The following is a 70,663-nucleotide window of genomic DNA, read 5'->3' as shown; positions in this document are numbered from 1 at the left end:
TAGTAAATAAGAGACAGAAATTAGATTTGAACCCATGCAACCTGACTCTCAAGTCCAGGTGCTCTCTCTACCAAATTCTTCTCCTTAGGAGGCAGGGTTTAGTCCTGTCTGGATGACACCAGACCCAGTACAGGGCAAAGCAAAGAGGAGGTGTGCAGGAATTCTGTACCAGGTTGCCCAGCAAGTGGGCCTGGCCCAGGGAGAGAGATCCTTCTCTTCAAGCTGCTCCCAGTCCCAGGCAGCTGTTACCTACACACATCCCAGCCTCCCAGGCATTACTGCCCCAGCGCCGCCAACCCACCAGCCCACCAGCCCACTAGCCAGCCTGCCCGCCAGCCCGCCCACAGTGCTGCCAGTTCTCAGGGCAGCGCCTTATCTTCCCAGATTTCTTTGGGATTTCTCCCAGCTACGCTTTTCTGGAAGGCCTTTCCGCTTTGCTACAGATCCTATCTCCCTGTATGTTTCCTATTAGCAAAGCGATTAGCACTCATCCATTTGCATAAGCACAGGACCCCCCAGACCCAAGTGAGCAGTGGCCTCTGCTTGGCTGGAAAGGAGCTCCCTCTGAAAAACCTGCTGGGTGCCTTGTCAGTAGCTGCGTGTTGTCTGAGGTGCCTCAGTGTCCTCATCTTTAGAATGGGGACAACAATGTCATGCACTTCACAAGGCTGTTGTGAGGACTACATGATGATAAATATGAATTATATATAATCAGTAAACTACTATGCATAGGTGTATTATTATTATTGATACTATTGTCACTGCGATCCAAATAATCACTTCGGTTAAAGAAAAAGAGGCAGCCCTAGCCGGTTTGGCTCAGTGGACTCAAGGGTCCTGGGAGATGCTGAGAGGTAAGACATGTTCCGTCTGTACACTCACACACACACGCACAGTATTCCCACTGACCCAGGCCACTATATCTGCTATGGCCCAGCCCCACCTTCTATATTATATACAGGATGTCCCTGGATGCAAGTACCTGAGGGTGGTAAGTGCCCGGGTTCCAAGGCAGCAGGTTCCCAAGGCGTACTGTGCAAGGAGCCATCCCCATACACAGGAGGTCAGGCAGCCTCAGGACCCCACTTCCCTGTCAGGCCTTGCTGCTAGACAGACACTATGGGCCTCAGATTGTGCTCACTATATGAGGACTTCGCACTGCTTTCCGGAGTCCTCACTGTGATCCATCTGTCACCCTTTAAAAGGGACTCAGTGGTCCTGGCTGAGTTGCTGGGGAGGCAGAAATGTGGGGCCATAAGTCTCCCTGCATCCGGCAGGCATGTGTCCCCAGCTTTAGGCTGTCTTTCAGGAGAAGAAGAAAAAAGTGCTCCAGACCTCCCAACCTCCTTCCCCCCACAGATCTTGTGTGTCTGGGCCCTGCTCTTCTTTTCCAGGGACAATCTTGGAACCTGGCAGGCCCAGGAAATGCCCAACACTATCCACCCAGAGCCATCTACTCCCATCCTCAGCATCCTAGGAACCGGGCTCCTCCCATACCCAAGAGGTCACCTGAGAACTCCAACACAGCAGCTCCAACACTAGTGGCCTTTGTAAATGACACAGCTGTTCTGGGACTCTGCTTCCAGGGGCTTCACTGGCAGAACCGAACAGCGGAGGCCCTGTCTACACCAGCAGCCCAGTTTGAAAAATGGAGCAAAAGAAACTCTTCTACAGGTGTGAACACAGCTGCCAAGAAAATAGCCTATACAATGCTGAGCCTAGAAGCCCAAGCCTCCATCATCTCATTTATCCATTCTTCTTCAGATCAATGCCCACTGGACAAAGATGCCAATGAACTGAGCCCACCATGCGATCAGAATTCTAGCATCTGAGTTCTGTCCTATGTGACCTTAAGAAGAGCCTTCCCTCCTGGGACCCCTGTGAAATATGGGCTTGGCCTCTGTGCCCTCCTAGAACTGAAGATACAGATGTCAAGGGCTCTGGTCCAGCATGACTGCTCTTACCAACTCCAGATTCTTGCAGAAACACTCACTAGTGGCAGCCATGACCATAGAAGGTGGTTCTTCCCCCATATCTCATTCTAGTTTGCCCACATCCTGTCCATTCTGACTACAAGGCAGGCTAAGAGAACATTCATAGGCATCGTGGATCTGCCAGAGGGTGGACCTGTTGGCTGGAAGCTCCCAGCCCGTAAGCCAAGCAATTGTTCCCTTAATTAAAGACATGACCTGTGTTATGGAGGGAGCCAGTGGGAACTGACTCATTTACACTCAGACCATGAGCCAGGCTCTGCCATGGCGGATCCTCTAGCTCAGGAGAGGAGATGGACCTTTTTATGAAAAATGACTTGAGCTTTTTTCGTCTCAGGAAAAATAATGTGTGTGTATGTGTGTGTGTGCGCATGTGTGTGTGTGTGTGTGTGTGTGTGTGTGTAAACAAAACAGGATTCTGCTGTAAACTCCAAATCAAGAAGTTCAAGTCTCATTCCAGCCTCCTCCCCTGGGTTTCCCTCCTCCGTGGGCATACAGGCTATGGGGACAGTGAGGCATAAGGGGACAGGATTCCTCAGGTAAAGCTGCAGCTTCTATAACCAGAAGCCCATGAGATGTTTCAGAATGTGGTGGGTCAGGATGGGTAAGAATCACCCCCTTCCTATGACCCATTGCCTCAGACACCCCATGGCTTCAGCTGCATGGTATCCTGTCCCCTTCTGAGCCTCACTCTCTAGTCTAGAGAGGCCTAGACAAGGCCTCAAACTCCAGCCTCCTAGGAGCACCTCCAGATGTCCCACAAACACCTCAAGCTTAGTCCATTCAGCATTGAACCATGTGCCTCCCCAGGGTTCCCCACTGTGCTGCCAATCACCCCAGCCAGAAAGCCTGGCTTTATCCCCAACTTCTCCCTCTCCCTTACAGCCCACACCAAGTCCTTTCAATTCAAACTACAACAAGCTCAAAGCTAAGTTGCCTGGGGCCCTGCTGTGCTCCACCACACCCCTTCATATCCCTCTGGCCTTCCAATGCACCTCACACAGGGCTACAGTAATTGGGCTACAGCCTTGATGGATGACATGAAGCAGCTGCCATGGTTTGACAGGCCCTGTGGACATCTCCACATCTCCTGACACATGCCATCCCACTGCATGCCCTGATAACGCTCATGTGTTTCGTAGCTCCCCACATCCTGCGCTTCCCATCCTGCCTTTCCACATGCTGTTTCCCAATCCAGGAATGCCTTTCTCCCTCCTCCCATGAGCTCTATGTGGTAGGTTCTGTGTCATGTGTATAAAAATCAGTCTCTTTAATAGAATTACAGAGAGGAGCCAAGAATGACAAAGTGATACCTAGCACTTAGCAAAAATACCTGGAACAGACTCAGTATTCAATAAGAACATGAATGAATGAGTGGAATGAATGAATGGATGAGTTAGTGAGTGAGTGAACGAGTGAATGAATGAATGAGTGAATGAGAATGGAGTACTAGAGGTAAACTCCAGCTATCTTTCCCCGGTGAACCACTAACCATCCAGGAGTGACCAATTTTAATCTCTTTATTAGTAAGTCATACTTAGAACCGTCCCTCTGTGCTTTACCTGTAATCTATAAGTAATTTATTCTCCTAACAATAAAAATGGCTTTGCCATGTAACCAGAATCGCACCTGCTCCCTTGGATCCTCAATCCATCTTTTTCTTTCTAGGAAAGGCACATTCCTCCCTGTCCAGCTCCCTACCCCTTGCCTCCCTGCTGCACACAGTTGGACCTATTTGACCTTACTGAAAAGAACTAGACCCTTCCCTGGCCAGAAACTGGTCCCTGCCGAGACAGTCATGAGAAGGAGCTCTTCCTAACATCCTCACAGGACTTAGCTAGGGTCCAGATAAGCTGACTTCAGCGTCCCTGCCCCAACTTTCCCTTGGGGAGCCCCCAGTCTGACAGGGAAGACATAGCCAGCCCACGCTAAGGAGAGGATGATAGGAAACCCAGCTCCAGACACTCACTACAGAAATAGTGGCTGTAGCTGCAGTCACAGATGAAGATGATGGGCCTTGAGGGAGGAAGGAGAGGGGAAAATGGGTAGGGAGAGGGGCCCTACTCATCCTATTCCCAGTGACCCAGGCAAGAGGCTGGCCAAGGGCCCCCTCCCACTGAAAGAGACAATCAGGAGAACCACATGTGAATTTGCATAATGTTTGCATTCAATTTGCTTCTGATTTACGTAAGTGCCCTAGCCTGGGCCCATCTTGGGCAGTTCTCTAGGTGAATGTGTCCCTTCTGTCCTGGAAAGTGCCAGCCTTGTCTCAGTACCTCTGGAGGCTCCTCTCTCAGCCTGCCTAAGTCACCAGGAGGGGTGGCTTCTAAAAAATCAAGCCTGCCAGGCTGGCCAAGGTTCTGTATAGGGACCCACAGCCATGACAGAGTCCACAGAGAGGTGGGAGGGAAGAAGAGGTGCCATCAGTCTCCACGTGCCACCTCTTCCTACTCCCCCTCTCCATCTCCTCTTCAGCAAAGTACTGAGACCATTGGAACAGGGGGTGGAAATTCAGCCTGGGGCAACAAAATCAAGGGAAATTTCATGAAGCCAAGGAAGAGTAAGATATGAATAAGGAAATGGAGACCACGGTGGTGAGGGACAGAGGCCATTCATCCACAGTATGACTTAGTGATTCATTCAATGAATTGGATGGCTAGATGGGTGGATGGATGGATGAATGGAGAGATATAGATGATAAATAATTGATAAGTAAAAAATAGATGATTGATAATAGATAAATGATAGATAATACATAAGTAGATGATAAATGATGGCTAGATGATGATGATCATGATGATAGACAGGCAAATAGATAGACAGATAGATATTACTGCTAGCCCAGCTCTCTGTACCAGGTATCAGAGATTCAGTGATGGGTTAAGTATGCTCCCTTCAGCCAGTGAGACAGACATGCAAGCAATTAATTAAAATTCAGAGTGGTGAGTGCTATGCTAGAGAGATGTACAAATTGTTGTGGGAGCACAGAAGAGGGGACTATTAACTCAGCTAGGAAAGGGGATGTGCAAGAGACAATGTCACAAAAGACTAACATTTGAACTGAGTGTCCTGAAATAGGTCACCAACAGGAGAGGCTGTAGGGAAGAGCGCTCCAGAGGAAATAAGGAATCAGAGGAAATGATCTGAGACAAAGCACGAAGGTATGAGTGAAATACAAAAGGCCAGACAGAGAGGGAGAATTCAAGGAAGAGACAATGAAATTGAAACTCTGGAAGCAAACTAGACCAAGGAAGTCCCTATGGAAGGACAACTGCAGAGTCCGGAGAAACCTCTCTGAGCTAGAAAAGGTGGTTACAGATGCTTTGTAGAAAGTACCTACAGTCTCAAAGGGACATTTCTAAATCTAAGGCTAGAGACTGGGAAGGTCACTCAGAGAAACAGGGTAGATGAGGTGAAGAAATGATATGGAAAGGAAATGGTGACACATGGATGGATGGAAAAGTGGATAGATGGATGGAAAATTAGGTTCCTTATCTAGCATATCATCTTATAAATACTGGATGGATTAAACTGGTGAATGAATAGTTGCTAGTGGATGGATCAGCATATATGTATGATGGAAGAGGAAAGAAGAAAAGATGGAAGCAAAAAAGAATAAAGAAATGAAGGAACAAAGGAACACAGGCTGATCAAAGAGTTGAGTGAGGATAAATGGATGACCCATTTAGAGAGCCTACTCATTTATAAGGAGATCTAGGAGAACAGAAGATCCCCAGGGGATAAAGAAGATAATTTCTCACCTTGCAAGAGACAGAGACCCTATTCATAATAGTAATGGTGATGATGAAAGTTTACCTTTGACGATAACTCTTAAATTTGCAAAGAATGCCTACATACTTGTTTTGTTTAATAAACTTTTCAAAGTTGTGAAGCTCCAGTTTGAAGACCTATAACTACTGAATTTCAGCACACCTGGCTTACTCCAGCTCTAGGGAACAGAGTGACAACAGAATGAAATGTATGACGTAGGTATTGTTCTGGATAATCTGGGAGAGGCGGTGGCTGTCAGTGTGGCTTCAGTCCACAACCAGTCAGTGACAGCAAAGTTCTGATCCACAGGGACCCTTTAGGTCAGCATGTGGGTGTGGGGAGGAGGAAGAAGTGTAGTGAGCAATGGGGTTATATGAAAGGACAAGCGGAGGCACACGCATACACCCTAGACCAGTGATGGCGAACCTATGACATGCGTGTCAGCACTGACACGCGTAGCCATTTCTGATGACACACGGCCGCTGAGGCAGCCGCATGCCGAGGATGAAACATTTGCTGCTGCTGAGGATGAAACATTTGCGAAATAATGTTTTTTCCTCAAAGTGACACACTACCCGAGTTATGCTCAGTTTTTTGGCGAAGTTTGACACACCAAGCTCAAAAGGTTGCCCATCACTGCCCTAGACCAAGTCCAGTCCAGGTAAGCCTGACATGACCAGAGCTTGGCAGAGTAAACTGGGGAGGCATCCTTCACCTAAGCTTAGGTGAGGGCTGGTGCCTTTTGCTGAGACAGGGACACCAGGGGAGGGGGAGTTTGGTGGATAAGAGGGACAGCGGAAGCTGAGGGGACACAGTTGGGAAATTATAAATTCACTTAGCCACCAATTGATCCTGAAGTCCTTCTGTCCATGCTTTTGCTTATACAGAACTTGCCACCTAATGGACCTACCCCGTCCCCTTCTTTCCATCTGCTCCTTGTCCCTAAAATCTTCCCATCCCTGGAGCTTTCCAAGGGCAAGGATGAACTGGTAGGAGGTGACAGGGACTGTGCCCTGGAATAACACACCCACAGCGGGAGGAAGGAGGCTCCACCCACACCATGGCTCCCGCTGGAGCTCACATGTCTTTTTGCACGTCCTGGGCCAGCTCAGCTGCCTTCCCTCTTCCTCTCCACCAGACTTCCCAGTCAGCATCCCAGCTGCCACACTCCCCAGCTCTCCTGCCCTAATTGGAAAGAATTCCTGTCTCCTCCCTCCAGAAAAAAAACAAGGTTAGCTGGGTGACTATGTCCAAGTCAGGAACCTCTCTGGGCCTCAATTCTTAGCCTATAAGACAAATGTATTAATCCCATCCTTGCCTGCCCCACAGGGCTCTTATGAGAATGGCATAAAATGCAAATTGTCACCTACTATACATCTACTAAAGGTAAACAGGTTTTTAATGTTTCAGTAGAAACCAAATACAACATAATTACATTCCACTGATTTTTTTTTTCATTTATTTTCTCTTTGCTTATAGTAGGTTTTAATATTTTTACAGTGATTAAGAATTATTTCAATAAGGTGGAAAAATTAAAGTTTGAAAAAATAAATTATACTTAGGAATTGAGAAAAGATTAGCATTTTAAAATTATACCTGGGCATTTCCTATTTTTCCACTTGTTGGATTCTCTGTTATAACTCTTTGTATTGTTACCATCGTCATCATTGATTATAGGTTATTATCCTCCTCTTACCGATGAGGAAACCGTGACTCAGAAATATTAGTCTACTTGCCCAGACACACATAGCCAGTCACCGGCTGAGCCAGCATGCAAATCTTTTGTCTCCACATCTAGTGATCCTCACATTAGAAAGAGACAGACTTGTGTATGCCCTCTTCCTAGGGCTGACAGTGCTGGCATCCAAGATTTAAGCCTCCCGTCTGTCCAACTGCTACATGTCTAAATATAGACACAGAAACTTCCTCTACCTAGAACCTTTGATTAAATGCATTATTCCGGATACCTGAGCTTTTGGATAGCTACAGATTTAAGCATCAACTCTTTTTTAATTAATCATTCTCAGAAATTGTTCTTTAAAAATGTGACACTCTTTCCATAACTTCCCAATCAGAATATACAGAAAGTCAGGTAACTTTCCTTAATGCCTCAAGGCAGCCATTCCAGCCCCAGCTTGGCTTGTGTGTACGTTATCTCATCCTGCCCCTTCCTTCTCTGCCTCCATTTCCTCAATAGTAACAACTACCATTTATTGAGCACTTACCACATGCATTGTCCTAGGTATTAGCGCATGTGACTGTCCTAACCCCCGGAGGTAGATGTGGTCACTCTTGTTTTATAGACAAAGAACGGGAAGCACCAACTTGGTCAAGGTCACGGAGCTGGCAGGCCATGTTGCCAAGATTAATCCCAGGCCACGTGGCCCTGGCAAAAGGACCGGGAGCTTCCAAGCCTGGCATGGAAGGCCTCACCTTCCAAGCCCCAAGAGGTGTTTGATGGGCACAGATGCCCACCCCCAGTGTAGCCAAGGCTCCGGGGAGAGAGTGTACACCCTCCTCCAAAAACTCCACACAGCCTTCCACAGGCCACGGCAGAGGCTTCATGGAAATTCTTCTTTCTTTTTTACCCCCAGTTCCCAACTGTTGCCATAGCTGATGAAACTCGGAGATGCTCAGCCCTTCTGTTGGCCCTCCGGCCCTGCCAGTTCCGAACTTTATACCTTCAGTCTCCTTCTGGCTCTTGACAAATGGGAAAAAAATCATTCTTAGGATGTGTGTGTGTGTGTATGTGTGTGTGTGTGTGTGTGTGTGTGTGTGTGTGTGTATCTGCTCATAAGAAAAAAAAAAAAAGACATATTTGGCCCTTTCCTCAACTCCCAGTTGCATAACACCGGAAGAGATGAGGGGCTGGACAGAAACTCAAGGAGGCAGCCACAGCCTCCTGCCCACCCACACCCCCCACCCCCACCCCACCATGGGCCACACAGCAAACCCCTCTGCTGCCCAATCCTTTCCTCTACCCTTCTGCAGGGAATTACTGTCTCGGCCTCAAACCCAACCTGGAAAATGTAGCATTCCTGCCCACCTTCCAACCTCATCACCGCAATTCCCTGGCACAGGCCCTTTTTTCCAGACAAACCAGGCTCCTCACTGATCTCCACACATGGTTCATGCTTTCCTACCTCTGTGCCTTTGCCCACACTGCTGCTCCTCCAGGAATGCCCTCCCTTCTCCTCTCCCCATATCCAAATCTGCCATTCTTCAAGGCCCGGCTGGAGACAAGCACCAGACTATGTGCTGCGGTACTGAGGATACACTGACGAATAAGGCAGGTAAAGTTCTTGCTCTAAAAACAGTCATTAAAAAGTAATTCCTCAATTGCAAATGGTGAAAAGTGTTCCCTGGGACACCTCTGTTTGTATCCCCTCTGCCTGGAGTGCCACCACCATCACCTGGCAATGCTCAATAATAATGCCAGGCCGACTGGCGTGGCTCAGTGGTTGAGCATTGACCTATGAACCAGGAGGTCACAGTTCAATTCCCAGTCAGGGCACATGCCCATGTTGCTGGCTAAATCCCCAGTGTGGGGCATGCAGGAGGCAACCGATCAGTGATTCTCTCTCATCATTGATGTTTCTATCTCTCTCTCCCTCTCCCTTCTTCTCTGAAATCAATAATTAAAAATATATTAAATAATTATAATTATAATGCCAGTCTCTCCCTTCACCCACCATCTCCACTTATGAAGATGCTCTTAAATCTTCAACCAATGCCCACCTCCTCCAGGGAGCCTCCCAGAGTTCCCCTGTCCAAATGCTATCACTCCCTCCTCTGAACTTTACCCTCTGCTGGTTTAGGTGGACCCTCTCAGTGGGCAACCCTGAATCTCAGCCTTGCACTTACACAGTGGGTGTGATCCCTGATCTCCACAGCCCCGGAGCCTCTGACCACAATCCCCTTCCACTTATCCCAGGATGCCGAACACAGACCATGATGTTCTCCGCCCACCATGTCATTGAAAGGTTTCAAAGCACATCAGTGAAGCCACGATGTTTATAGGGCCCGACTGATGCTGCAGTGTGCTGCTGGTCAAGCCTTAAATGTCTGAATGTGAACTGCAGGAATCTAGAAATCTATGCTGCGCAGTGTCATTCTTATGGTTAAAGTCAGGTCATTTTTAATTTTTCTATTTTGTTCAAAATTATCATCTTGGGCAGTTTATAAAAATATTTTTAATACTTTGACAGACAAAACACAGTGTGGCAAACAGACATAGCTTCAACCAGCAAAAAATCAATTTGCCATTTACTGCCCCCAAAACTGTTCAGAAATTGGCACGATGAAAAGTTTTCACTAATGACTGTTGTTCCAAGATAATTTGGTAGGGCAAGATAAAGTCAGAGAGTAAGGCAGTGTTCATTGTAACTTTAAAAAGAGATGAAAACTAAATCAAATTCTGTAAATTATGACAGGCCCTGAGGACAGGCCTTGCAAAGATAATGAAAAGCCAATCTGGGATGCAATCATGTCCCATGATCCTTGTTCAGTCTTCCAGGGGTTTTAGTTCTGCAGAGGAGGTTACTGCTTGGCCCTTTTATATATATATATATATATATATATATATATATATATATATATATATATAATTATTATTATTATTATTATTGATTTCAGAGAGGAAGGGAGAGGGGAGAGGGAGAGAATGATATGATAGAAACATCAATGATGAGAGAGAATCATTGGTCAGCTGCCTCCTGCATGCTCACACTGGGGATCAGGACTGTAACCCAGTTATGTGCCCTGACCGGGAATCGAACCGTGACCTCCTGGTTCATAGGTCAACGCTCAACCACTGAGCCACACTGGCTGCACTGGCCCTCTTTTAAACAGGATGGATAAGGACATGAGCTGGTGGGAAGCAGGGAAGGCTTTACGGCTGAGTGAGTGGAGGTATAGTGTTGCTGCCAGCTCACCAGACTCTCTTGATGATCCAATGAGATGACCACTCAGGCAGCCGCAGGGGGTGTGCATGGACAGCCTGTGCTTTAGAAGCCACTGTCCAGGTATCAAAACACTTAGTTCTGCATCAGAAGGGCAGGTCTTGTGTCTGGGAGTCGCCTCCCTCTATAGACTGTGCTTGAAACACCCCACACCTGTATCTATAGGCAAAGAGGGCCCAACACTCATCCAACAGATCTGTGACCAAAGGTCCATAGGTTGTGGGGGAGCAGAACACACCTGGAAGTCCTCTAAGATGGAAGAACTCCCTTCTGCTGCTTCCAGCCAAGCACCTGTCCATGATACCATAACCATAGTCAGGACTCTTCCTGGGTGAATTCTACATATAAAAGCCAATAACTGGGGGAAAAGCAGGTCCACTCACATGAGCATTAAGAAAGAGGTCCTTGGGAAAAATGGAAAGCTGTAGAAGATCATGGTTATTATTATCAACTATTCTCACCATTATTAGCTTGAAGAAGAGGGTCAGAGAGATTCACTGCATCCTTAGGAAAGCTAATACCTGGTGACTGTCAAATGACTTGAGTCTCAGGGAATAGGGCTGCTGGAGAGCCTGTTCCCTTCCATTTCCCTATGAACATCCTTCCTGGAGTGAGCTGATCAGGAAACATTGAACATGGCACAGGAGGAAGCCAACAAGAAAAGCAATGCAATCATAAGACCTAGAGGATCCTGTAATAACTTTTCATCGCAATGGGGGGAAAGGTGCTTGTTTACAGTAAGTGGTAAATATCAAGTTCTTCTGAATAAAAACACCTTGAGGGGATATACAGTTCCGAGGGTGATCACAGCACCAGTGTAGATGATGCAACAATCCCTCCCTTGGAAAGTTAAAACAGGAGCTTAGAAAAAGTTGAGAATAGATGAAGCAAAGTCTTGGTAATAGTTGAATCTAAGTGGTGGGCCTATTCCGAATTCATTGTACTGTTCTCTCTACTTGTGCATATAATTAAAAATGTTCATAAGAAAATGATTTTAATAAGTAGTCTCAAAAATTCAGAGGCCTGATACAGCCACTGCTCCTACTTTTTTCTTTAATCCTCACCCATGAAGTGAGCATATTTTTTTCCCATTGATTTTCAGAGAGAGTGGAAGGGAGAGTGGAGGGGAGAGAGAGAGAAAAAAAAACAACACATCAATATGACAGAGATACATTGATTGATTGCCTCCCATACTGCCTGACCAGGGTCAGGGATTGGACACTGAACCATGCTGGCCAGGGCTACTCCTATTTTTTTGTGTTTTTTAAATATATATATTTATTTATTTATTTATTTTTTAATCCTCACACGAGGATATTTTCCATTAACTTTTAGAGAGAGGGGAAGACAGAGAGAAATATTGATGTGAGAGAAACACATCGATTGGTTGACTCTTGCATGTGCCCCAACCAAAGCCCAGGCTGAGAAAGAGCCTGCAATTGAGGTACGTGCCCTTGACTGGAATCAAATCCAGGACCTTTGGGTCCACAGGCCGACACTCTATCCACTAAGCCAAACTGGCTAGGACTTAAATATATTTTTATTGATTTTAGAGAGGGGAAGAGAAATAGGAACATCAATGATGAGAGAGAATCATTGCTCGGCTGCCTTTTGCATGCCCCACACTGGGGATTGAGCCTGCAAACGGGGCATGTGTCCTGACCAGGAATTGAACTATGATCTCCAGCTTCATAGGTCGATGCTCAACCACTGAGGTAAGCTGTCCAGGGCTGCTCCTACTTTTTAAATACCATTGAAATCTTTGTGGTTTAGGTGACCGTTGGTTACACTAGGCTTAGAACCACCCTCTTTATAGTAAATGTAAAACAAAGATTATTGTGTGGTTGCAGAAAAAAAGGAGGAGAGGAGAGGAGAGGACAAGGCAATGCAGGGGAGGGCACAGCAGAAAGAACACTGCTTTCATATGAGCGGGTCCAAATTCCCATCCCAGTTCTGCTGCCTCCTAGCTGTGTGACAAGGGGTCAGTGTGTGGTCCTCTCTGTGCATCTTCTTCTGGAAAATTAGGACACTCCCCCCCAGGCTTGTTGTGAGTTTATAATTAAATAATAGATGTTGGCACATAGTAGGCACTCAAAACATCCTATTGATATTTTATAAATATCTATATGTTATGAAATAGGTACATTCAGGAGATTCTTTGCTTTACAAAAGAATTCACCACAGGGGCCCTTTAAGCCCTCAGGCCTGCTAGTGCATTTTAAATGGGATTGAGTTTGGAAAAACCCATTTACACATGACTTTTCAAGAATGCAGCAGCCAAGGCGCTAATGAAGACAGGCGGATCTACAGAGAGAGCTCCCTGGGCAGACTCAGATCCTGTCCAGCAGGATTCTCTGAAAGACGGGACTGAAAACATCTTCTCCGAGAGCCCACAAAGACCCACTGGCCTCCCTCTGGGAAGCCTTTTTTCCATTCACTTGTGGAAGGGCTGTGGTATCTCCAGCTATGGGTCCAGCCTTATGAAGACAATAGCAATAGGTTAACAACATTAGCTAATATGTATTGAGGGCTTCCTATGTGAGAGGCACTGTGTTAATTCCCATGCGTTATCCTGCACAAGGCAATGAAAGCTAGTGTCTGCATAACCACAAGTGCTTTCAGATAAAAGAAGTTCCTATAATTCCTCACAAAGATCTCGTGGAGTATTATGATCTCTGTTGGTGTGTTGTTGTTTTTTTATAACGTTTTTTAAAATACATTTTCATTGATTTTTTTACAGAGAGAGGAAGGGAGAGGGATAGAGAGTTAGAAACGTTGATGAGAGAGAAACATTGATCAGCTGCCCCCTGCATACCCCTACTGGGGATTGAGCCTGCAACCAAGGTACATGCCCTTGACTGGAATCAAACCCGGGACCTTTCAGTCCACGGCCCAACACTCTATCCACTGAGCCAAACCGGTCAGGGCTGTTGGTTGTTTTTTTTATTTGTTTTTGTTTTCAGATAGAAGAACTGAGGCACAGAGTAGGTAAGGCATTTGCCCAAGGTTACCCAGCTGTAAGTGATAGATGATCAGAACCAGTCTGAAGCCCACCCCATTACAGACCCACTGCTCCGTGCCCCATATCCCCTCTCCAGGACTAGATCCAGCAGAGAGAGGATTGTAGGGCAGAGTCTCCCTGCTGGAGCCACTGCCCCTCCCGTTGCCCCCTCCCCATCTCACTTAGCCCTCCACAAGCTGTTGTCAATTGCACTGAAGTATTTACAGCAACCAGCGACCGCTGACACCTCTGTCCACGTGAGCTATAATTTGATGCTCAAGTTGTTAAACAGCCGCTTTTGAGCGCTGAGCTCTTCATAACATGAGTATCCTTCCCAAGAGCCAGGCTGGCTTCCTCTTGGCTGCTCTGACACTTGCACACCTCTCCTGCTGGCCCCAGGCGTGCACACATGCCAAATACACCATTGCACAAACACCTCCTCACAATTCCCATTACAAAATGATCCCAATTCCCTGTTCAGGACACATCCACAGATATACTTGATATGTATCCAGACTTCCAACCCACCCAGTTCACACGCCTCTTGTCATCAGCACACATGACATGACAAAGGTGATGGCTGAGGATATTCTGTGTAAAGCCGACTGCACAAGTGAGTGGTGGCAAGTAATGCTCATCCCAGGTGTACTTCCACAAGTGTGCTCTCCCCACATCATGACTTTTGGCAAAACCACCCACATGCTCAATTCTGCAATAGTGTCACCAGAAATACACTAAATACATTTTCCACTTAGTTATGCTAAATGCAGTTTTATCTAAGTGGTGGTGTATAGAGTCCATTTCCAATACATCTGTGTATGTCGGGAAATGCTCGTCCCGGTGTGTAGACCTAAACCCCTGGCTCCACTTCTGTGTCAGTGCCTGTGTGTGTTGGGGGGCAGAGGGGCTGTGCATGTGCTCACACACTAACACATCTGCCCCCATGTGTCTGTTTGCACAGAGCAGATCCAGCTCTTCAGCTCTGTTGAAGGCCCTCTCCCCAGGGAGTCTTTGCAGAGTGGGGCTGCTCTCTGCATAACTATCCAAGAGCAAATACATAGAAACCAGATCCCCACAGAAAACCCCCTCTCATTAATGTAGCCATGGAAGAGGGCGGTTCTGAAAGAAGTGAGGGTATAGGGCAGTGGTCAGCAAACTCATTAGTCAACAGAGCCAAATATCAACAGTACAACGATTGAAATTTCTTTTGAGAGCCGAAAACCGACTTCTGCGCATGGGCCACGAAGTTTCAATCGCACTGTACGTGCGCGCCCGCACGTGGTATTTTGTGGAAGAGCCACACTCAAGGGGCCAAAGAGCCGCATGTGGCTCGTGAGCCGCAGTTTGCCGACCACTGGTATAGGGAGTAAGGGAGGGGAATGAAAGGGGGTGAGGGCCATGAGGACAGAGGAAGAAACTGGGGCCCATCAACCCAGAAGAGAATGGATTCATAGATTCAGGAACACCTGCTCAGCCATAATCACTGAGGAGATGGCCAAGGGCAGTGGAAGCTGACAGGTTGAGAGCCTGAGGAGGGACACAGGTTTGCAGCTCATCTAGGACCCTTCTGGGTCCCCTGGTCTGTGAAGACAGGGATCAGCCTTCGCCCGCTTCCTGGAGGTGCTGAGTAGGGGTGCCAAGAAGGTTCCAGGGGATGGAGGCAGCAGAACGAGCCTGAGCTGAGGAGACGCCCTGCAGAGCAGTCTGCTTATGGAGGTCAGGCCTCCTGAGACAAGGAGAGTCAGACTGGCACAGAGGCAGGTCTGAAAGGTAAATGGGGAAAGAAAGAGAGGAAAGAACAAGGGAATGAAGAGAATGGGAGGGGAGAAAGGATGTTAAGTAGGGTGGAGGAGAAGCTGAGGCCACAGGAGACTCAGGGCTGCCCTGAGAGATAAGTGATCGGGACTCTCTTGCAACAGGAGCCCAAGGGAGGAAACAGCTCAGGACCAGGGTGTGTCCTGCCACCTTAGCAAGCCACTGATGAGAAGCAGTCCTGCCTGTGCAGCTAAGCTGCTGAGTCCTCAGGAAACCTCCCTGGGGCCTGGTCCAGGCAGAGCAGGGGTAGAGTGAGCATACCTCCCTCAGCCACCCTGCAGCAGGGCCTGACTGGTGGCCCAGGGAGGAACAGCAAGCTGGTGGGGAGAATAAAAAGAACACCTCAGAGTGGGAGCAGGAAGCATGGGGACCCATGGAGTCAGAAGGTCAGATGCTATTTACAGTGGGACCAGCCATGGAATTGCAGCAAGTCTCATCCGGAAAATAGTGGCTCCGATGCCCATCTGAAGGCCCTGTGAGGACTAAATAAGACAACTGGGATAGGAACGCTCTCTGGTGAGATCTGTGAGCCGCCTCCTTGACGGAGCTTGCCAATAGGGGAGTAGTCAGGAGATTCAGGTAGAGATGACAGAGAGCAGTTATCTGCCCACATGGAGATTTTATACTTAATACGTGTGTGTGCTTGTGCGGCGTGCCTCATCCCACAAAGGATTTGAGTTGGCTGAGAGGGAAAAATTACTGACAGGCCAACTGCAGGACAGACAGATGGGTAGAGGAATGAAAAGAGAGGTGATAAGAGGGGCAAGAAACCTCCAGGGAAAGAAGGTCATTCATTCAGAAGTTCAAATCAGCATTTACTTAGCAAGCAGCTACCAGGTTTGGTTTCCGGTGACTTTATCCAGGGACAACAGTGTGGCAAGGGTAAGCTTTTCTTCTCCCTTCTGCACACACTCACAGGAGCCTCTTTCGTGGACCGTGTGCCACATTCCTAAAGATGGATCAGTCCCAACAAATCCTGATGAAGAGAGAGAGCAGCAGATGGAACAGTGTTGGTCCATGGGCGGGTCTCCATCTGGGCATCCCACAGCCTGCTGGAAGCCAAGGCTGTTCTGAGTCACCTCTCTGCACAGGGTGGGACATGGCAGGGCTGAGGTGTAAGCGGGGAGGGGGGGCTACTTGGCTCTAGAAGCCACTCAGCACAGACAGGAGCCAGAGATCTCTGTGCCTCCAGAACTGGACTTACTAGACTTCAAACTAAGGAATATCTCTCTTCCTCTGTTTTCCTTTCTCTCCTTTTCAAGATAAAGGATGATGTCCTCTGTATTTTCCAACAAAGCCAGTAGCAGCCTCTAACCTGGATCTTTAGAAATGGGACAGAAGACTCAAGAAGGAGGTGTGGCATGTCCTAGCTGGTTTTGCTAAGTGGATAGAGCGTCGGCCTGTGGACCAAACGGTCCCGGGTTCAATTCCGGTCAAGGGCATGTACCTCGGTTGCAGGCTCCTCCCTGGCCTGGGCCCTGGTTGGGGCCTGTGCAGGAGGCAACCAATCGATGTGTTTCTCTCACATCGATATTTCTCTCTGTTTTTCCCTCTCTCTTACACTCTCTCTAAAAATCAGTGGGAAAATATCCTCTGGTGAGGATTTTAAAAAAAAAAGGAGGAGGAGGCGTGGCAGAGGCAATGTTGTGTGGTCACCAAGCCCCATTCCTTTCTTCCTGCACACACAGCTAGACAAAATTTCCCAGTCTCTCTTGTGGTGAGGTAGAGCCATCTGACTGGGTTCTGGCCAAGGAAAGTGGTCAGAAGTGATACTTACCACCTGCAGATCTGGCTCTTTTTAACCTCCCCCTCCCAAATATTCTGTTCTTTCTCCTCCTCTGTTAACTGAGGTAGGAAGATCCATGGAGGATGCCAAGGGCCTAGAACTGGGGTCCCCAACCCCCAAGGGATCAGTAGATAGAATTTGTTGGGTGGGCGCTCCATAAATTTGGATGGGAGAAATTTTTATCTTTACTTTTACAACCTTTAAATTGAAATTCAGCATTTTATTCAATTATTAAGGGAAGCAATAAATCACAGTAGTATTCCCCATACCTGTAATTTTGTCACCCATAGAAATCACAGGTATTTTTTTATATCATGTTAAACTGTTGCAGACATATCCAAAGGCCATTTATGTTGAACTGTAATTGTACTATTAGTCTTGTTGCTATTTTCTTATTTAGCTTGTTATATTATTATATCATGAATTATTCTATTTTTTATCATAAGTACTATTAAAATTTTAATATTTTGATCCTTCGTTTAATGCAATTGATTCCTTTTGCAATCCTATGAACTGGATGTTATGCATTGAAAATTTTTTTTTATTTTTAGGGGTCCCTAGACTTCACTGTTCTGCTCAAGGGGGTCCACAGCACAAAAAAAAAATAAAATAAAATAAAAACTCCTTCTCTAGAGAATGATGGAGTCCCTGGCCAGAAGGCCTCTGAACAACTGTGTGGAACAAAGTGCCCCACCCCTACTACCACCATCACTGATCATTTGGATTATGAGATGGATGAAAAATAATCTTAATTTGTTAACTACAGGAGGAATGCAGGGTATACCTCTCAGCCTACGTTAACTTTGGACTCACTTTTAGCTCTCCTAACTGCCCTTGCTCATAAAGGATGGAATGCCCTGGCTACCCACACTCAACCTTCTACTGTCACATTCCTCCCAACCTTCCAGGGTCAGCTCTAATGCCACTTCCTCCAGGAAGTTTCCTGTGCCTCCTCCTGACCTAAGCACCAAGAGCTAGCAGCATCAGCCTGTGAGCTTCCCCAGGGGTAAGAAGTTGGACACATTCCCTTGTTGTTCCCTACCCTACACCCCACCCCTATGGTGAGCCTAGCGCAGTAGGGCCAGTAAAAGTTTGCTGCATGGGAGGCAGGTGGGTTGTCAGGGAATTATCTGATTCAGCTCTATCCCAGCCCCCCACCCCCACCCTCAGCCGGTTCCAGGTCCACATAGAGTATGCATATTTTTAAGGAAAATACAGGGGTGGGCAAAAGTAGGTTTACAGTTGTGAGTACGTGAAACACAGAATTTAATCTTGTATCATTTATTTACTATTGTATTCTTCTTATTATTAACCTACTTTTGCCCACCTTTGTATATGATGGGAGGAGGCAGACTAGTGCTTTCCCACCTTGGGGTCTTAATTTCCTTTTCTGGGATTATTTCTGCCCCAGTCTGGATTTCCAACCAATATTGTCCTCTAGGTCTGTGTAGATTGGGTAGCCAAGGAGACTGGAAGTCACAAAGGAGTTAAAAACAAGATGAATCCTCTCCAACCCCAGTTGAAAGATACCTCCTGTGGGTCCCAGCTGAGTCAGCCTCTTTGTCACACACCCTTGAAAGCCTCTCCCTCTGCCCAACCCCCCTTCCTCTCCCACCCTGCCCCACCCCCAACAAGCACTTGGAGCCTCTGCCCTTGGGCTAGGAGAGCCCATCTTTGTGCTGCTCTGGAAACCATGGACAGCTGCTGCACCATGGGAAAGTGGGGGTGTTGGGAAGGTGGCTCTCTGGCCCCCTCCTTCAGAGGGTGTGTGTCCGCCCTCAATCCTTTTGGAATGGAGACAACTGAGCTTGAGTAAAGGCCCACTCTCCCTTCAGGTTATCTTGCTAGCTGATTTCAGAGTCCCCAGCCCCTGCCTGGAATACCGCTGTGCTTACTCCCAGTCTCCCACTACACCTGTTTTATTAAGGGTCAGACTTCTGAAGAACATTAACTCCACTTGCCTTTGGCAATGCGACACACTTTTGGAGCACTTCAAAACACGCGGTTGATTTATTTACTCACATGCCAGGCTTTGCGCCAGGTCAGAGTGATTGATGTATTGGATTCAACTCTTGCCCTCGAGGAGCTCCCAGTCTGGTGAGAAGGGTAGATCAGCAAGCAGGAAGTAAGACAGAGTATGTTCTCTAAAAGTGCCAGGTGTTGAAAGAGCCCAGGGGAGAGAATCTAACCCCCAGCTTGGGAGGTAGGAGTCGGGGGGAGGGAGGGAAGGCTTCCAGGAGTAGGTGACACCCGTGTTGGTGGTGAGCCAGTTAGAAAGGGGGAGAAGGGACAGTCAGATTCGTAAACCACAGAATCATTGGTTCTTAGGCTCATCAAAGGGTTGACTGGACTCCTAAGATTTTTTCTTTTAATGAACAACTATTTATTATGTCAGATACCATGGTGGGTAAAAGGATCTCAGACACAGGAAGGCACTCATAGGCCTGGCCCAGGATGTCCAAGCCTCCACAGGATCAGGTCCCTTGAGGAATTCTCTCTCCCCACTTTCAGCCACCTTCTACACATTAGGCACTCCTTGTCCCAGGGCTGCAGGGCATGCCCAGGCTTCTCTTCAAAAGGAAGTCCCAGAATTGTCTTAAAGGGCCAGATGGGAGAGGGAGGGAGCAACCACCAGTGTAGAAGGAACTCTGCTTTTGAGCCAGAGCTGGGAACCCACCACAGGGACTCAATGGCCTCAGCACCTAATCTGTGGAGGTAAGCCTTGACAGGGAGAGCACAGAGCCAACCGGGTAGCCCACACACTCACGGTTAGCACGGATCTTCCCCAGTCAGTTTAGGGACACGCCTGTTAGCACCGGGTCAGGCCCGCTCAGAACTGGGTCACCCCGTTAGCACAGGGTCATCCCTTTTAGCGCCAGGTTGGCTTACTTTGGAACCGGAGCGTCCTGGGTCGCAGAGTCGGCCTCTAACAGAGGGTCAGACCCAGCAGGGCGGGGTGGAGAAGGGTCACCTCTCTTGGCGCCAGTGAGCTCCTGGTACTTTGGGGCCAGCGGCGCCCCCCGGTGGCTGGGTCCTGACAGCGCTCTCCATCCCGAATCTGGAGGGTTTCAGGAACCTCACTCCTCTCACGCTTCTCCGGCCGGAAGCCGCGCGGACTCAGGTCCCGGGCCTCAGCCCTCCGAATTGCTTAAGCTTCCAAATTTCCTTTGCACGCATGCTTGGGGCTCTTTCTGTTCACGGAATGTAATGTGGTGCGTGAGCGCATCTGAGAGCGAGAATCATAGATGCAGGTGGAGAGACCCTCATCAGGAAACTCCAGCCCCCGCTGCAGGGGAAGCAAAGACAGAGCTTGGCCCTTTCCCTCCCGTCCAGCCCACTCCCTGGGTCCCTGTCTGTGGACCCACTCTGAGAGCGGCGGTTCCTTCCCCAACCCCAGGCTTTGGGTACTTCCCGATACAATCTCACCAAAACTGAAATTCTGTTTGTCTTCAGAGGGTGACATTGGGAAAGAGGCAGAGTCACAGCCTCTTCCCCACTCCGTTTGGGGACTTTGGAGACCGTTCTACCCACACCCGGACCACCACCTACACAGACTGGAGTTCTCCAGCTCCTTTGAAGCGCCCTGCGCTCTCACTTCCTGCTGAACAGTCAACCGCTCCTAAGGGCTTCTCAGAAAGGGGAAGATGGAGCTGGGTGAACAGAGACAGGAGTCAAGGGAGCTAGGGGGAGGCTCCCATTCACGTTTCTGGCCAACCTCCCCCCCTCCCCCCACCCTGTGCTACCCTATCCCAGTGCCCACCTAGAGACACAATTTACTTGCAAACTCTGATCATTACCCGGAACCCTTCCCCTAAGCCAAGCTGGTGCCCAACCTTCTTTGTGGCCTGGGACTAGGGGAAGGATTCAGCCACCTTCCCCAGCCCAGGAACCCAGAGTACAAGATGCTATTGCTCACCCACAGTCCTCCCAACTGCTGCCAGCACCTCAACCACATACGGGCACCCTATTTCGCGCCCGATTTATCCAGATAATTGTCTGCTCTTTCACACCTTGATCAACTTTCTTCCCGTCCTGCCACTGGAAAGGAAGGATGATTCAGAAGCATCCATAGCCCAGACAACACTTGAGATTTCCCGGGAGTACAAAGAGAGATGCTAGGTTTTAATCTTCCTTAAAATATCTAGTCAAATGCTTTAATGATCCATGCTGGCACATTGAGGCTGCAGGCTCCAACTTTCCATCTGCATCCTGCTGAGCAACTTTGGGCAAACCCCACCCTCACTCCTCCTCCAGACCTGTTTCCCCATCCATTCAACGTGAGCTGGGAACCTCGCAAGCGTTAGTGTTACAAACAGGCACCGCCCTCTCGCTGCAGAATAGTTCGGGATGGAGGGGAGGCTCCGAAGCCCTCTGGGACCACTGGCCATGTCCTGCTGTGCAGTCTGGAAGAGAGGGTGCTCGCAGCACCTATCGGGAGAGCAGGTCAGAGTCCAGATAATGGAGCCTCTGGGTCACTCTGGCACAATCTGGATCCATCCTGAACCAAGGCAGGCTAAAGGGGCTGGACACCCGCAGGAAAGGGAGGAAACGGGCTGTGGAGGAGGCCGCCTGCTCCAGTGCTGGCCAAGTCTCGGTGCCCCTCAGTGACTGCACTCACTGGGTGCTCGAGTTCCCGCTTTATCTACAGTGGGGAAGGAAGTAGGGGGAAGGTGGGCAGGTCCCAGTGTTTGCTAGAAGAATAATGGAAGAGGCTCAGAAATTGGGCCTCCTCCTCCCACCCCTGCTGAGACCCATTTGTAGCGCTTTAACCCTAGTCCTCCATACCCACAGCCCTTTAGCCTCTGCCCCAGCCAACTCACCAAGAGGGGACCACATTCTGGGATTCACATTGATACAGTCACAAATATACACAGTAGCACACACAGTCACTCACAAATACTCACTCCCAAGCACAGTCACCCATACACACTGACACATACCGCTCCCCTCTCACACACAAACATATACACAGTTGCAGACCCTCAAGTACCCCAAAAGCCCACACACCTGTGAACTGTGATACCTGGAACCATCATCATAAAGTGGAAATCTACCATCATTCACCTGTAAAACACCACTTTTTTTTTTAACCTCAAATATTGCAGTAATCAGTTGTTTTGCCTTTGCTACGGCTCTCAACTTCCAGAGTTAGACCCCTTGTAATGATGCTTGGCAGATGTTCGCTGCTTGTACCTCCAGTACAAATGCCTAGCACACAGTAGGTGCTCCATAAATATGTGTGGATAGAAGGAAGGAGTCAGAGAGGAAAGAGCTCTCCAAGACTAGATGCAAATTAACTCGTCTGTGTTTGATTCTTACTACGCAATTCTCAGACGGGAAAACCGTTCTGGCCTCACACTCTTCAGATGATCAGTAGAGAAACCGAAGTGCGAGGTGCAGTTCAGAGGCCAGAGTTACTCCCTGGGGCCCTCAGAACCCAGAAGTGGCCTCCCAATCCATCCGCCCTCGCATTGCCTTACCAACCACCCACGGGTTTGCAAAAGGACACTCCAAACGGTCCTCCATCCTCCAGCCTGTCTGGCCTCCACAAAGCCTGACTGGTGGGTAGAGGGGGTGGGAGGGCGGATAGGGATCTGGGCACAAAACCGATCCACCAGCGCTTGGAGCCTGAGATCCAATTCCTTGTACAGAGAGTCCAGGTCCTTGGATCCACTCCTCCGCTCTGCAGCCGACCCCCTGTGAGATCTGAACCGGGTAAGCAGAGAGTGGAGCCGTTGGTCTTCAAGCCCCTCTAAACTGCTGCCTTCCGGGTCTGAGACTAATTTAAGCGATAACCTCACCCTTTGCCTGGGGTGACAGGACAAGCGGGAATAGCTCAAAAAGATGGGGGCATTTGCATGGAACTCACCACTGAGCCTCGAACCCATAGGGCCCTGGAGAAGGGCAGCGCGCAAAGCTTTGGTAGGTCAGGGGTGGGAGGGCGGTGGACTCCCCTAACCCCGCGGGGACCGCACTTCTGCATCTGAATGGATGGGGCATCTAAGCAAGGAGCCGATAGGCACCCACACCTGCTGGGGGAGGGGGGAGAAAGCAAGGCCCCTTTGTAAGCAGCCCGCGAATTGATTTGGACAATAAGCCCCACTCCTGTACCCGCCCTCACACACACACACACACACACACACACACACACACACACACTGGCAGTGTCAACACAAATCATTTGAAATACACTTTTCAGGGCCTCCGTGATTTTTACGGATCAAAGAGACGAATTTAAATGTCCCCCCCCCCCGGCCCCAATAATTCGTTCTTTTCAGTCCTACGATCCGTGCAACCGCAATTCCAAATATACTTCTAACTGCACATAGAAGACAGAAATGCCCCGAAGGTGAGACCAGCCTGAGGCGACTTTCCATCTTCGGGGGAAACGAACACGAAGGCCCTAGCTCCCCACGACCAAACGCGCGGGACCCCTGTAGCGGCAGCTGCGCGCACCTAGCCTGCCCCCGGCTGGTGCCGGGTCTGCGCGCATCGGTCCCGAGCTGCGCGCGTCCTGGGAGCTGGGCTGCGGAAGGGCCGAAAGCGAGGCAGGAGGTCAAGCTCTAGAGCCTGTCGACCACCTCCAGGAAGACGAAATTACCGCGAGGAGGCTGGCGTGGCCTCGAGGAGGACGCCCGGCGCAGACCCCCGCTGCACCGAGAGAGGTAAAGGCGCGGACAGCGAGCGGCTTCCGCTGAGTCCGTGTGGAGCGAAAAGAGAGCGCTCCGCAGAGACCCAGGACTCAGAGCTGGGAGCTGGGACTCAGGGAGCGTCGGAAACAGCCCGAGGGTATCGGCGCCCAGTCCAGCCGGGGGGCGCAGGCTCCAGAGAGGTCCCTTCCTTCCGCAGCTGCCCGGAGCCTCGAAGCCTCCGGCCTCTGCAGCGGCCGCAGCCTCCCGCCGCCAGGCTCGCTCCGCTGCGAAAGGAGGCGGCGCCCGCTCCGCCCCGCGCCGCGCCCACTAACTGGCGGAAAATATCCTTCTCGAAACCGGAGCTGGGAACCTCTGTCCCCCTTACAGTTTTCTATGTTGATACGGGTCTATGCCGGCCTTAAAGAACAGAATAATTCCTCTCCAAAACTCCAATTGACATTTGTTTTGCTCTCAGATGCCCCGATAGACAAAAAGCTTAGGAGGCTTACTTATCCTGCGCTACCTCTGCCCCACCGTTTCTCTAGAAATCTCAGAGCGCCAGCCCCCAGGACAAATGTGAGCTGGGTCTCATCCTTCTGGATGGTCCTCCTGGACGCATCTCCAGGTCCCAGCCTACGCCAGCTTTTGAACCATGCATCCGAGTAATTTGGGCGCAAACCCAAACTCTCCTCGCTTCTCTTGGGCCGGATGCAAGAGAAATTCCGAACCCGGTCCGTAAAGACCCTATGCGAGCTGCCTCCTCCCATCGCCTCCTAAGCTCAAAATCCTATGAGGCACGCTCCACACTCGAAATCTTTTCTCCCTTTCTTCTGCAAGGTCCCTCGTTTAAACAGCGTCGGCGCCTTTATTCGCCTAACCCGACGCGGAGGAGAACCCGACTGATCGGTCATTGTCTGGTCCGCGACCGCTCCTACCCCCGCCGCAATCAGTGTCACAAAACGCCCCTTTCAACAGATTCCAAACCCTCTTCACCCGGGCTCACCGAGCCTTCAACTTCATTAAGTGCGCGCTGCGGCGGTGCTGGAGGAGGCGAAGTTTAAATAAACCCGAGAGGAGAAGGAGGAGGGGCGGGCCTGGGGAGGGTTGCTCGTTGAAGGGGAGAGAGTGAAGTGTTTTTGAAAAGGGGAAAAAAGTCATCAGGGGAAAAGCGCTTTGTAACCACGAAGACGCGCCTGCTGTGGCGAGAACAAATTGGATATGGAGGGGAAGTGTCCGCCCCCACCTCGACTCCCGCTCCTGGGTGGTCCGGGGTGCCCCAGGAGAAAGAAAGATGGGGACGAATCAGCGGTGAAAAGAATTCACCGCTTTAATTGGGCTGCAAGAGAGAAGTGGGAAGAAGAGGCTCACCGGTGTGCCTCGATCACCCCCAACCAAATATCCTTCACTAAAATAAAATAAAACAACTGCCCTTAGCCGGAACTGAAAGAATATCAAAGTTTGAGAATCAAGGATATTCTCCGCAATAGAAAGTAAATCTGCAGGATGGGGGAAATTCTGCCCGGAAAGACCCCCTCCCCTTCCTTCTGGCCTGGGGCCTCCCGGCGCGGGATGAAAAGGAATGAAATTGAACGAAATTGAACGAAATGAAGTGAAATTGACCAGTGAAATTCGCCAATTTTCTTCCCCTTTAAACTGCCCGCTCGGCAGCACTCTGAGAACCCCCCAAGCCGATTTCTTAGCAATTTTTTCTCACCTCGAGAGATGAAGGTGTTCCCTGGATATTTTCTTATTATTGTCACTGATTGTTGGGGTCTGCGGGGGCGGACTCTCCCTCAGCTGTCTCCACCCAAACAGTGGGGGGAAGCTACAGGAGCCGCCGGAGGTGGGATGGCCTATTTCTCCTCCGGGAAGGCTGGCCTTCACTGAACACCCAACCTGTGCACCCACAGGCTGGGAGCGAGCCACTTACCAGCCAGTCTGGCCTGGAGGGGGTGGCGAGCCTGAGGACTCTACCAGACAAATCTGCAATTCCCTCCTCCTTCTCCTTGCTTCTCCTCACAGTCCAGGTCCCTGGTGGGTCCTTGCCATCTTCTAATTAACAAGTTTCTGGCCCACACAACCCAAAGCAGTCCTAAATTCAAAACACCCTCCTTCTCTCCTGCCTTCAGCCCACAGATGGCTCAGCAATCTTTTGCTGATGTGTTTCAAGGCCAGTTGGACACAGGTGGCTTCTTTCTGGACCCCAGTCCTCAGCCAGTATATCTGGCCTGTATTTGGCCTTGTGGGAAACGCGGGTCTGAGTCATGGGTCTGAGGTCCCAAGCTCCACAGAAGCCCCTGAAAGGGTGTGTCTCACTCGTCCCCAATCCTCTTATCTCTACCTTTTCCTGATCTGGACGGACCCTCCGACACCAAGCAGTGCACTCAGATAAATTCACACACACTTGCACAAAGACAAATTGAGGAAACTGGAAGGATTTGCTGCTTCTTTTGGAACAGCGGTTGTCGAAGCATCTCATCTATCCATCATCATATATGAATTCTGGCTGACTTCATTTTCTCTCTTCTAGAGGAAACACCAATTGATAAAACTTTTTTACTTGAAGCTCCAAACTAATATCTGGAAGTGACCTATTCATGGTAAATGGGATCGTGTAAGCCCCAAAGTGCTTTATTGTGGGCAAACACACAGTCATGTTCAACCTTCCTCAAGTGAAAAGAAATGAAATCAAACTCAGCAATGGAAATCCACCAAGCAGCCAGCCAGGGGTATCCAGGTATCAATAGTCAGTCCCTTTTGTTACCATTGAGTTCAACCTTACTTCTCTTGGACTGCTTGATAAAATCATGGGGAGATGGCCCACTGCATGCATCCATTTTCCCTCCACTTCTGTCTCTCAACAAGATGGAAGAGCGGGCACCTCAACTCTAGCAGAAGGGCTGCATTTACCAGATGTACCTGGGACCTTGTCTCTCCTCCACTGGGCTGAGAGACTTAGCAGTCCCAACCACTCTCCCTCAGCTCTGTGCAGTCTTCCCACCCAGACCCTCTTCTACAGGGCACTGTCCTCTTTCTCCTCCTTCTTTCCTACTATTGTCAATGCCCCGGAATCTGGTTAAAAAGACCAGTATGGCTTCTCCCTGCCTGCCCCTCTCAAATTCTCTCTATCTGTCTTCTTCCTTCTCTGTCACTTGTCTGCAAACCCTCTCCCTCTGCATGTGTCTATTTTCTGTGAAGGCTGAACTTCCTCTTTTGCACCTCCATATCACTCCTTCTCCCCTATGACCTTAGTTGAATATAAGAGAAAGACCTACAAAAGCATCTCTTCTAACCCAACATGCTTTGCCAGTCTGGCCACAGGGAGTCCCAGGCACAGGCAGTGAACCGGAGGCTCAGATGGCTGATGGAAGACACTAGCCAACGCAATGGCTTTGCACTCAAGCGATAGGTTCCAGCTATAATCATGGGTCAAGGATTGAGGAGGTTTTCCCTAACAGAATATGACCACACGGACTCTCTACCACATAGCACACCTCTAATCCCCTCGGACTGGGAAAGAGAGGAGTTTCATAGTCCCCAATTCAAGCCATTCACTCTATTACGTGGTTGGATCAAGGAAGGCTCTACAGTGGCATCAGAAACCTCTCTCCCTAAAAGGGACATAGACATAGACAGTGACAGAAGATCACAGACACACGTTCATGGTCACACATATAAATTAAAACACAGATATCCTGAAGTACAACCCATCCCCCCTAAAAAGGACAACAAAACACAGATATTGACAACCCAAACACATCACAAGCTGCATAAAAGCCCCCACACATAGAAGCACGCAGAAAATGCACAAGAGACACAGCCACTTACACTGTACTCAATGAGCACAGTGTCCACAGTACCGGGCACCCAGATCTGCCCACGCTGAAGTCTGAACTCAAAGAAGATGAGGCTCCCCAGGTGCATTTGAAACAAAACCTCTCTGCAGAAACCTTCCTGGACCAGAGCGAAAATGAAAGCACTGGAGGGGTCACCGGCCTCCCAGAGTCTTGGCCCATTAACAGCAAAGGCCAAGGCCATAGTTTCCCCCACACCCAATAGCCCAAGCCCTCCTCTGCCTGCCTGGGCTGCCCAGGACCCTTCCTCAGTCCACCTCTGCCCTCGCCCCGAAAGCTGGGGGGGGGGGGTCTTCTGGGAGAGCCCTGAGTACGTAAAAAGGGGAGTGCAGGCAAGCAGACTGAGCTGGTGACTGCTGGAGTTCACATACATTTATTCAATTGACACCAATGGGGAGTAAGGGGAGACAGATTTTTCTTTTCTTCCACACAGACCATCAGAGGATTTCACAGTCTCCCCACAGTGGAGAAGTCTAAATCAATGCACACCCAGTGGACAGAGAACGCAGATAGCAGCCGGCTGTACAGATATTTACACATAATTACAGGACCCCCTGCCACAGGATGTGCCCTCACCCACCCCACCCCCACTTCTCCAGTCCCTGACCCAGACCCTCCTCTCCCACCCTAAACTCATTGCCTTTAGCTATAATAAATATCCCAGGGCCTGGGACAGAGTAGAACGCTGACAGGGCGGCTGGCCCTGGTTGGCGGGACCCAGCCAGCTATGGGAAGGGGGAAATGTTCCTTCAAAGGCACCCCAACACAAAAGGGGAAGGATGCTCCCCAGTGGAGTGGGATCCAGGGTTTCCAAAGGGATTTCGGAGACCCCTCGCTTCAGCTCTCTGCTCAGCTTCACCTGTGTAGACACAGCTTTAGGTTTCAGCGAGAACGAACTGCCTTGGAGAAGAGCAAGGGGGAAAAGTTGAATTTTTCTTTTAAGTACGAAGCAGATAATAGGTGTCTTTAAATTATAATATTGGACAAGCAAGATCTCAAAGTCGGGGGAGGAGTGAAGGAGATACAGAGAGGAAGACCTCTCTGCGCAGTTGGTGTTTCTGGCGGGATCCGCAGGGCCTGGGAGGGCACCGGGAAAGCATTCTTCCGGGGCCGCCAGAGGCGCAGAGGCTGGGAAAAAGCGAAGGCTCCCCCCGCATTCCCCTCTTGCTGCTCAAACTTCTGGAATGGCATCAAAGCTTGGACCTTGTCTCGGAGACCCGGGCTCTCCCTGAGCGATGGAGCCCGCTTGGTCCCAACTGTCGCCGATATTCTGAACGCGGAGCCAAGTCGCGCGCGCCGGCCCAAGGTCTGGAGACTCTTCACAAATAGACTCCCTGAGTTCCGCTGGGACCGCAGGAGCTGCCGGGAGAGGCTGAGCGCGGGCCCAAGGGGCCCTGAGCCCGACGCGGTCAGAAGTGGCAGCCACTGAGACCGGCAACTTTGCCGGCAAACGGGGGCCCTGAGGACAGGAGGGCTTCCCCGGGGTGCGAGAGGCGGATGTGGCCAGCCACTGGAGCCAAGGCAGGGGCAGTCAGCATGGCCAAGACTTGGGCTTGACCTCCAGGACCCGCCGCCGCGGCGAACGGCGATCCCGGCGAGCCCTCGCCTCCGCCCGGGGGTGCAGTCCCGCCGCCACCGTGGCCCATGATGTGGTCTATAGAGAAGGAAGGCCTCTGCCCAGCCCCGGCGCCCCCGCCGCCCGCACCTCCGCCCGTGTCTGTCTTGAGGCCCTGGCGCAGGAGTGCGGTGGACAGACCAGTCGCGGTGCCGGCTGCGGGAGGGCTCAGGGACGCGGGGTAGAAGGCTTTGGCGCAGCCCAGCTCTGCGCCCAGGAAGGCGGGAAGGCCTGCGGGTCCCGAGCCCGGCCCCGACCCCGTGCCTGGCGCTGGGGCCTGAGCCGAGGCCGCTCCCGCGAACACTGAGGCCGTCGGAGGTCCGGGTGGAGGCGCAGCGGCACGGCCAGCGGGGACCGACAGCTGGCAAGGCGCGGCGGCGGCGGCGGCGGCGAAAGCGAAGGCGTGCGGGTGTGGATGCGGATGCGGGGCCGGGCCGGGAGGGGGGGCGCCGTAGGCAGGGAGCGCCAACCCGTAGCCGTAGCCGTAGGCGCCGTAAGCGGCGAAGCCGGGCAGGAAGGCGCCGGGGTCCCCCGCCGCCGCAGCCCCACCTCGCAGCAGCAGCTCGGGGTGAGGGTGTGTGTGTGGATGCGGCGGCGGTAGGGGCTGCCGCTTGAAGCGCTTTCGGCGCCGCAGGAAGCTGCCGTTGTCGAACATGTCGGCCGACTCCGGGTCCAGCGTCCAGTAGTTGCCTTTGCCCGGGTTGCCCGGCTCTCGGGGGATCTTGACGAAGCAGTCGTTGAGCGAGAGGTTGTGGCGGATGCTGTTCTGCCAGGCGGGGAACTTCTCCCGGTAGTAGGGGAAGCGCCCGCTGATGAACTCGCAGATCTCGCTCAGCGTCAGGCGCTTCTTGGGGCTCTGCAGGATGGCCATGGTGATGAGCGCGATGTACGAGTAGGGTGGCTTCACCAGCGGGCTCCGTGTCGCCGCGCCCCCCGACGGCGGTCCCGGCCCGGGCCCCGCCGCGCCCCGGGCCGCCGCCGCGCCTGGCCCGGGGCTCCCCGCTGCGGCCGCCGCCCCCCGGGGCGCTAGAGCGCGGGGCTCGCCGTCAGAGCAGCCGCCTGACTCCTCTTCCTCAGCGGCGTCCGCCTCGGCTTCCTCCGAGGGCGGCTCGGGGCCGTTCGGGAGCGCGTCCCGGGGGACCCGGGGCCCGGAGCGGGCGAGGAGCTCCCCCCCACCGCTGCTGCCACCGCCGCCGCCCACCACGTCTATGTCTGCGTCCGCCTCGGACAGCGCGGCCGGAGAGTTCTCGGAGGACATGATCTCGCAGCAGCAGCTGCCCAGGGTCATGGTGCCGCCGCCGCCACCGCCGTTCTCCGGCTCCGCTCCGGCCGCGGCTCCGGCTCCGCTGCGCTGCCTCTGGGGCGAGTATGTTTTGCGCGCGGGCGGGGAGGGGGCGGGGGACTGAGGCGGACAGGGAGGGGTGTCCCCCCAGCTCCGCAGCGCCCCCTCGTGGCCTCACTCGGCGGCTCTCCCCTCTCGGCGAGCACCCGACCGGCGGCCCTCTCCGCTGCCCCGGGAGCCGGAGCGGGGCCTGCACCCGGAAGGAGCTGAGGGGTCCTTCCACCCTAACCAGTCTCGGCCCCCGGTCCACCCGTGCTGGGGGGCTGGGGAATTCGTCCCTCCCGCCTAGAGGCTGCCCAAGGCGGAAGAGCGCGCGCCGGGGGCGGAGCTCCCTAAGCGGGTGGGGCGGGGCGGGAGGGGGCGGGCGGAGTGGCTCCGCGGAGGGGCCCGGCGGGAACCAACAGCCGCCACGGCTGGAGCCCCGCTCCGGCGGGAGGCGGGGTCCTCCTTTTCCCCGAAGACCCCGCCAGTCCTCCGCTCCCTGGAGCCGCTGCTGCCTTCAGTGCGCGCAGTCCTTGGATATTAAGGTTCACGCGGGCGCCAGCCAGAGCCAGAAAAAGTAGCGACAGACTCCACCCATCATCTCTCCCCGAGGCAGAACCGGAGCCACCGAGGCCGAAGTTCGGTTGGAGCGCGATCGGGGCCCTGAGACGCCAGGACGAACGCCGCGGGAGCGGGGCCGCTGGAGCCCAGTGGCTTCCGGCCCAAGGGAAGACGCACAGGAGTAATCGCGAGGAGCAAACTTGGAGCTCTCAGCCTCGGGCCTCCGAGAGGTGGGAGATTCCGACTGCTCAAGTCTCTTTCTTCCGCAAGACCCCGCCACCTTCCGCTCGCCGCGCCGCTGGACTCCGAACGAGGGATGGCACCCCGGCGACCCAGGTAGTGCGCCGCCTGCCCGTCACTCCCCTCCCAACCTACCCTCACGCTTCTGTGCGGAGCCCGTATTCCCGGGAGCGGGTCCGCGCCTTAGCTCTGAGTTTGCCTGTACTTTTTCTGTCTCAGTATCGGTTGGGATTCTGTCTTTCTCGCCTTCCGTGAATCCTTGTCTCCGTCTTCTGCGGAAACCCTGCATTTGCCTGGATGTCTGTTTGTGTGTCTGGGAATCCCTTGCTCAGTTTTCCTCTCTCCCTCAACCCCAGTCACACTGGAGGGCTGCCCCCCAACTTTCTAGCTGGACTTGTAGGTTCTACAGACAGGCAGCAGGACTCCCACGGAGACCTTCTTCAATGAACCCTGACCGCAGCCCGGGCCAGTGTTGCCTTCATCTCTCAGAATCCTGTGCACACAGGTTGGTCCTGTGCCCTTTTTCTCGCCAGCCGGATTCCTTTCTATTTCATTAGGCCTGTCTCTTCCCGCGTGGTCTCCCACCAGGAACCCAGCAACGCGTAGCACCCGCTCAGACTGGGCCCATCTCAACCTCTGAGGGGTGAAAGGGGAGTTGGGCCCTGGAGGTAGGCAAGAATAAGCTTACGGGCCCGCTGCTGTCCCGACAGCGCCGCGCAGTGGTCAAAGCTCGAACACTCGTGGCCTGAGACCCAACTGAGCTCCACAGTCTCTCTATATGACAGTCAGCAGGTTACTATCCCTCGCCAGCCTCCGTTTCCTTCTTTGCTTAGTAATTAAAAGCAGGAAGCCTGGAGTCAGGTTTCTGGAGTCCCAAGTCCTGTACTTACCAGCTCTGCCACCTTGGATAAGTTTCATAAGTCTTTGTGCCTCTCTTTCTTCCTCTGTAAAAATAAGATTAAAAACACCTTGGTCATGACTAATATGTAAAAGTAGCCAAATCATTCTGGGTTACTGTTGAAGAGGGTATTGTGAGCACTTTGAAGACGCCTGGGAAGAAAAAAAAGGAGTCAAAGGTGGTGTGTTCTCCCGCCTGATCTCAAGCCCTGGTGCAGCCCTCTGACTCGGTGGGTTACCACTGCCACACCAGTCACTGTGCAGAATTAGCAGATAAGCACTGAGAAGAGGGTGGGAGGCGATTTGCAGCCCCTGCAGGCTGTATCTCAGCAGAGCCCATGTGAGGGTGGAGGAATTCTCACTTTCATCTAACAGCAGCCTCCACTATATGGAATAATCTAGTGTAAAGCCAACTTTTCAGTTCCACAGGTAGGCCAACAGAGGCCCCAGGAGGGAAGGGACTCCCCTAGGCTCTCCAGCAAGACAAACTAGGGTTGGGTGCCACTCTTGTTACAGAACCCTCATGATAGAGTTCTCCATCCTCCTGAGCCAAAGGGTAGAAGGCAGGGCTGGCTGCTCAGATCCTGTGAGAGCAACTCCTCTGGGCTCCTCTGTAGGCCCTCAGACAAAGGGGGTCCACCTCGAGTGCTGGGCTGCATAAATCCTGTTCTTGGGAAAAAGAGAAGAGGTCCAGGCCTTAAGCCATAGACAGGAAATTGGCAGGACTTGTGGCCCTGGAATCAGAATTTCCTAGGTGATAGGGTTTTGTGGGGGGTGGGGGGCTTTGGAGAGAAATTTCTTTCATGAGTCCAGAACTCACATAACTAGGGTTGCTAGATTTAGCAAATTAATTTTATCTGGCAACCTACACATACTCCCAGCATGCTCAGTCTCTCTCATTTCACAGACACTCTACACTGTCTACCACACAACTCCAACCCAGCTCAGTTTTGCTAGTGTCTAAGTAAATGGAGAGAAAAGCAAAACTGGCACTGTCCTCTTTCATCTCACCTCTAACTGTCTTCATTTCTAACATGGCAAGTGTAAATAAATAAGTAGCTTCCTTCCTTGCCAGAGCTCTCCTGGTTCCCCAGGCTCCAGTCCCCTGCCCAGCTTCAGGAAAGACTGGCTGAGGCATTTGCTTCCCAGATACCCTGGTTCTAATGCTACAGGCAGAGCAGCTGCAGCTGCCGGCCCCTGCCTCTGCCTGGCCCTGCTCCTCAGGACGGCTGCTGGGACTCAGATTGGGGAAAGGGAACCCACCCCCCTGCCCCCCTCTGCAAAGTGGGAGCAGTGCATGATCTTAAGGAATCATCACCCAGGCCCTTCAAACACACACACACACACACACACACACATACACACACACACACACACACACACACACACACACCGAGGCCCAGGAGATCACATGACTTTCCAGGCTTTTGAAGGCTCCCAGTCCCCCGGATAGGTTGGACCCAGGTGTCTGGACTCCCAGCCCAGACCTGATCTGTTTACCCAAATGACTGCTTAGCCCCTGGCCAGGCTCCATTCTTGCCTGAGGAAAGGTTTTCTGGGAGCTTCTCATCCCTTCCAAGGTTCTGGGCCTGTTTGTTTTGAACAATGCACTGGGGGCTGGGAGAAGGGCCACCTGGGTTTGGAGATTCCTTTCGTTTCTGCCCTTCTCCCGTGGCTCCAGCCCTTCCTGCTTCTGCAACCCTGTGTGAGCCTGTCACTCCCACCTGGAAAACCTGGGTGCTTTTCCAGAAGATTGGGGTCCAGCACCCATGCCTGCAGCCTCAGAGAAGCAGGGGTGACAAGGCTTGTGCCCAGCCTCTTTCTTCATCTGCCTCACTATTTGGCCGCCTCTCATGAGCAACCCAGAAACGACTGGGAGGAAGCATTTGCTGGAGCGGCGGGGTGGGGGGGTGGGGGGGGGAGGTCCTTTAGGCAGTGTTCTACTGTAAAATGTTCTAATAACCTGGAGAGGTTGTTATGTGTTTGTTGAGATGTGTTGCTATCAGTGGCATCTCTCCCCATATGGCTTCTTCCTCCCCTCCTTGTGGTCCATGCTCTTAGAGCTGGGGGCAGGGGGATGAGGGTCTTCCCTGATTATGAGAATATAATTAAGTCAATCGTGAGACTGGCGAAGAGTGGCGCTGAGCGACCTAGAGGCAGGTCGCTGCATTGCCCTCGGAAAGGCCTTTCCAGGGTTGCGTTCCGTGAGCTCGGAGATCCACCCCTTAGTGTGGCCCGGCTGCAAACCGCGGCCTTAGCTGGACAAGGGGACAGACACGACGTCTGCACACTTCTCTCACTTTATTCACAAACCTGACCAGCCTGGGGAAAGTAGCGAGACTGGCCGCAGGCGCCCTCTATCCGGCCTTCCACCCGGCTGCAGCTCTGGAACGAGATGGTGTTTGGGCGTAGTTGGTACATCTTTCTACCCCGGATCTCCGCCTGCTCCGGAGTGATGGTGCCCCTTCCCTCTACCCCCCTCCCCCCCCCCCCCCCCCCCCCCCCGCCGCCTGGCTAGGAGGCAGGAGACTCCAGATCTGCAGGGCGAGCCTTAGGCGGTGGGGCTCCCTACTCACAGGAGGGGACTCAGATCAGGGTTCTAGGAGAGGCCTGGCCCTCTGCAAGCACAGCACTAACGGGGCCTCCATCGTAAGCGCCTTCACCGCTGAAGCCCACCTGCCCACCCCTAGGCGCCGGCTCAGGGGTCGCGCGCTTCTGCGGCACCCCCACACCTGTGTATCCTCCACTTCTACAAGGAAAAGTCTCTTTCCTTCCATTACGCCAGACCACAGTCCCCTCCCAGCCCCACCTACCCCGGGACTACGTGGTGGGGGGCGCGCTTGAGCACCTTATGGCCGGGCGCGCTTGAGCACCCTATGGCCGAGGACAGCGCGGGCGTGGAGACCAGGGTGAGCAGCGGGGCCTATCGGCTTTCGTTCGTGGGAAGAGGGTTGCGAGCTCAGGAGACGGTAAAAACAGCGCGGCTCCCAAACCGCCCGACCTGGGGGCCGGCTTCGCAGCGACCAGGGTAGGGCAGGTTCCACAGGCTTGGGGGACCTGCAAGGGAGTAGGGGACGCTTCCAGGTGTATGGGAGCTAGTGGCCCTATGTCAGAGTGTGTCCTGGGTTTCGGGGTCAGAGGGTCTGTTTCTCTGTCCGCGTGTGAGTTGTTTGTTGGGTCGGTGTGCCCCTCCGGGCAACCGTGGCTCTGGGTGCCCCACTACTTCCCAGAGCAACCAGCGCCTGTCCTGAGCCCTCCCCTCCGGAACTCACGATCTGTGCGGGGACTGCCCTGGAGGGCTTGCCTTTAACCCCAGGGCCTGAAGCGGCGGCGGGACCTGGTTGGGGGACTGCAAACGCACTCCGAGCCCGCAGCGAGACTCTGGCAGGGAAGGAGCGCGTGGGAGGGTGTGAGCTTGGATAGGTGTCTGGGACGATGCGTACAGGGACTACGCTGTGGGCAGCCAGGCCGACTGCAGCGGCGGCCTTCTTCCCACCAATTACACGCTGCCTGCTGGAGCAGCAAACCTCGGGAACCCGACGCCCCGCCGGAGCCCTGAATTGGGGCCGGGCAGGAGGGAGAAGGGTCCTGAGCTGTCCGAACTTGGGCCCTTATTTCACACGCGCACGCGCGCACTTAGCCTTTCCGATCCCGAAGCAAAGGTGGAACCCGTCAAGCTCCTCTGGCCAGGTGCCCGAGGCCTCTGGAGCGGACCCACTAGCAGAGCCAGGAACCAGCGGGAGCCCTGGCCTTGCAGACGCTGATTGCGGATTCCTGGGAAACAGCGCCCTCTGGAGGAGCCGCGCATCCACGCAGTCAGAAACTGGACGCCGAGGTCCCTCCCCTTCCCCATCTCACTCCTTTGGCACAGTCATTCAGGGACTCATAACCTCCGGACCCTTTTTTTGCGCAGGCTTACTTCCTTTCCCAATCTGTACCTGTACCTCAGAACCCTGATCAAATCCCGCCTCTTCCAGAGCCCAACTACCTTCCCTCTTTCCTGCTCTAAGCACCTCAGAGCCTGAAGCCTGAACCCTCGATTCCAGCACTGCACAGCAGATCTGCTTCCAGCCTCGCCTTTCTCCAAAAAGACTGTTAATTCATCCATTCCACTCCCCCTTTACATGGGTGTGCTGTTGTTCTCCTCCCCCTCCCAGTAAAATAAGACTGAAGTTTATCTCCACTCCACTCATACCTGATTTGCTCTTTCTCCCCTCTCCACCTTTGCACTCTGCTCACTCCTAATTCTTTGTCCATTTCAAATGTCAAGCTTTATGCACGACTTTCCCCCAACAGCACCCCACACTGGCCAGGCTGAGAGGGCCCCCTGCCTCTGTGCTCCCAAAGACTTAACTCACTCTGTTGTCATGATTTGTTTTCCAGTCTGCCTCCCTCTATCCACTGTAAGCTTCTTGAAAACAGACATTATATTGTTTTCATCTTCATCTTTCCTCCTCCACAAAATTGGGATAAGAATTGTACCTCCCACATTGAGTTGTGAGGATTAAGTGAGATAATGCATATAAAGCACTTAGCCCAGGGCCTGGTCCTTTGAAAGAGCTCAATAAATATTTCTCATCAATATCATCATTATTAATCACTCTACCTTCTGCAGTGGTAAAACCTAACACATAGTAGATACTCAATTAATGTTACATAGGTGACTCAATTAATGTTACCTATGTGACTAGTTGTTAGATAATGTTAGATCAGTGGTGGGCAAACTCATTAGTCAACAGAGCCAAATATCAACGGTACAATGATTGAAATTTCTTTTGAGAGCCAAATTTTTTAAACTTAAACTTCTTCTAACGCCACTTCTTCAAAATAGACTCGCCCAGGCCGTGGTATTTTGTAGAAGAGCCACACTCAAGGGGCCAAAGAGCCGCATGTGGCTCGCGAGCCGCAGTTTGCCGACCACGGTGTTAGATATATGAAGGAATGGCACAACATATCTCTTCCTCGGGTCTGAGACTCACCAGAAAGCTAGCTTACATCACCAATAGAAATATGTACTCTGAGAACAGACATTGTTTCTATTCTGAAGGGAGGAAAACCTATCTCCCTATCAGAGAGTTTTTCCGTGGTCCCCGATTCCAGCAATCATTGAATATCTCTCTTGTGCTTTCTGCCTCAGTTTCCTTCTTTGAAATGACAAACTTCCAGTTATAAACTAAGTCATGGGGATGTAATGTACAGTATAGGGAATAGCATCGATAACATTTGTAATAACTATACAGTGACTGATGGTTATTAGGCTTGTTGTGATCCTCTATAAGGTATATAAATGTTGAATCACTATGTTGTACACCTGAAACTAATATAATACTATATTTCAATTATAATTTTAAAATAAAATAAAATTTTAAAAATAAAATGGTTGTGACTAATCATACCAGCCAAACCCTGTCAAAATCTTCCAGAGGCTTCCATTACTTACAATTTAAAACTCAGTCTCCTTAGTATGGTGAACTGAGCATGTGTACAATTTTTGGGTGTCCCACTTCTCTGTTGGGTAAGGCCTCCCCTCCCATTCTCCATGTGGTCCTGATGGGACTGTCCAATCTCTGTCCCCCTCACACTTACCTCCAGGAGAGGACAGGCAGCCCAGCTGGATGGAACATAGTATTGCAAGTCCAAGGCCCAGTGATTGGTCCAGGCAGGAGTAAGTGAGCTAAGCTGATCCAATCCCTCCTTCCACAAGATTTGGTATATGGACTGCAGGACTCTGGGATATATGGACTCTGGGACTCTGGGAGGGAGGGTTCTCCTTTCGGATCAGGAGATAAGCACACAGGCTTAGCTGCCAGCAGCCATCCTTTCGCCATATAGAGTGCTGTTTGACTTTGAAGCCCATCCACTGAGGGAAACAACCCAAAGAGACAGAGGTTAATAAAAGTGTTGAGTCCCCCTGCTTTGCCTGACACTAGACCTTTAGACTTGCCAGGCATTCTAAAGATATCCCCTTTTTGCTTAAGCTGGGTTAAACTGCATTTCTGCTGGTTTGAGTTGAATTTCACAAACAGTAAAGCCACAGGAGAGAAGGATCCTGGGTCCCTGTGACCACTGAGGTGCCGTTCCAACCTGAACTGCCTGCATAGACTTTTATTTGAAAGGGAATTACACTTCAATTTAATTTCATAGACTCCGTTTCTGTGACTTGCTGTAAGGAAAACATTCCAACTGGGCCGTCCCTCAGAGAAGCGATAGGCTACTTTGATGGTACCACCGCTGGAAATGCGTGAGTAGGCAAGGTAGTCACTGGGTAGGAATCTTGGAGGCAGTAGAAGGAGTAAGAGATCTTAGAGCTGGGTTCAAATTATGCTCCCACCACTTATTAGTCTTAGACAAATAATCTACCTAACCCTCAGTTTCCTTATTTGTAAAGTATTCAGATAGCTGAGTTGGAGACAGAGACCAAGGAAACTTCCTAGCCGCCACCTCTCAGGGACTCCTGAGACCTAGTACTCTAGGTGGAGCAACTGTGGGTCAGGGTGCCTCGGTGAGGTTCCTCGCTCTCCTCTCCAACCTTGACATTTTTTAAGATGCCTGCTCCAACCTGCCAGGAAAATGCACCTCCCCTGGTTTGTTCATGCGACTAAAGACAGTGGTGGAGCCTGCGTTGAGAGGCCCAGGATCTACTTCCAGTCATGCCCTGCCTTCCTGTGCAACCTCTGACAGCCCCTGCCCCTTCCAGAGTCCTCAGTTTCCGCATCCGACCTGTGAGAAGTACATCTCTTGTTCTGGACAGTCTGGCTCCCGAATCAGGGCTTTTAACTACTGTGCCCTACCCACAATTCCAAGTGGGAGCAATTGCCATTCACAGTAATGACAATAATCATGCTTCGGCACCACTTGCCCTGTCCAGGCTCCTGGTCATCCTAGCCTGGGTCAGCCCCAAAGGGCGCCACCTGCTACATGAACTGACATCACAGGTGCGGGCCAATCCAGAGCTTCCCAGGCTTCTGAGGATCTTGTTTGCATCTGTGGAGTTTGGCTCCCCCTTCGTCATGTACGTGCCTCTCACAGGGGGCTCTGCTTGATGGTCCCTCCTCCACTTCCTCCCACAAAGCTGGAGCCACTCTGATCCGGGGTGGTTAGAGGCAATGAAATGGGAAATCTGAGGCCAGAGAGGAGCAAATCTTAGAACATGATCCTATGATCAGAAGAAGGAAGTCACAATTGGGGCCCATATGGGAAGGGTAAAAAGGGATATGGTAGCATCTGACAGGAGGCCTGGAGGCCTGATGGTGGAGATCCAAACATCTAGCTCCTTACACCTGCCCCTGGTGCCCAAGCCTTGGAAGTAGAAGGGAAAAGGAGCCATCACCCCGGACAGGGCACAGACCCCACTTAGGATGGAGGTGGCAAGTGCCCAGGCTTCCCAGACCCAGAGGCCAAAACACCTGGGAGGAGCCCTGGTGAGACACTGATGGGAAGGCCACTTGGGAGGAGGGCAGTGAGGTTTGAAAAGGTGAAATTCTGAGCCCAGTCTCCAGGGTCCCTTTGGGAAATAAATAAATGAGGACAGCTGCCCAAAGAGCCAGGGTGAACACACAGGGAGTTTGGTGCCTGGCAAGGTCTGCGTGGAAATGCACTTTAGGAATTTTCCTGCAGATCTACCTGCACACCTAATATATGCACAAGGTCTAATTGCAGCTGGTTTGGGAATGCCAAAATGTAAACAATGTGTCTATCAGTAGGGGGCTGGTTAAATAATGGCACATCTACTACTAGTATATACGGGGACAGTATGCTGTGTAAAACAGAATAAAGAAGTTCTTTATGTATTGATCTGGAAAGAGCTCCAAGACATATTGTTGAGTAGAAAAAAAAAATCAAGATGTATAACATTGTAAACATTATGTTTTCAGTTGTGTGTATGTGTGTGTGTGTGTGTGTGTGTGTTTAAAGGAGAAGATAATGTATATTTGTTTTGGTTTATATATGCAAGAAAAATAGAAGCATGACTAAAAAAACTATCTGTTGGGACAGGGGTAGTAACAGATACACCTCTGAGTCATCAGCTGAGAAGGGGGACACAATCCAGGAGCTTGGAGAGAGTTGTGAATTGCTGTGGACACAGAAAAGAAAGGCCTTGCCTAAGTGTTTGACCAGGGACTAGACCTCAGATTTCCTGACCCCAGCCCAGCACACTTTCCTCTACTTCCTTCTTACAGAGTGGATCTCTGCACCTAGGACCACCCTCCCCACCCCTTTTCCCAACCCACTACAGGGGAAGGTTACCAAAGGCTTCCAAGAAGAACGGGAGGGGGGAATCTGGGAGGGCTTCCCGGAGGAGGTGGAAAATGCAGCCGTTTTCCTCTCGCACACCAAACATTTGGGTTCCCACTGGAGCAAGTGCCTTTCAATCACCAGAATCCACCCCTAGACCCAACCAAATACCATCCAAATGGATCCTGGCTTCATTCCACTGATTTCCTGATCAAATCAGGTGCATACAAGGTGGCCAATCGGTGGCGCTTGTCTCCACAAAATTGTTGAGGGGCAGGAAGGGAGGCAAGAGTACAGGGAAAGGGGAGGGAGAGGGGAAGCATGTAAGAGAGAGGAAGAGGAAAACTGAAAGCAAAAGGAAACCAAAACTTGTCACTTGGCTTGGAAAGGTACCTTTCCAGATCCAAACTGTGGGTGTGAGTGGTTGGGGAATATTGGAATGATCTGAGGAATTTTATTGGTACCTGGAGCTCTCCATCCAAGTTTCTACCTCCCTGGCCTCTTCCTCCGAGAAGGAGAATGACTGGAGTCAGGTGGACCTGGATCAAGTTCTGAATCAGTCATTTTGCAGCTTGACCTGGTAAGTCACTTAGCCTTTATGAGCCCCAATTTAATTATCTATAAAATTGAGTTAACATTTCTAATGCTACCCTGCAGTCCAGGATAAACTGTATTTGATCATGCCTTTTTGTAATGTACCACCAGAATCAATTTGCTGATATTGCATCTTCTTGTACATGTGAGACTGGCTAGATTTTGTTTGCTCAACCCTCTATCAGGTTTTGATAATATAATTAAGTAGGTAGAATTGGGATGACTTTTATTTTTCTGGGTTCTGCAACTGATTGTTTTCCTACTTTTGGACATCTGCTTTTCTCTATCACCACTGCTACCTCCACCAACCCATCGTCCTTTCCTGCTTCGATACTGCAGTAGCCTCCCCACCCTACCCCAGATCCCCTCTAATAGCGTATTTCAAGCTATGAAATTTCCTCTGAGCACATCCTATGGATTTTAATATGTACTGTTTTCACCTTCATTAATTTATAAATAGCCTATAATTTCAACTTTTCTCTAACTTAAGAGTTATTTTGATAAGAAGTGTTTTTAAAAATTTCAAGGGCTTGGTTTAAAATGTGGTCCAAGAATGTATTCTTTTTTAAAAAAATATATTTTATTAACTTTTTACAGAGAGGAAGGGAGAGGGATAGAGAGTTAGAAACATCAATAAGAGAGAAACATCGATCAGCTGCCTCCAACACACCCCCTACTAGGGATGTGCCTGCAACCAATGTATATGCCCTTGACTGGAATCGAACCTAGGACCCTTCAGTCCGCAGGCCAATGCTCTATCCACTGAGCCAAACCAGTCAGGGCTAAGAATGTATTCTTATACACGAAGGAATTTACGAACACGTTTAAATGTTGTGTATTCATTACAATAAAAATCTTTAAAACACATTCACATAAGCTCATTATGGATCACTTACATGACCTCCTGATATCATAAATATCAGAGATCAGATATTTGGAGTCCTCATTTGCATTTGTTATCAAGTAATGCTACTTTAATCTTGAGATAAGGCTAAAAACAATGTGGAATTAAGTAACTGCTGTGTTTGGGCCAGTTGATGGCATGACTTGGGACCTGAAGGAATATGGGCAGTTCATTCAAAAGAGAAAAAAAAATGTTGAATGAATTTACTCATCACATGGCTCCAGGCACACCAAACTCAGAAGACCTGAGATGGAGCAGTCAGGGTCACAGTCAAGGTGCAAGTGATTTGGTTTCAGTAAAACAATATTTTATATTTTATTAATATTATGAATTTGAATGTTTATTTTGTAGCTGTTTGCATTTATTTTATAAAGATTCTGTGTTATAGTTGCAGAAGAGATACAAGTCTAAGGATTTTATATCTGCCCATACTAAATGACATTATACTTTTTAAAAGTTAAAGTCAATACTTGAGGTCACCAGAATTTTTTTCTTTTAAAAGGAGACTGCTTTAGCCCCTGTATCTTGCTAAATTGTCCTCCGCCCCCCACCTCATACTTCTAGGATCTCCCAAAGGGGTACTTCACACGGGCTTAGAACCAACCCACACACTATGGTGAAGAGTTCTCCACATTGCTTGTTTTGCCTTCTGCCTTCCAGGTGAAGCCCACTGCCTGAAGGAGCCTCTCAGTTGTTATGCTTCCCGTGTCCCTGCCAAGGAGCTCACTTTCCTGTGTACTCAGTTTTCCATGTGTAGGGTGATCTTGGCCTCGCTCCAGCAGGCCCTATAACCAGCTCGGCACCATCCTGTGCCAAAAATCATCCTTCCTGTGCTCCAAGTCCCCCCAAATCAGAAAGCAACCTCCTCAGCTCACTTACTCCTATGAAGAACTCAGAACCATCCCCCTGCCTTCATCCTCTAACCAAAACATGCACCCCTCATTTCCATAACACTGAGCCACCTTCTCACCTTCCTAGGAGTTAGTGCACACTGAACCCAGAAACAACTTCCCATTCTCCTCTTCCTCAGTCCCCACTCCCAAAGAATATAAGGCTACAAAAACACAGCTTTAACTCGACCATTCTATTGTCAAAGTGCACACTTAGCTTCTCACGCTAAAATAATCATCTTAATTTCAGATGTGCAAAATTTCCCCCCAAATTGACCTTGACTGAAACAAAGAAACCAGCAAAAAAGGAAGATATGGAATTCAAGAAGCAGGGAATCCAACACAGGATAGAGATGGAGGGAATTCCAAGGAAAACAGTGAAGGGAAACAGGACCACATCTGTGCAGCAGACATGGAGAGCAATCAGCCCAGGCTGGAGCTGGAGGACAGAGGGCTAGGGGAGAGGTGCCCCCGGAACAGAAAACACAGCAACCCAAAGCAATGATAGATTTCCCGGTAAGTTTGACCTCGTGAAAATTAGGGAAGATTTGGCTTTGGGTACAAAGAAAGGTAAAGAAATGAAAAAATAAGGCACTGAACTCCAGGAAAAATGAAAAGTTGCACTCTCCCTCCAAAAGGAATTATAGTCATGGTACAACAGCAGCTATCAGAGAACAATATTTATATAGTAATAATATGTAAATTATTATTTTAACCCAAAGTTGGTGATTTGGGTGGGAATGAGAAGGGATAGAGATTTCAGAGGTAAATGACAATCTATCATAATAGGAAGTTAATCAATACTGTTGTGAGCGAGTAGTATAAGCATGGAAATACAGAAGTGTATTCAAAAAGAGACAGATATGAATTGAAAGTAGATAGTTCTAGGATACAAAACGGGGTCCTGAAAATTGGGCTAAGCACCATTAAAACCTTGTCATTGCTTTTTGGACTGTTACATTATATGCTTGTTTCAATTCAATAAAAGCAAGAATTAAGTGTTAAAAACTGTGTCTTCAGATTAAAGATGACTTCCAGGTTTCTAGAAAAATGAAGGGGTAGTCGCTTAACATTTCTGAAAGTTCCATTCAGATTATCCCCCCCCCCCAAAAAAAAAAAAGGAGAGGGGGGAAAAAATAAGACTTCCATATTGCAATCTTGCTTCTAGATAAGAAGTGTTTAGTGCTGCAATCCGCTTGGGTCCCCTCCCTGCAGCAGGGAGCTGTTCTGTAATAAGACAGAATTGGAGTAGAGCTTTGTTTTGTGTTTTCAACATCTACCCAAGCGTCAAAAATCTTAGGGCACTCTATGACATATAGGTTTCCAGATAATGAACTTTGATGGCATCAACTGTCTCGTATTTGTATCTGTTTGGGCCCGGTGCAGGGCCTGGCACACAGTGAGCCCTCCATGCTGTTGAATGGAAGAACATTAGAGAGGCATTTCAAAATAAAATCTTTCTTACTTTCCAGTTCAGCAGTGACCCTTCTAGCATTTCCATGCAGACACTTGCCACCTCCTCCTCATTGTGCCAAGATCCCAGGGACAGAGACCTTCAGGGCCACAGTGGCAAGAATGAAATTCAGAGCTCAAGAAGCACTTCCTGGCTTCAGCAGAGTGAGAAGGAACTTCTCCTTCCCTGGAAACTTCTTGGATTTGGAAGGAATTTATCAAGAGGTGCTTTGAGGCAGGAGGAGAGGCTGTAACACCATTTGGAGCAGAAAACGTTTGCATTTTGATCTTTGTGGAGCTAGACTCCTTAGAGAACCAGGTTGAATCTTTGCTACCTGCTGGGTCCCAGGGAGGGGCAATTTTCTCATTGGACAAATGGGGAAGTAGCCTTCACCTTCACCTCTTTTGAAGGTCACTGTGAGGATTGCAAGTGAGAATGGAAAGTGCCGGAGTACTGTCAACCCAGTCATTATTCAGTAAGTCAGGCACAATAGACACTAGGGATTCATTCAGTGGGCCATTCAACAAATACTAAGTGAAGAGCTGCTATGCATCAGGCATATGCGATCTGACTCTTGCTCAAAAGGGTTAATAGCTGGGGAGGGAGTCTAACCAGGGTGTTTCATACCAGACTGTGCAGATCTACTGTCCTATCTCTAAAGACCATCTTCCCTACCTCATATTTCCTGCACCTTTCTCCTCCATGAGCTGCCCACTTTCCACCCTCACCCTTCATCACCACCCCAGAGGTTTAAACTCTTGTATCTAAGAGAGGGGCATCAGGCTTGTGCAACATGCAAATCATTCACCCTGGACTCAAGGCACACTGATCCCTTCCCACCTTTTCCCACACCTAGACACTACTAAACTGGGAGCCCTGAGGCAGAGGAGCTTGGGAAAGCCTGGTGCTTAGCAGTTGGGTCAGCACCCAAGAGTAGGACAGGGTCAAAGGCCAACTCATACAGCAACCTCTGAGTCTCTGCTCAATGCTGCCCTGTTCGTGATCCTGGGACAGTCCTGAATCAGATCCGGTCCCTGTTGCTCCAGCTCCCAATTTAGCAAAGGATATAGTAAGACAAGGGGCATAGCTGCTGGCACAGGGCCCAGCTCCAGAAGTGTGGAGGAGGGTGTAGTTCTGCAGCCTGGTCCCACTCTTTAAATAGGGAGCTTTTAAAACTGAGCCTCCAGCCTTGGCCCAGAGTCTTTTCTCTGGAATACTGTGCATGCTAATCACCAGTAAACTTTGTTAAGATGCAGAATCTGATGACTCAGTGGGTCTGAAGTGGAGCCTGAGATTCTGCATTCCTAACAAGGTGATGCATTTCATCCCAGGAGCTGGTGAAGGGCCAGGGACTACACTTGGAGTCCAAGGCTATAGAACACTTACCGCATTTCTCTGAGGAGTGATTGGTAATGTCTCTTCCCCCGTGGTCCCTAAGCACCAGGAGGCAGGGATCTTGCCCATTTGTTTAGTGATGTATTTATTCCCAAAGCCTAGCGCACTCAGTAAGTACATACTTGGAGGAGTGGCCAATGCTCCCTTATCCATGGGAGCTGGGAGTAATCACACAGCGGACGAACCCACTGGCCAAATACACTCATGTGCACACCCATCTCATCTCTACCATCCGCTGGGATGCAACAGGTGAGGGCATTTACTAGGCCTACTATGTGCACAGCTATGGTTCATCGCATCCTAATCCTACTGCATGAACGGCTGCCTGATGCTTCACCAGGGGCTCACACTATACGAACAACCAAAGATCCTGAACAAAGCGCACACACTCTCCCCAGGCCACTCCCCCAAAGTCACCAGCCAGCACAACAAGCCCAGAGAAAGCTTTCTTCTTTCTTTTTTAATCAAGTCAGCTTTAATTAAAAAAATAACCTAATGAGCCAACCCTAAATCTTCCAGACGGTGGGCAGCCCACTAAGTCCCGCTTCAGTCGGGAGCCCGTGGAGCCCATGGAGCCGCTGGTCGGAGAAATCTCCAAGAACTGTCCTGGGGCCTGGAACAGCGCAGCAGGTGTGTGTGTGTAAGAAACTGAGGACAGACAGGTAAGTGGGGTTGGGGCTCAAACTTGTGGGAAACGAAGGGAAGAGAGCGAGGGAGTCATGAACACGGGCGTCTGACCTCTGATGTGTTGTAAGAACTCGAGGGAAGGTTGAAGTAAGGAGTCAGTCAGGGATCCGGGCGGCCTGAGACCGAAACCCGAAGGCTGGCGTGGAGGCTCCTGGGTGGTGGTGACTAGGCGCGGAGACAGGGGATCAACTATGGCCCTGGGGAAGCGCACAGGTGGGGGCCCCCAGGGGAAGGAGAAGAAATGAGGGGCTCACATAGTGGGGTAGGGAGGGTTCAATCCGGTGGAGAGACGGTGGGATTCCCCCCGTGGAAAGAGGTAACAGGTGTGCTCAGTCCAAGAGGCAAGGGGGCCTCCAGGTGGCCCCTGCCTGCGGGGAAGGGCTCACAGGTAGCGCTCCAGTCCCGGCAAGTAGCCCGGCTGCCTCAGGTAGGCCTCCCCCGGGCCCAGCGGGCCGAGCGGGCCCAGCGCTCCCGGCGGCCCGGCCAAGGCCAGCAGCGGCTCGGCGGGGCGCGGGGGCAGCCCCGGGCGGTCGGGCGCCGGCGCGTAGAGCGGCGGGAAGGCGGCGGCGCAGGGCGGGAAGGCGGCGTCGGGCGCGGCGCAGCAGGGCGGCTCCGGGGCGCCCAGCCCCGCCAGCTCGGGCGGCAGGCCCCCCAGGCTGTCCACGCCGAAGAGGCGCGCGGGCGGCGCGGGCGCGGGCCCGGGGCCGGGCGGGAAGGGCGCGTAGGGGCCCGGCGGGGCGGCGGGCGCGGGCGGCGGGGGCGCGGGCAGCTCCGCGCGCTTGAAGCGCTTGCGGCGCCGCAGGAAGCTGCCGTTGTCGAACATGTGGGCGGCCGCCGGGTCCAGCGTCCAGTAGTTGCCTTTGCCGGGGTTGCCCGGCTCGCGGGGCACCTTGACGAAGCAGTCGTTGAGCGTGAGGTTGTGGCGGATGCTGTTCTGCCACTTGCGCGGGCTGTCGCGGTAGAAGGCGAAGCGCTCGGTGATGAAGCGGTAGATGGCGGCCAGCGGGAGGCGGCGGCCCGGGGCGTGCGCCAGCGCCATGGCGATGAGCGCGATGTACGAGTAGGGCGGCTTCCCGCGCTGCAGGGGCCGCCGCCGCCGCCGCCCCGGGCCCGGTGCGGGCTCCGGCTCCCCGCGGCCCGCGGGCGCCTCTTCGGGCTCCGGCCCGGGCTCGGCTCCGGCGAGCGGCGACGGCGGCGGCCCCGACGGCGCGACCGAGGGCAGGGCCGGGAAGCCCGGAAAGGAGGCGGCGGGCTCCATGTCGCTGCGCCCAGTCCTCGGGAGGCCGCAGCCCTGCCCGCGCTGCGCTGCTCTCGCCGAGGGGCCGCCGACCCGCCTTATATGACACCGCGCCCCTCCCCCGCCCCCATCCAGGCAGAAGGCTCGGACCTTCCCCACTGGCCAGCGCCTCCCCCCACTTTGCTTTCCCAGTCCCCTCACCACGCTCCCAGCCCCCAGCCCTACATTTTGCCCCTCCCTTGGTCTCCTCCCTTCGGGTCAGCCTTTTCCAGACCCAGCCTCACCCCTTTCCCATCTCCATGGAGTCAGTCCAACCGAATTCATCAATTCATCAGCTTCCTTTCCTCTAAGATCTCCCTCAACCTCCTCCCTTATGGGTCAATGCTAATCAAAAATCCACCCAATCGCTGGGGCCCCTCCCCATTATGGTTCTCCCAGCTGAGTCCTGCCTCCGCCCACCTGGGGCAGAGATGAGAGCCACCAGGGCCTCCTGGCCAGCCTTCTGCATGCTAACCTGTGTTGGTCAGGGAAGTGTCAGGCCCACCTCAGACATTAGGCAATGGAGAAGCATAGAGGGAGGAGGCTGGCTTTGTCTCGGGGGCTCCACAGACACCATCACCTCTCTGTCCTGTCTCCCCCACAACCCTGTCCCATCCAGGACACTTGTGAGCATCCTTTGAAAAGCAGCAGAAGACTGCTTTAAATCAAGAGCCCCGAAAACCCTTAACTTGGAGTTGCCCTTCTGGCTTCCCCTTCTCCATGTCCCTTCTGCTCTAGAAAAAGAGCTCCCTTGTGCGCGCGCGCACACACACAGTAGGCCCACTGGGAAGATGCACAGAACACAGGCCTGCACAGCCCAGAGTTCCAAGGAACAGGTACTGGCCAGAGAGAGACCCCCAAGTGCTTCCACAGATTGGAAGTCTGAAAGAGCTGCTTACTGACACAGAAATGCTACACTCACATCTCAGTGGGCTGGGAGGAGGGGCAGGCAGGGATCTTAGCAGTTTTTAATAAATACTCACTCTGGGAAGTATCACCCACCATCACCATCCAGAGGTGATGCTACCCTGAGCCTAGTTCAGGAAACCTTTTCTAAAGTGACAGGAGAGCCAGCCCGGGCTTGGAGGAAACCAAAGGATACAGGAGCTTTGTCTTAAAAGTCTGTCTTGGGTACAGGCAAGATCAAGGGAGCAGGGCTGGGGGTAGGACAGGCAAGTGGCATTCTCAAGGCCTCAATTTAAGGGGGCACTCACTCTCAGGGTAGTGCAAGTGCAGCATCAGTACTTCTGAACCAGGGCCTCCTTAAATTTGGGCCCCTAGGTGCCTCACCCCCGTTTTGGCCCTGATGTGGAATGCCCCTGGGTACAGCAGGCCTATAGCCCAGGGCTTCAAAATCCACAATAAGACTTAAGGGTCCACCTCTCAGCTCCAGTCTCAGCTGATAATGTAACTGCCATCATAACTGAGCATTTTGTAAGTGCTAAACTTACAAAATGCTCATTTAAGTGTGAACACCTTGTGCTATAGGCAGTCATTCCTGTTTTGCAGATGAGGAAACTAAGGCTCTGAGAGGCTGAGGGACTTTCCTGACTTCACACAGCTAGTAGCAGAGCTGGAATTAAACCCAGAGTTCAGAGCACCAGCACCATGACTCCTAAGAACATCATATTTTAAAGCTGGGATTGCAGAAATAATTTACTATAGAGTTCTTCCAGCCCTCACAACTTTAGCTGCAAAATATGCCTAGGTCAGCATATTCCAAGTATTCACTGCACATCACCCTCAACCTAGCGTATCCCCAACCTGACCCCCTTCCTGTATTCCAGATTTTGCAAATGAACCCCTTTCCCCTCACCACCCAGATCAGAAATACAGACATCACTTTGGGCTCTTCCCTCCCCCATCACTCCCACACCCAAGCAATCTGCAAGTCCTGTCAATTCCACATGGATTCCAAATCCACCCCTCCTTCATTTCTCCTGCCTCAGCTTAGCCTCATCATTCACTGAGCATGTGTACCAGGCCCTTTGCCAGCACTCAGGGAAGACAGAGATGACGAGACTCGCAGTCTGGTGGAGAGAGAGACACAGACAATTTCCGCTATGAGAGAGGTGGGGTGCAGGGGGTAGCAGGAGCTGTAGAAGTAGAGGAAGGAGATGACACTGGGAGATCTGAAGACAGTCCCCCAACTCCACAGCAATGAAGAGTCACCCAGTTTACACATGAATGGGTCCCACCTCATGCCCTCTCCCCCTGGCATTCTACTGCCTGAGCACAGGCCGCACAAAACACAAGACAGTGCTGTCACACAAACAGCTCGCCAAAGCAGGCAGACAAGCAACTGCAGCAATGGGATCCTGCTCCCAGAGCTGAGTGACCTGGGGCCAGTTGCTCATTGGAGCCTCAGGCGGGACAATAACAAACCCTCAGCATTATTATGAGATTTAAATGAGACGTGTATGAAAGGGCCTGGCCCACACTGGCACTTGGTAACAGGAGATCCAGAATTAAACCAGGAGGGGAAGGAGAGAGGCAGAGCCAGAGAAGTCATTGCCCAGCCTGGGTTTTTCAACCAGGTGTAGCATAATGATGCCGTTAGACTCGGGAATAGACCAAGAGCTACCATCTTTCCCACCTTCCCTAGGTCTGAATCCAGTCCCATCTGAAGCTCCCTGCCACAGCCTGTCTCACAACTCCAAATGTGGGAGGGGGGTGGCTCTTACTATCTCCCATGGCAAACTGCAGTTTCTTGTACTTTCCATTTTCTGATTCATGTGCAGAACCTGGGACATAGTATATGTTCAATAAATGGTACTGAATGTGCGGTTGACTGCGCTAATCCTGGGGAGGGTGGGGGCAGGGAGCTGGGCCAGAGGGGTGAGAACCCAGACTTATCAGCTCTCTGTGCCTGCATGGCCCCCTCCATTGGGCCAGTGTTGGGGTAGCCCAAGGGCTAATCCGTGTTTTCAGCGTGGCTGGGCCCTCTTTTCACAGGCCCTGGGCCGGACGGGATGTGGCTGAGCATCCGGGCATAAGATGGCCAGTGAAGGCAGCCCCTTTCTCATGGGCCTGGATTCCAGGCGGCCCAGTGTCTGAGTGGAGCCCCTGGGGCGGGAGGAACACAGTGGCTGGGCTGGGCAGTCCTTTGTCTGGCCATGCTGGGTGAATATTCGGACTGGCAGGAGGGATTAATGGCCAGGGATTGGCCCTGGGGCTGGCCTTCCCACTGCCCTTTGGAGGCCAAAGGCCCAGGTCAGGGCACATGGCCTTGATGGCTCCCTAGATAGGAGTGGAAATTCCCATTGTGTGCAAAGCTGTTAGAATTAGCCCCCAAGGCTCCCTGCCCCAGCCCCACCTGAACCGAGGCACCACAGCCAAGATGCACTTCCAGGCAAGGAGCAGAGGGTGGAAGCCAGAGCCTCCCAACCAGTGTCTGGGAGAAGGGGCTTAGGCTGAAAGTCGGTTCAGGTCTTTACCCTGAGATTTGCAGCCCCTCTAGGAAGGCCCTATGATTTCCCCTCCAGAGTGCTGGGGAGAAAGAGCTATGTTAACCCAACAAGGGTCTAAGGGGCCAGCCTGAGCTGTTGCCAGACCCCATAAGGCTTTCTGGAATATTCCTCAGACACCTCTGGTTTGAGACTGCTCCATAATCACTTATTTCTAAAAGCCCCCATCACAACGTCCACTTATCCCATAGCCCAACAGCTGCAGAAGGGGCTCAGGAAACAAAAGAAATCTCAGAGACACCCCCACCCCAGCCCCTGCCACCCAGGGACCCTGAGGGCTACTGCAGGACCCCTCCCTCTTACCCCCACAACTAGAGTCAGTTTGTAGCTGACTTTATTTACCAACCTAAGGAGCTCAGATCTTTCTAGAGACAACAGGGAGACTTTGAAAGCTCTTCAGCAGGGGAACGAGACGATCACATCCCTTGTTCAGATCAGTGTGGCAGCGGATAGGCCAGACAGGGAAGAGGCTGGAGGCTCAGGGAGCCGAGGGGAGGCTGAGCATGTGATGAGGGGTGAACCGAAGCTCTGGTCGGGGGGCACACTAGACTCTTCGTTCCCATTCACTCCAGGCAGAACAGAGAGAGAACCTCCAGCCAGCCATCTCAGAGAAGGGCTTAAACATCGAGTGTGTCACAAGTCTAAGAACTGGTCATCATTCTCTACTCCTTTCTCTCTCGACCACCTCCAGTCACCAAGACCTGTCCGTTCTCAGAAGTTTCTCTCAAATCCATTCTCTTCTCATGTTCCCTGTCTCGGTCCTTATTCAGGCCAATATCCATACTCACACAGCCAATTGCAGCCACCACCTGGCTGGGCTTGTGGCCTCCCCCTCTGATTCCTTCTCTACTCAGCAGCTACTTAAACATCTTCAGTGGCTCCCCATTACCTCAGGAGTCAGACCGAGTCATTAACAGGGCTGGCAGGCGCCACACGACCTGACCTGCAGGCCCTCCTGCCTCATTTCTCACCACCCCCAAGGTACCCCGCTTCCCTGAAACACACAGGGTCTATAAGGAGCTACTTTTAGCCAAAGGCCAGGTCCTCCCCAACTCTGAGCCTTTGCTAACCCAAGTGAGCACAACCCACTTTGCCAGCTTCCCATACAAATACAATCTCATCTTTTTTTCCTACCAGCCCCTTGATCCCCTAAGATCTACAGTAACAAGAAGTCCATCTGTCCCTCTGAGAGATTGCACCTCCACATTGTCAAACAAATAACAAGTGAACAAAACCCTGAGGGTTTTCCTGTTTAGATGCAGAGAAGGTATTCACCCTTCTCCCACCCCCTCTCTGCCAGGAACTCCAGTCTCCCCTGAGCTGCTGGTGTGCTCCTCCTTATCCTTTGAGAACTGCTCACAGAAAATAATCACTTCATTCTTTAGAAAACATTTCCCAATTTCTCCTTTCTTTCTCCTTCCCCAGGCAAAAGGCCCGAAGGTACCGAGAGATTTCAGCACATGCTCTCGTTTGCCTCCCTCTGTGCCCAGTTCATCCTTGGGCCCTAAGCCAGGCTGCAGAGCTGCACACTTCTGAGCATCTCTTGAGGGACTGACTACCTTGCTGAATGAATAAATGAATAAATTAATGAATGAACGAACAAGCTAACGAATGCCCACATGTGTCTGGAAAGACAAAAGGAGCCTGTGCCTGATTTCCAGCTAGGAATCTGCCTCCTGCCCTTGCTGCCTCTCTGCTCAGCTTTGCGGCCCAGAGCTGAGACCCCCACCGTGCGGTCCTTGCCTTAGCAGGGCCCAGACTCAGACAATGTTGGCTCAGCCCTGAGGGTGTAATTCCAGCCGCTCCTAAACCACATAACAGCATCTGAAGTATGTTCTGTGTCATTTGGGGCTGTCAGCGTACTGCATTCTGCCATCTACCTCTGCCTGCACTCCAGGCAATCTCAGGGCTGTTGGGCCTCCCTGCTTCTTATTTCCAGGGAGGCTGGGGGGGGGGGGCGGGGGGGGGGGGGGAGGCGCTGTCAGCCAGGCTGGCTGAGCCAAGGGAGCCCAGGCTGAGGAGAGTGCACTGGAACCCCACTCATTTGTCGTGTGATCTTGAGCAAGTTGTACAACTCCTGTGGCCATTATTAGATACATGAGCCCCTTGTGCCTGCAGAACCCTGAGATGATCTAGGTCAGTGAATCCCAACCGACGGGCCCCTTAGCGAAAGCCAGACATCTGGAAACCACGTGGCACCCAGGGCTGTCTGTAAAAAGGATGCACAATGTGTCTCTCTCACACACAAGTATGAATGGATTTCGAATGGTTGTTGACGCTGCTGTGATTGTTAAGTGCCCACATTTCAAAACTTCGCGGTGGGTTTTGTTTTTAAGCCATTAGTGGATTAACCAAAAGTGCAAATACTGTCCAGAGCAGCTTAGAGAGATTTTCAATCCCATTCTTCAGCTACTGCTCTAGTCCAATATGCCTTCTTACAGTTTGGGAGATTAAGGTCCAGAAAGGGGAGTGACTCGCCTAAAGTCCCCAAGCAAGTCAGTGCAAAGCCAGAGTGGAGTGGAGGGCTTGGCCCCCTCGCTCCTTGTTCTTTGCATGTATTCCGCAGTATTTCTAAGTACCTGCTTTGTGGCAGTTACTCTCTGCTCAGCACCAGGGACCAGCGATGAAGACCAAGGACCCTGTTCTCAGGGGCTGGCATTTGTCTAGGAAGGTGTTGGTGCCCTTGAGGGACAGGAGACATTGAACAAAGCCTTTACCCTAACTGCTAAAACGGGTTATTGGTGGATGGAGTCAGGAAGTGATGTGATAAGAGCCCTGTTGTGTAATAACCACTGCGTTTGCAAGGTGGACGATGGACCAGAAGGGTCTTACCATTCAGGCTGTTTTTGGCTTCAAGTAACAGAAAACCTCAACTCAAAATGAGTTAGGATGTAGGGAAATGTATTTTCTCCTTGACAAGTAGGTCAGAGGCAGGATGTGGTTGGGGCTCTGGCTCCCTTTTGCAGTGATTCTCCTGACTGTGCTGTCCCTCATGGGTTGGCTTTATCTTCGTGCTGGTGACAAGGTACTTCAGCACCCGGAACTACAACACCTGAGTTCCCAGTAGCCAGAAGACAGGTGTCTCTTTCTATGCCTACATTTCTTAGGAAAGCTCTCATTGGCCAGAATTGGGTCACTTTGTTGTTCCTAAACCAATCACTGGCAAGGAGGAAAGTATTACCAGTTTGACCAGGACTAAACAGAACCTACTTACTCCAGGAACTGGGATGGGTCACTTTCCCGTCACGCAGATTGCTGTTTGGAAGAGAGTGGATACTGGAAAAATGGGTCCCCTTAGGAAGGAGGAAAAGGACCCTCAGCAATGTCTGCTGCAAAGAGAGGAGAGAGGAGTCTGGCAGCTCAGACTGAGGCCACTGAACAGGGCAGCTTCTTCAGAGCACTCCCCTCTTTGCTTTGTATAAACCGCTCTTAGGTGTCTGCCTCCTCACCGGGCTCTCAGCTCCTTGAGGGCCAGGCCTGGGACTCATCGCTTGTGGATCCAGGCACAGGAGTCCCCAAAGAAGTAGAGGGGTGGTTAGAAATGACCACGTATTTCCATAGTAGGAAACATGAGTTCCCATCTGAGAAGTTCCCCAAGCAGGGACCAGGGAATACGCTCTGGGCAAGGTCATCTGGCTGGGTGACCCGGGCAATCATCTTGACCAACTCCGGCTTCACTTTCTCCCTTAGAGAACCGGGAGAAGATGTTCTCATTCTTTAGGAACAGTCGCCTCCCACAAATGTTCAATTTATGTCCTGTCACAACCTTGGATGAGTCTCAGGGTGGGGATGACAGGGGAGGGGTTAAGAGGGAGACTTGGGCAGGTCGAAGAGTCCAGAACTCCTCGGGCGGGCGGGCGGGAAGAAGGGAGAGCTCTCCCGGAGGCAAGCAGCAGCATCTGGAATGGTTTAAGCCTTCAGAGCAGGCGTGCAGTCATTAGTAGGGCTTTGGCATGTTTGGGGGCAATAACTGCATATTTTCTCCAGGGTGCATTGTGAACAGCCTTTGCTCAGAATGTAAAGAGTATGTTTCCTACGAGGGGGGATATTTACGCTCCTCCCGGGCTGCCTGGGCTGCTTCTCCGCTGTCTGCTTGGTGTTAGACTCCCGGCCTTCCTATTTTTAGATGGGTCCAACAGACAGAGGGCCAGCTGCTGGATGCGGCTGCGAGCATGGCTTCTCTGGTGGGACTGAGGACCATGGGCAACCTACTGGGGAAGAATCATTCGCTCCAGTACTTTACTGTGGTCAAGAGTCACTTCTTTTCATCCCTGTTCAAAACTCCACCCTGTGGACTTTCCAAGCTTAAAAAATGAGTGCTTTCTCCCCCCAGAAGTTACATGGGTGGAAAATACAAAAAAGTTCAGCTCTTGTGTCTCCTCTCCTCTGGCTCCAGGCTGCTGCTTTCTCTCATTCTCTTTTGGTCCCTTACAAAGGTAGGTTCTTCTGCCTGAAATACCCTTTGTCCACTCTCCACACCCGCTCCCATCTGAAAAACTCTCCTCAGGCCACCTCCTTCAGGAAGCCTTCCAAACAGGGATACACCTTCTCTGACTTCCCACCACTCCGGTACTTCTCTTAGTCACAGCCATTTACCACCCTCAGTACTGAATGTGTGCTTAGTTCCTTCCCCTGCTTAACTCTGTGAGTCTTGAGACATGGGAAAGGGAATTCTTTCTTGAGCAAGAATCCCAGTGTCCAACCTAGGACCAGGAACAGACTAACTGCCCAATGGGTGCTGACTAACTAATTGATAGAATGAATAAATTGATGACTATGGTAATAAAGCATCAGAGATGAAGGAGACAGGTTGCAGAGGCTTGGTGAGAGAAGGGAGGATGTATTATCAGGAGTCATTGGTTGCAAGTGACAGAATACCAACTCAAACTAACAAGAAAAATGAGCAGGGATGTTGGCTCATAAATCATGGCTAAGATGAAATTGGATTTAGCAATATCTGGAACCAAGTATTCATACATCCTCTTCATATCAGAGTCACTTTCACAGACCACTTTCTCCACAAGGTTGGGAGCCTGGCTGTTGGGAGCTTCATGCTCCCATCCTTACAGTTCTGCAGAGGGAGACAAAAGAGCTGCAGTTAGAAAAAAGCTTCAGAGAAGCACTTTGAGGGATCCATGCTCACCCTGGACATGTCACTGTCGGAGGATGGCAGTTCCCGATTAGAGGAGGAACAATTCTTCCCAACACATTGTAAGTGACTCTTACAAAGGTAGGTTCTTCTGCCTGAGATACCCTTTGCCCACTTTCTCTTCCCAGCCATAACTCAGGGAAATCGTTGTGAGCTGGGAAGCCACCCCAATTTAAATCTACTGAAGTCACTAGCATTTCTTGAGCATCTCTGTATCCCAGCCATGTTAGATTTTTTCTTACAATAACTCTATGCGGTGGATAACATTACTCCCATTTTAAATGACTAAACCTGAGGCTCAAAGAGGGCAAGTAACTGCCCCAAAGTCCCAGCAGAACATTTAGTCCCACTTTCCTCTGTGCACAAATGAAGACACTGCAGTCCCGGGAGGAGTGGGACTTGCCTGAGGTCAGAGTAGGATAGCCTGGGACTGGAATTCAAGAGCAGTTAGCCACATGACATTATAGATATGGAAGAGGCATCTTTGGGGTACCTGCTTGCTCAGGACAATTTCTCTTCTCTCAGAACAGCTCCCAACCCCCATGACTATAGGGAATGACCCTCAGAAAAGCAACTGGCAGCCATGTGAACACTATATGACCCCACTCCTCTTCCCAAAGCTGACTGGGTCAGAGTAGGACACCTGCTCCAGTTGGGCCAATCCCCTTCCCTTGGGGACTGAGGAATTCTTTTCAGGACCTGTCAGGCACTGTGAGCACTCATATCTTCCCCGACCTGATCAGAGGAGCAGAGAAAGCCGGTCTGGGAAGAGAAAGGACAAAGAGGCAGAGAGAGAGACAGGGAGGTTCTCCTCATCCCCCGGGTTTTACATTCAGGTTGATTAGTGTCCCCCCCAATCCCCCTTCTCCCCTCGCCGCCCCCCCGCTCCCCCCCCCCCATTCCTCACACCACTCCCCAAGGCTCATGCGGGGCCAGATGAAAAGAGGCTGGATGTTAAGAGGTTTGACAAAAGAGAACGGAGCAGGGCCTTAACTGGCACTTACTGAGTCCCTCAGGGTCCAGCTCTGACAAACATTTCATCTGTTTCTCCCAGTAGCCTAAGAGCTGCCTGTCCCTTCTCCGCCTCCTAGAGGAGGAAACAGGTACTGCAGCACTGAGGCAGCTTGCCCCAGGGTGAATGGCTGGGAAGTGGCAGAGCCAGAACTTGAAACCGGTGGGCAGACAGCAGCCTTCTTGTCATGGGGTCCCGCTGCCTGTAGAGGATCTAGGGGTGGCAACTTGAGCTTCTCCAGCACCTTTTCCTCCCCGAGCTTCATGGCCCCAAACCCTCATCACCCCACATGTGCCATCCTCTCCATCAGCTCTCCCAGGCTCCACAGTCAGAGCGTCCTCGTTATACCTGTACTTTCCCTCCGGCGTTTATCACAGTGCGGTTCTCAGTCCTGCAGGTGACTGTTTCACTGCTCTGTCCATGTTTATTTATTCACTCAAGTATTTACTGAGTTCCCACTATCTGACAGGCACTAGGAGGTATTAGGGATACAAACAGAGTAAGTATGACAGAAATTCCTGCCCTTTGGAGCTTACTTACCTCCTAGTGTAGAAAGACAGGCAATAAGAAAATTTTATCATCTTTGAAAGTAATAAGTATGACAAACAAACAAACAGAGGAGTATAATAGAGAGGGTTGGGGCACAATTTTATATAGAGGTCAGGTAGGGCTAAGAAGGAAGGAAGGGAACCATTTGGGTCCACGGGGAAGGGCATTCCAGGCAGAGGGAACAGCAAGTACAAAAGGGCTGAGGCAGGAGGGTTCCTGGCATTTTGTGGGAACAGCAGGGAGGCCGGTGTGGCTGGGGCAGAGTGAGCAGAGGGCAGGGCACAGAGCCGGCAGGCTAGTGGAGGAACTTGGCCCTCCCTCTGATTTGGGAGGCCACTGGAGTGTGACAGGGAGTAACTTGATCTGATTTAGGTTTGAAAAGAACCATTTTGGCTACTGTGGTAAGAATTGATGTTTCTGACACACATTATTGGTTTAAGGAATATTTTTGAATGAATGAGTAGAGAAGAATGAGAGGAAAGAGACAAGAATCACTATCCAGGTGAGAGCTGGAGAGGCAAACCCAGAGGACACTTCTAACCTTGACACTCAGTGATTCTGAGTGCTTATGAGGAAGTAAAAGGGGACAGATGTCTGATGAGCCGAGTGAACCTTTCTGTTGTCAGGGTATCTTAGTAAGTGTTCCAGAGGTCAGAACGCCTCTTGTAGGTCACGACTAGATGGCTTCAGCACGAGCCGGTTTGGCTCAGTGGATAGAGCGTCAGCCCGCAGACTGAAGGGTCGGGGTTCAGTTCCAGTCAAGCTACCTCAGTTATAGGCTGGATCTCCAGTCCTAGTCAGGGTGCAGGTGTATGTGCCTCTCTCACATTGCTGTTTCTCTCTCTGTCTCTCCCCCTCCCTTCCCCTCTCTCTAAAAATCAATGGGAAAATATCCTCAGGTGGGGACTAACAACAAACAAAGACTAGATGGAGAAACTATGAGCTACAGTCTCCGTCTGTACTTTTAGCTCAGTGTTGCAAGTGGACTCACAAGGTTCTTGTGTTCTCCTGCAGGTCCTCCATCCAAGCCTCAGGGACGGCAGGCCTTCCTGATCCATCTGGTCTACCTCCGTAGGCAGTACGAAAGATAGAAGAGGCCCAGGCAGCAGGCCTGCTAGGAAACATTGGCAGCGGAGCATTATTTGGCTGGGGCCAGCAGGCTGTCCAGGGTGGCAGGCTCTCTGTGGGCAAAGTCCTGGATTCCAGGGAGCCAAGGCCAAGGAAGGCCAAGAATTCCTCACTTTAATTTTGCCTCTAATTCCTCCCAGAAATGAGGCGTGTCAGTCATCAAATTCTCTGGTTTTTATGAGGCGATTATGGTGATTACTATATGTTGTTTTCAAAGAGGCAATTAAGTGGAGGAACCAGACACTATTTTCATTTCTCATTAAGTGATTAGGGTTTGTTTGGCAAATCCCAACATCTGTGGCTAGAGGCAGGCTCTGTTGAGCTTGACTTGGGCACCGCACAGCCTCTATGCACACTAAGCATCCAGCACCTCCCTTCCTCCCTGGCTTCTCCTCGCCTGAAGGAGCTGGAAGGAACCCTTTCATTGTACAGATTATGGAACTGAGGCACAGAATGGGGAACTGACCAGCCAATATTGCATCACTAGCAAGCAGTAGTGCCAGGTTCTGCCTCCCCGAGCAAGACTCCAGCCATTATACTATGCTTCCTGTTGAAAGAGGGAGCTTTCAATAAAGTTGTTCCCACTGAGGCCGCTTCGCTTCTGGAAGGAGCAGTGAAGGCTCCTTCTTTAGCATGGGGTCATTTTCCCACCTGATCCTCTTTCTCGTAGAACAGCCACCACATCACAAGTATAACAGATGTGTGGGTTGGCCACCCAACAGTCATCCCCAGCCTCCTTTTCTTTTGCTCACCTCTCACTAAAGAGAGTGCACCCAGCCTCTCTAGTGGTTAGGAGAGACTACATGACCCAGTTCTGGCCAATGAAATACATGGGGGGTTCTCCTGGGGGACTTCTGGGTAAGATTTTCTTCCCCTTCCAAGTCGCTTAAGGAGAAAACCTTTGCTTCATACTCACTCCCTCACTCTGCTTTTAGATGTGGTGGTTTACAATGATGCCTGGAGCGGAGGCAGCCACCTTGTAACTTGAGGCAACATGCTAGAGGAAGAAAGCCAACTGTTCCAATTGTCTATTGCTATGTAGCAAATCACCCCCGAAATTCTGCATCATAAAACAACAATTGTTACTATCTCTCACCATTCTGTAGGTTGACTGGGCTCAACTAGATGATGCTCACTCAAGGTCTCCTGCGTGGTTGTAGTCTGACAGGCTGAGGCAGGAGTCATCTAAAGGCTTGACTGGGCGGAGTGTCCTGGATGGCTCACTCACACACAGGTGGCAGTTGATGCTGGATGTCCCATGGGGGCTCAGCTAGGGCTCTTGACCAGGATACCTGTGTGTGTCCTACAGCATGGTCACTGGTCTTTCAGGGCGTGTTTAAGCACTAAGCATTTTATTTATTTATGTATGTATGTATGTATGTATGTATGTATGTTACTCCTCACCCAAGGATATTTTTCCCATTGATTTTTAGAAAGAGTGGGAGGGAGGGAAGGAGGAGATGAGTAGAAAAAAGAGAAGAAAGAGAGAGAGAGAGAGAGAGAGAGAGAGAGAGAGAGAGAGAGAAACATCATTGTGAGAGAGACACATCATTTGGTTGCTTCCTGCATGCATCCTGACTGGTTTGGGGCCGGAGATCAAACCTGCAACCCAGGTGTGTTCCCTTGACCAGGAACACACCACCCTTGAGTGTGGGGGCCGACGCTCCAACCACTGAGCTCACTGGCCACTTTAAAAGGCCCAGAAGCCCTGGCCTCTTTTGCTCAGGGGTTAGAGCATCAGCCTGCGGACCAAAGGGTCACGTATTCGATTCCGATCAAGGACACATACCTGTCAGGGGCACGTACCTCGGTTGCAGTTTCCTCAGCCCATGTAGGAGGCAATCAGCAAGCTTTTCAGTTCTTTATTCTTGGATGCAAGTGGACAATGATCACCAAACATCTGAGGAAAGCCTCAAATGAGAGTAAGACAAATAAAATGACCTCAAAGGAAATGAATATAATGCAAAAAAAAAAAAAAAAAACACCCCAAAAACAAAACAAAAAATAGCCCAGCCAGCATGGTTCAGTGGTTGAGTGTCGACCCATGAACCAGGAGGTCACGGTTCAATTCCTGGTCAGGGCACATGCCCGGGTTGTGAGCTTGATCTCCAGTAGGGGATGTGCAAGAAGCAGCTGATCGATGATTCTCTCTCATTGATGTTTCTATCTCTCTCTCCCTCTCCCTTCCTCTCTGAAATCAATAAAAACATATTAAAAAAAACAACAACCAATAAACAGAAAAGAACTAAAAAAATTGTTTACATTCTATTAATATCCTCACAGAAATTTAAAAAACCTGGATGGTATGAAGAAAAAAGAAAGAACCAGACAACAAGTGAGAGCTCTTAAATATTTAAATATACAAATAAATATGTATTAAAAATTAATAGATAATAGAATGTTTTCAAGTTAAGAAAATTTCTCAGAGAGTGAAATAAAAAGATAAGGAAAGATGAGAGACATAAAGGAAGTTAAAAACCCAACAACTGGAAATTCCAGCAAAAGCAGCTTAAAATGGAGACTTATTTAAATGTTACACAAGAACATCCATAAAGTCTTTTAATTAAAAGAGTTCAATATGTGCCTAAAAATGGATGAAAAAAAATGACCCACACTCAAGTACAATATCCTGACATTTTTTAACACAGGGATAAAGAAAAGATCTAAAAGCTTTCAGAGGGGAGAAAAAAGAAAATAAAGAAAAAAGGTCACAAAGGGATGATCACTGGAATGCCTTCAGAATTCAGCAGCAGCACTGGATGCTGGAAATCACTGGAAAAATGCTTCAAAGTGCTGAGAGAACAGTTTTCAACCTAGAATTCCACATAGGCTGCGACATCCATTATCCTACCTAATAAAATAGTAATATGCAAATTGACCGCACCTTCGCCACGCACAAGCCACGCCCACCAGCCAATCAGGGTGAGTATGCAAATTACCCAACAAAGATGGCAGTTAATTTGCATACACTGAGGGAGGGAGGAGTGAAGACTGAAGACAACTTAGAAGGAAGAGGGAGGAAAAGCGGAAAGCAAGGTGGCTGCCAGAGGGAAAGCCTGGGCGGGGTGGGGCGTGACGGAGCGGGGCGGGCAGCAGCCATGCGCGGGTGCAGGCGCAGCAGCCGCAAAGGCGGCGGCAGCGGCAGCGCAGTGGCCGCAGCGTCCGCTTGCAGGATTCTTCCTGCAAATGGGCTACTAGTCCTATATAAAAGGCTAATATGCAAATAGACCGAACAGCAGAATGACTGGCATGCTATGACGTGCACTGACCACCAGGGGGCAGACACTCAATGCAGGAGCTGCCCCCTGGTGGTCAGTGCACTCCCACAGGGGGAGCACCACTCAGTCAAAAGCCAGGCTGACCGCTAGCGAGCACAGCAGCGGTGGCGGGAGCTTCTCCTGGTCCACAGCAGCACTAAGGATGTCCAACTGCCCGCTTAGGCCCAATCCCTGATCGAGCCTAAGCCATCAGTCGGACATCCCCTGAGGGCTCCCGGACTGCGAGAGGGACCCTCCCCCACCCCACCCCAAGTGCACGAATTTCATGCACCAGGCCTCTAGTAAGGATATAACAAGGACACATGGAGACATATAAGGACCCAGAATATTTACGGCCCATGAACCCTTCCTTAGGTGGTTACTTGGAGGGTGTCCTCTAGACCAGTGGTCGGCAAACTCATTAGTCAACAGAGCCAAATATCAACAGTACAACGATTGAAATTTCTTTTGAGAGCCAAATTTTTTAAACTTAAACTTCTTCTAACGCCACTTCTTCAAAATAGTCTCGCCCAGGCTGTAGTATTTTGTGGAAGAGCCACACTCAAGGGGCCAAAGAGCCGCATGTAGCTTGCGAGCCGCAGTTTGCCAACCACTGCTCTAGACAAACATGGAAATAAATGATGAAAGAGAAAAACATTAATTTCAGAAAAGCAAGGACCCCGGGCAGAAAGCTGTGAAGGGAAGTCAAGATGACAGATGTCCAGCAGGCTGGACACCAGCAGACCAGACTGGAGTAGAACCAAGGGCCGTGGCAGGATATCTTTGGGGAGAGAGGGCGACTGGGTGAAAGAAAGACGGAATATAAACATGAGGGAAAGATCAAGGCAGTTGGGAACTGAGGAAAAGAAAAAATGGTATAAGAAAGGAAATGCAATCTAGTACCTACCAGCTCGGCAGTGAATGATACTAACACCATCGCATGAAAAACACAATTTATTCGTTTCTAACTTTTCAGGTGCATCTATAAACAAAGCACAGAAGACTTGATTGTCCAGCTGGTGACGGAAAGGAAGTCAGAGATTCCAAGAATGAGGAAGATTAAATCTGCCTTTGCTGTCTGGGAAATGGAGGGGCCACGGGAGAAGGACCTGAGCCCAGCCTCTAATGGTGAGAATGCCCCACTGGCACTCGAGGCCTGGAATGCACGGCACCTCTCCTCCGATGCAGACCAGGCCTCCCACCCCAGCAGCAGGACCACAGCAGCGTGACCCTCAGTCCTGCAATCCCGAATTCTGCCAACAGTGCGGATGCGGTTGGAAGTGGATTCTTTCCTAAGCCTCGAGATGAGAGCCAGGCCCAGCTGATATCTTGATTTCACTTTGTGAGCTGTGAGCAGAGAACCCAGACTTCTGACCTACACAACTGTGAGGTAACTAACATGTGGATGTTGTTTAAAGTTGCAAAGTTTGAGAAGATGTTATACAATAGGAAACTAATACACCTGGCATGTCTCCCTCTCCCTCCCCCCCCGTCTGCCCCCAAATTCTTACTTTGTTTATGTCATAAGAGGTGTTTTGGCCTAGTGGTTAAGCTCCCAGAATGCAGACGGGCAGACCTGGCTTAGAATTTTTCCTCTAGGAGGATTAGCAGTCACGAACACAATAAACATCCAAAAAACAGAACTGTAATTACTGTCCTTATTCATTCCCTGTTCAGCTCTCCCTCCCTCTGTAAATGTTTCCCCGACTCCCCGCCTCACTCCTCTGGCAAGTTCGCCACACCCTCCCCTGCACTTTGTACTGGCTGTACTGTCCCATGATGAACTGGTTAAATGCCCTGGCCGGGCTGCTCGCTTGTTGAAGGGCAGAACTCTTGTCTGTTCAGAGCCTGCCACCACCCCAGTCATGAAGGAGCTCTGAAAATGTTTATGGAGGAGTAGAGAGGAACTTTCTAGAAGTCCAAGCCACCCAGGGAAGAGGACTACTCAGGGAGGGGTGAGTTCTCTATCCCTAGGGTAGCTCCCTGTCAGGAATGCTGAAAGTGACTGACTTGGTGCCACCTTGGGTCTTTCTGCCCTGGCTTGTGTTTTGAAGCCAGGATTTGTTTCACAGAATCACACACGGAAAAGCTGGGTGCTGAGGGGGTGAGAGGCCTCTCCAGCTGGGGTTGGTGGGGAAGGCAGAGAAAAGTGCTCAGCTGGGCATTAACTCATTCATTCAATACTTTTTTAAAATATATTTTTTATTGATTTCAGAGAGGGAGAAAGAGAAACATCAATGATGAGAGAGAACCAATGATCGTCTGCCTCCTGCACGCCCCACACTGGGATGGAGCCCACAACCCGGGCATATGCCCTGACGGGGAATCCAACCGTGGCCTCCTGGTTCATAGGTCGACGCTCAACCACTGAGCCATGCTGGCCGGGCGTTCATTCAATACTTTTCACATTGTTCACTTTTGCAGTCCATCTTTGGGAAGTGCTGAAATAGACTGAAAAATAGATGGGATGTTGGCAGCTGCTCTCGAAAGAGAAGCTTTCTGTAAGAGGCCACATTATGATCAAGATCTGACAGATTCAGTTCTTCAAGGAGCAGTCTTGGGACTGAGCAGGGACTCTGATGTATGCATTCAGCTAGGAGGGAGGAAGGCTGGGGAGCTGTGGTTGTTTCCGTGGTTTGGGAGAGAGAAAAGGTGAGAATGAGTGCAGTGGATCCTAAATGGCTGGGGCTGGGCGCAAAGAGCCTCATAGTTCTGCACAGGGATTTGGGACAGGAAGGTGCATGCTGTGTGCAGAAACAATCCACTGGCTGGCAGAAGCAGCGGAAGGTGCATGCAGGATGGATCCTGGGCGCCCCTTGGTGGCCGGACTGAGTAACTACACTTAATACCACCCAGACAGACAATGCCCAGCTGATTTGCGTACTTCATTTACCTCAGGACTGGGAGGACCACTCTCCCACCCAGGAGGACGTTGTAGTAAAAATGACCTGTGAGAGTGCATGTGCCTGGGGTTGTGTGGTTGTGTTACCCAATTGTGTAAGGGTATATATGTATGAGTGTACACATGTACATTTGTGTATGTGTCTGAGAGCATGTATAGTGGAGCCAATGATTGGACATATGTGTGTGAGTTGTGTGTACATGTATGTACTAGGTGATAGTATGCAAGCATGCATTGTGAGCCAAAATGTACATCTATATGTTTGTATGCATATGTATCTGTTGGTGTGATTGCTTGTCTGAGTGCATGTGTGTTAATGTAACTTTTGGGGCCTTGGCTTTCTTTTTTCTTACACATTGAAATAGTTAAGCATTATAATCTTATTGTTTGTTTAAAGTTTGCTCTTGGATGCAGGCCTGTTCCAGAATAACTAGCAGATGCGAAAAGCATCCATTATGTATTTTTGCAATTAGCCAAAAACCCAGAAACTTTTCTTAAATAACAGACACAATTCTGTGGGTTGCTTATTGCTGGGAGCCACCTTCTTTCTCCAGCTCGGGCAAGCCAGCCCTGGGCCCAGCCCCACTCAGGCCAAGCCAGCGAGGGTTTGCAAACTGTTCTCAGTGAAATGGAAAAAACATTAAGGGCTCAGAATAGAACTCACGGTACAGCTTACAACGGGGGAGAGAAAGAGAATAATGAGGGGAAGTGGAGCAGCCTCCAAAATGAGAAACCTTTGTCAAACGGACTCGTCCAGCCTAGCAGTTACCCAGCATTCTAGCCTGGACCCAGCTAAACAGACATGATAAACCCACATTCCTTTACCTGTTGTTAAATGTATTTCCTCACCTTATCTTTGCATACTCCTACCTCCCATTGTTTGGTACATGGACCCCATTCCCTCCACAGAGGGACCCCTACCCCTCACTCATCCTCACTGCCATCCTTTTGCTAGTGCTATTTGCCTCTCCCGAATGCACTGCTTCTCTCCTCTAATACATCCAGGAGCCTCCTGACCACCAGTAGCATGGTTACCAGCAGCACAGCCACCAGCAACTTTGTTGAGCACCTATCCCAGACACTGGGGAGGGCATCCAGGAGGCAAAAACAGAAGCTTAAGGAAATTTCTCAGGATTTGGGTTCTTATGGGAAGACACAGACTCTCATGATGTTCCTTAGCCGTTCCTCCCACTTCCATGGACAGGGAACTCTTGTGTCCTGGGTTACAAGAGGGCACAGAGAATGTGGCTGGGGTTCCAGGTAGATTTCAGACTTAGTGACAACTGGAACAGGATAGCCCCAAACCACAGAACCCCAGAGGTGGCAGACTAAAACATCCAGTCTCTGCTTGCACACCTCCAGTAATGGGGAACACATCATTTCCCCAAGAGCCCAATTCACTGTTGGGTGTCTCTAACTTCAAAAGGTCTTTCTTGCATTACTTCCACTGCCCTTGCTCTGTCCTCAAGCCACACTGACCTCATCTAGTCCATCATCCTTCAGAGGTCTGGAGATTGATGGTGGCCTCCAGGGCTCTCCTCATCTTTTAGGATAGTAGCAGCTGCTAAGTGAGATGAAATCAGCCCTACTATGTCAAGTTGGTACTCACTAACAACTTCTTTAGTGGGAGAACATTTGTGATCCCCTTGCAGTACTTCTCCCCCCTCAACCCATGAGCTTCAAAAATGGCAGATTAGGCAACTGTTTGATTAGTGAGCTTTCCTGTATGTTGTTATCAATTTATCAGTTTATCAAACATTAAAGATCTACTTACTCTATGCTAGGCAAGAAGGCTTGGTCCTTTGCCTGCAAAGACGCAAGGCTGGGAGTTCCCAAGTATCTGCTCTGGTCACTTTGTTTAGTATAGTGGTTATCAGCATATCAATATCAGCATCACCTGGAACTTCATAAGACATGCAAATTCTTGGGCCACACCCAAGATCTACTGCACCAGAAACTCTGGGGGTGAGCCCAGCAATCTGGGTTTAACAAGACATATCCAAATGATTCAGATACACTTGAAAGTTTGGGAACCACTGGTTTAGATTCACCTGGGAGACTTTTAAAATTAAGTTAGAATTTCTGGGGTTGGGCCTGAAAGCATTAGTTTGTTTCTTAATATGGTCTCAAACACATGCCCAGTATACTGAATGAAATGTTCCTGGACCATCACAAGATCTTACTTTGCTTTTCCAAGTCCTTGTTAGGAATGATGAAGGTAGAAGCATGCGACTGTGGAGGAATGAAACTGGAAGAAAGAAAAACTGGGTGCTAGGCCTTGTTCTCTTTCTAACTATCTGGAGGGCTTTGAGGAGGACACATGCCTTCTTTTAATATCCAGTAAAATGTATAGACAATGTAGTAATAATAAAACATATTAAGAACCTACTCTGGGGAGGAAACCAAGATGGCGGCATAGGTAAACACCTAATCTGCTGCCTCACACAACAATTTCAAAACTACAACTAAAAGACAAAACAGACATCATCCAGAACCACAAGAAGGCTGGCTGAGTGGAAATTTTACAACTAGAAGGAAAGAGAAAAGCACACTGAGACTCACAGGAGCTGCGGGAGGCAGAGGTACGGAGGCTACTCTATCAACTCAGGGAAGCAGCCAAAATGTGGAGACAAAGAAACAGGTCACAAATGAAAGAAATGGAGGAAAACAAACAAATGGACATAGAGTTCAAAACCACGGTTATAAGGTTTTTCAAAAATTTTCTAGAAAAGGCTGATAAATTTAGTGAGACCCTCGAGTATATGAAAAAGGACCAACTAGAAATTAAACATACACTGACTGAAATAAAAAATAATATACAGAGATCCAACAGCAGACTAGAGGATCGCAAGAATCAAGTCAAAGATTTGAAATACAAAGAAGCAAAAAAACACCCAACCGGAAAAGCAAAAAGAAAAAAGAATCCAAAAATATGAAGATAGTGTAAGGAGCCTCTGGGACAACTTCAAGCGTACCAACATCCGAATTATGGGGGATGCCAGCAGAAGAGAGAAAGCAAGATACTGAAAACCTATTTGAAGAAATAATGACAGAAAACTTTCCCCACCTGGTGAAAGAAATAGACTTACAAGTCCAGGAAGCACACAGAACCCCAAACAAAAGGAATCCAAAGAGGACCACACCAAGACACATCATAATTAAAATGCCAAGAGCAAAAGACAAAGAGAGAATATTAAAAGCAGCAAGAGAAAAACAGTTAGTTACCTATAAGGGAGCACCCATATGATTGTCAGCTGATTTATCAACAGAAACTATGCAGGCCAGACGGGAGTGGCAAGAAATATTCAAAGTGATGAATAGCAAGAACCTACAACCAAGATTATTCTACCCAGCAAAGCTATCATTCAGAATTGAAGGTCAGATAAAGAGCTTCACAGATAAGAAAAAGCTAAAGGAGTTCATCAACACCAAACCAGTATTATATGAAATGCTGAAAGGTATTCTTCAAGAAGAGGAAGAAGAAAAAGGTAAAGATAAAAATTATGAACAACAAATACATATCTATCAACAAGTGAATCTAAAAATCAAGTCAGTAAAAAATCTGATGAACAGAATAAACTGGTGAATATAATAGAATCAGGGGCATAGAAGGGGAGTGGACTGACAATTCTCGGGGGGGAAAGCGGTGTGGGGGGTGCGGGAAGAGACTGGACAAAAATCGTACACTTATGGATGAGGACAGTGCGGGGGAGGTAAGGGCAGAGGGTGGGGTGGGAACCGGGTGGAGGGGAGCTATGGGGGTAAAAAAGAGGAACAATTGTACTAATCTGAACAATAAAGATTTATTAAATTAAAAAAAAATCTGTCTCTAACATATTTTGAATGGCCAGCCAATTTTTTGTAACTTCATCATTTTAGTGCTATTCTCTCCTGTTCTGGTGACAGACACACTGCCTAAGGAAGATGTAGATTTCCTGTAAAAACTCTCTGATCTCAGTCACAAGGGTTAGCATCTCTGAAATTTCACTTGCTAACATGACCAGTCAGCTAAATTAAGATGGCAGATCCTGCATGAATGTAATTACAGACTGTAATAATGCCTCCCCTATGCACCTAGCTATTATTACTTCAGCAACTGGCCATAACCTTGTATCATCATTTAGCTGATGACTGTAAATTTAACAGCTACTTTCTTAAGTCAAATACACCACGTGAACTCAGAAATAGCTATAAAATTACTGAAACCACAAATTAAGGGCAAATGGAGATAGTGTTAAGGAGTCACATTCCTGAAACTCGTTTTTAGCAATAAAATAATCATGGAGAGAAATGGGAATGTGGCCTATGATCATGAAGACTTTTGGGCAGATTAAAGAATGGTGTTTGGTGGGAGTGAATATGGGTAGAATTAAAGTGAGCTCTTCCAAAAGCCAACATGTATGAAGTAGAACCAGACTGAACCAAATCCTGCTTCCCTGTTCAAGTTTTTATACTCCCCACCCTCATCCCATCCCATCCCATCCTCTGAACTTCTGAATCTTCCATTAGCACACAGCAGCAGCAGCCTCAAGTCTAGTAGTCACCCTTTCCCCAGACAGCACTGATCCAGATCTAAGTCCTAAACAGAGGAAAAAATACAGATAGACTTTGCATTGACACAGTTAAAACAAGCGGGGCCCAGCCCGTGTGGCTGTGGTTTAAAGTTGACCCATGAACCAGAAGGTTGCAGTTCCATCCCTGGTCAGGGCACATGCCTGGGTTGTGGGCTCAATCCCCAGTAGGGGTGTGCAAGAGGCAGCAGATCAATGATTCTCTATAATCAATGATGTTTCTATCTATCCCTCTCCCTTCCTCTCTGAAATAAAACATATAAACAAGAGGGATTTTGATGCAGCTGTTTTAACTTGGTTGTTCCGATGTAGGACTATTTTGAGCCAATCTAAAAGTTAGCCATAAAACTTTAGCACCCTCTCCCCTCCCCCCGCCCCCCAAATAATGTGCCCATCTTGACCACTATCCCAGTTGAGGATAGAACAATGGTAGTGCCTACTGTGTATGTTACCTGGCAATTAAAAAGAAAAAGAGTTTTCATTTTGACAGGCCATTGCGATGTGGCCTCATCACAATCAGATACTTGAGCCAAGTTCTCAAAGCTGCTTTGGAGCCACTTGTGGGAATGCTCCTCTATAGCAGCTCCTCTAATAACGACTCAATGTCATTTAGTTATAAGTCATTTCACTTAAAGTTGTTAAGCGAGGACTTACTGAATAAAAATAATAAACCAAGCATGAGCCATGCACAACAGCTTTGTGCTTCCAAGTACAAACTGCTGAACTAACTCAGTGCCTTTCCCCTC

General features: G+C 50.3%; 3 protein-coding genes across 4 annotated transcripts; 1 reads left to right on the top strand and 2 right to left on the bottom strand.

Annotated features, from left to right (window-relative positions):
- Positions 1-28,493: 28,493 nt before the first annotated feature.
- Positions 28,494-30,936, bottom strand: FOXD2 (forkhead box D2). Its single transcript, XM_079777618.1, has one exon. The coding sequence runs from the start codon at positions 30,712-30,714 to the stop codon at positions 29,221-29,223; it is 1,494 nt and encodes a 497-aa protein (XP_079633744.1). The 5' UTR covers positions 30,715-30,936; the 3' UTR covers positions 28,494-29,220.
- A 235-nt stretch (positions 30,937-31,171) lies between these two features.
- LOC307103285 (uncharacterized protein) lies at positions 31,172-68,320 on the top strand. Of its 2 annotated transcripts, XM_079777487.1 has the most exons (4): positions 42,390-43,587; positions 46,439-46,581; positions 63,421-63,572; positions 63,708-68,320. In XM_079777487.1, exons 1-4 carry the CDS (start codon positions 43,573-43,575, stop codon positions 63,767-63,769), a joined length of 372 nt encoding a protein of 123 aa, XP_079633613.1. In that variant the 5' UTR covers positions 42,390-43,572; the 3' UTR covers positions 63,770-68,320. The 2 variants fall into 2 exon arrangements, 1 of the variants encoding a protein (XP_079633613.1); XR_013813801.1 differs by lacking the exons at positions 42,390-43,587; positions 46,439-46,581 and adding an exon at positions 31,172-31,647 and having other exon boundaries at positions 63,421-68,320.
- Positions 46,936-48,078, bottom strand: FOXE3 (forkhead box E3). Its single transcript, XM_079776564.1, has one exon. The coding sequence runs from the start codon at positions 47,862-47,864 to the stop codon at positions 46,989-46,991; it is 876 nt and encodes a 291-aa protein (XP_079632690.1). The 5' UTR covers positions 47,865-48,078; the 3' UTR covers positions 46,936-46,988.
- Positions 68,321-70,663: the final 2,343 nt, after the last annotated feature.

Source organism: Cnephaeus nilssonii (assembly GCF_951640355.1).
Source record: "Cnephaeus nilssonii genome assembly, chromosome: 7".
Taxonomy (NCBI): Eukaryota; Metazoa; Chordata; class Mammalia; order Chiroptera; family Vespertilionidae; genus Cnephaeus; species Cnephaeus nilssonii.
This window is presented reverse-complemented; position numbering and strand designations above follow the sequence as displayed.

Coding starts and splice junctions, on each gene's coding strand:
- FOXE3 (XM_079776564.1), bottom strand. CDS start 47,864: ATGGAGCCCGCCGCCTCCTTTCCGGGCTTCCCGGCCCTGCCCTCGGTC.
- FOXD2 (XM_079777618.1), bottom strand. CDS start 30,714: ATGACCCTGGGCAGCTGCTGCTGCGAGATCATGTCCTCCGAGAACTCT.
- LOC307103285 (XM_079777487.1), top strand. Junction 46,582..63,420: donor AAGAAACTGAGGACAGACAG/GTAAGTGGGGTT, acceptor CTAACTTTTCAG/GTGCATCTATAAACAAAGCA. Junction 63,573..63,707: donor CCTGAGCCCAGCCTCTAATG/GTGAGAATGCCC, acceptor TTCTGCCAACAG/TGCGGATGCGGTTGGAAGTG.